Raw genomic sequence first — 72,089 nt, forward strand, 5'->3', positions numbered from 1 at the left:
CGTTGTGAAAATGTATCTCGAACCACGTCATAATCAATATACTCGTGGTCGTCGACATATTTTAACTTCGTTGAGACTTGGATTTGGGTCACATCAATGTACACCCGAGTTTAAGAAGGTGAGATTAATTAAAGCGCGTACCTAAAGAGACTAACGCGTTGTTATTTTTGGGGAAAAGCCGTGAAGTTCACTAAGCGGCCGATCCCGAAGTCTATCCACTTATTATGCCCATTTATTGAGGCCCCCGCAACTTGTAATTTATTTGGCGAGGCACGCCTTATTTTTATTTTAAAGGATCATCCTACAGTTACTATGTTTTTCTATTTTTGCATCCGTCTCTAAAATGAAAGAAAAGGTCCTAATTTATTTGCATTCTTGTGAATTGTTATGGTTGAGTTTCGAACATGATCCGTTAAATCTGAAAATGATGCAATAAGGGCGGTCCGTTTGCCAACGTCGGCCCAAGTCCAACGTCTGAAATGTTAAACTGAACCTGGGCCGTCTTATTCATATGTTACTACCTAGCTACATTATTTTACATACATTCGGCATTTAAGAGGCAGAAATGTAGAAATGAGAACATCTAATTAACATATCCTCGCGAGTTAGATTAGGCAGTTTGTTAATTGAAATAGCTTAACTTGTCTAGTAGTTAATTAACTAAAGCCTGTTATGCTTTTGAAACATGTTGTTTAACAAGCAAGTTGAAATAGCAGTATATTAAGGAATACACCATCAATCCCTTTTTTAAACTATAAGCAAAACATAGAGTTCACCAACTAAATGACATGTATAAATGTTCAGTTACATCACAACCAACTACATGGTTCTAGTAGAGAAAGTGAACTATCGTACATACAACTAATGTTCAGTATATTTCTAAAGTGAATTCAAAATAACTTCAACTCTTCATTTTTTGTATTCATGCTTCAAATTTTGCCTACATTGACCAGTGTATCAGTTGTGTACCTGGTATAGGAAAGCAAAAGAAGAAGAGGAGTGATCAGTGCAGCAGTAGCATACGCAGCAACAACAACAATAACAACCAGCAATCAACAGCACAAAAGGACCCAGTGGCAGATTTTTAAAACCAAACAGAAACCCAGGACACTCAATGAAACATTAACAGGTCAACCAAGTAACAGACCCAGCAAAACCAGTTTGAAAAACCCAGCAATGTTGAACAATCGACAAACCAATGAAGCTATAACAGTATTGTATTCAGCAGTGAAGAAAAGACTTCTCTTTTCAGTTCCTATCTCTCAATATGCTGAAAATAGCTGTAAGAAAGCAGCCTAGAACCACAAATCTCTAACTCTGGACTTTTCGATTCAAATTCCAGCCTATCTCACACTCAATATCTTCTGACTTATGAAGATTCAAAACCAGCACAGTAGAGCCCTTTTTTTTAATTCTGAAATCTTAGTGTTCAACCCTTTACTTTGTTCTAAATGAGCCTATTTGTAGGCAAAGATAGGCAAGCAACATGCTCCCCTCTCTATTCTGCCCATACCCTCTACTTCCCCACTCCTAAGTGTCTTTTCTTGATGTAAACTATTTGGTTCCCCATGCTAGCATGCATTGTCTCTATTTGTTTTAATCAAGAGTTATGGGAGGGGTTATAATATTCAAATAAACCCATGCTCTCATGTTATGCACCCCACTGACAATTAAACTAAGGTTAACAAATGACCACTAGGCAAACTTAAGCTTACAACCTGTTAAAATCCTATTAAACTCCCAAAATTACCCCTTAACCCTTGCGTATTACTGTATTACCCTAAGCCTTACTTTTCTAAAATTACCAACTATATAAGCTTAAACTTAACACTGATTTCTAGTTGATCTATTAGATTTCTATAGCTATATCCGATTCTCAGCCTAAGTTCAACTTAAAATCAGATCACAAAGGGGTGTCAATCAGATGAAATAAGTTGATCGAATTGGGAACCAATCCTAATCAACTCAAATCAAACAATCAACAGGGAGCAAACGATGAAGCAGTAACAATCAGGCTTCTATGGCAAACTATGAAGAACATGGGATTACTGAATGAACGAGCAGTCTAGTTCAAAGACAAAACTGAACATATCAACAGGTTCATTACAAGTTTAGCATAGCAGATTTAGAACTGGTAAACATACATGGAGAACATCAATGAACTACTATCATGTTTTCTCTAATTTTTAATCAAATTAATTGGCGACACTTATTTAACCGACTATACAAGCTATAACAGATAACAAACAATCAATAAATACACAAGCTAACAGGTGATTCCAGCGGCTTTGGACAAAACCAGGACTTTATACGAAACTAACTAATCGACGAACTTGTTCGTATTGATTGTATAGTTTAAAGAACATTCAAATGAACAGAAGAAAGTTTTGACCAAATAAAAGGTCTGGAGATCAACAGACTCGACAGAAAAATCAAAAAATAAACTAAACTAAACATGAAAAAAGATAAAAATCATAGAAGAACAAAAGAAAGGGAAAAGTTACCTCAGGGACTCGAAATCAAACTGACCCAGGCTCGAACTCGGACTCGACCATTTTTAGGTCGAACGGACCTTAATCGAAGTGTCCTCAACTGAGAACATCTCTATTAAGGTCTATTAGACCTCACATCGTCCTTTAATTTGGACAGATCTCAACTTTTGGTCTTTTAGGTTCTTTGTGGTTTGATTTGGGATTCGTCCAGCTCCGGTCAGATTCAAACCCAACCTTCGTTGGTTTAGGCCTAAGGGGGGCCGGGGGAGTGTTAGATATCAATTTGGGATGGTTTGGCGTGGGTTGAGTCTTGGCTCGAATATTCGATTGAAGATTCGAGAAGCTAGGGGCTGATTCGAGCCAAGGGAGTAAGGTATTTGGGTTCAGGGAGTGAAGGAGGTGCTATGGTGTTAAAGGGGTGACCGACGGCGTAGATGCCGCTGGGTTTCAAGCGAAGGAGTACTAAGACGGCTAGGGTTTGAAGGGTTCGTCTCTGAGAGACGATGATGAACGGGAGATGAAGGGGGGGTTTGGTTTGGGGGCATGGGGTGAGAGACGGGCCTTATATAGGTAAGTGGTGGTTTGATCCTGGCCGTTGGATGAAGTGAGATCAATGGCCAGGATCTTTCACTCAATGTGGAACGGTGCCATTTGGTTAAGTGATGATTGGGTCGGTTTTATTCATGAATGGGTCGGGTATAAGGGCGTGCTTGAGACCGTTGGATTAAATGAAATGAACGGATCTGATTAAACACGCCTAAACGGCATCGTTTTAACTTAGACGGGAGGTGAACTGGACCGTTAGTGTCATGACCCAAACTGGAGGGCCATGACTAGCACCCGACCACACTTGCTTAGCACCAACGTACATTTCATCTAACCTTCATTATTATCTTTTAGGGCTGACGAGATCAATATAAATGGTAGACCTGGATCATGGACAACCAGCAATAAAATATGACGGCATGAACATACATAGCAGGGGATGACCAGACAATCAAGAAACTACATATAAGGTATGAGCTACCACGCTACTATGAAAGACTATACAACAAAAACTAGCCAACAAGGCATACCAAACTATACATGAGTCGACACCTGTCTATGAGCCTCTAAATGAACATAAGTGCTGCAACATAGCCGGAACAGGGCCTCGACATACCCATAATGTCTATAACAAAAATGCATACCAAGACCAAGGCAAGTCCGGAGAAGGGATCTCGCCAATCACCGCTGAACTGGACAGCCTACTGTGGTGGGGAAGCTGCACCTGCCTGTCTATCAGGACCTGCAGCACGACATGCAGCGTCCACAAATAAAAGGACGTCAGTACGAATAAAGTACTGAGTATGTAAGGCAGGGAACCATAAATACTATCAGTAATGTAAGCAAGGATAGAGAATATACAACCTGTAACATTTTAGTACCTCTGAGGGCTACTTACATGAAATGCATGATACATATGTATAAATACAAAAACCTTTAAAACATTCGCCTCTGTGGGCATCATCATCATCATATCGTACCCGGCCATAATAGGCTCGGTAAAAAAATGTACCCGGCCATCATAAGGCTCGGTAGAATCGTACCCGGTCACGTGGAGCTCGGTAAAACCCAACTGATCAGTGGTTGCACAATAGGTGCCGTACCCGGCCAACTATAGCGTGGCTCGGTAGAGTAAAATAGATACATATATATAATGCATGCTCGACTCATGGAATCACATTCTAAACCTTTCGGAGTGACGTAAGGTCGGTATCCTCTGTACACGTTATTAGGACTAACTCTTTACTATGAACCTTATAAGAATCAGGAAGTACCAACAACATTGATAACAATAAGAATAAGAGAAGCAACATTAACATCAATCGTTCCATAAGAGGGAAAACAATGTAAGTACTGCTAGCTTCTAAGAGTAGAGTATCTTGGAAGCTCGTTCATTACATTATGTACAATCGGAGTCGTGCAAAAGAAGGAAAGGTATAGCCTCACATACCTTGTATATACTGCCCCAATCTCAAGCTATGCAATTGTCAAAACTCCTTAGTCTACAATAAGAGAAACGATACTATCGTTATCATTTAAGCGTCATAACTATTATGTATCGACCACAACCTATTTTACGATGAAACGGACAGCACCTCCCCTATATATATGACCTCACACCATTCAAAACAGTCACCAAACAACATCAATAATAAACATATTGAGCCTCCCAAAATAGTCCACACACAGCCTAATCACTCCATACATACGACGACCACCGTAGTCGTGTCAAACAACCTGGAAATATTACGAATAACTATCAGCCCATAACCCTACATATATATGGTGTTTCTCCACACCCTTCCTCCTCCAAAACTCCACAAAACAGTAGTAAAATACGCAGCCCAACAGCAACGCTAAACAGTCCACAAAACAATAATATTACTACCAAGCCTTTCAATATATATTTCACAAGTTCTAGCTTCAATGGCTTAGCCGCAACTTGGATAATCTTAAATATATATAGAGTAAGAGGTTCCTTACCTTTATACAGAAAGAACAACTCCAATTTGACCTTAAATTTCCATGAAATATCCCTCCAATGCTGCCACAACAACAAAAAAGCGAAACTAGTGATCAATTAGTGTTTTTCGGCACTAGAATCACTTTAGAAGGCTTGAAATCACCTAGGATTGATATTAAAGGGTTTACAGAATATAAACCCTTTAAAACAACCTCCCACACGAGCTGGAATGACACAAAAATGAGCAACAACAAGAAGAACAAGAGACTTACTAGCCCCACGGAATTCCCGACACTTGATTTGTGTTGTTTGCCCTTTTTTGGGTCTTGAATCTTGAGAGGATGTTCCAAGGATTCTAAGGTCTGAAAATAGTAAGAAAAAATGACTTAAAACGGGTTGGAGGTATCCTATATAGGTCCAAATATCTTAAACCGCCTTAGTGGGCCCCATAGAGAGGTATTTGGCGCAGTCTCACGAAAACGTGAATATCTCTCTACTCCGAGATTGTATCGATGAACGATTTAATGCGTTGGAAACTAGACTCATAGATCTTTAATTTGGTTGGTAGATCACCCCGTAATTCCTTGTAAATTAGGAGAAAAGATTAGAAACATTTGACCTAATGTTTAAGTAAAATTATGAACCTAAGTTGCGACAACTTTTGTCGACTTTTGTTTCATAACTCGTTTGACTTCAAGACTTATGATACAGATATTATATGATTAAAATACCTTAATAAATGACCTCTTGAGTGTATTAAGCACCGCTAGATTACCTGAAAATACGAGTTACAACATCCTTGATTCATTTAACTTCTAATACTTGTTAATCACCCTTATACACTCTTGTATCACTTAAGACCAATAGGATTGACTTCTTATCATCTCAAAGATAATTCCTTCTTGGATTTATGTTAACTAATATATGGCATGAACTAACACATGTGGATATGGGTTATAACAGTTAGATCTGTTTGATCAACGGTCCATATCAGATAGGCCAGAACGACGTCGTTTGGTGAGGTCATAGAGATCAGGGGACCGGACTGGGTTATTTAAAATGAATTGGCCTTGATTTTTGGTTTTAAAATTCCAGCCCAATCCAGTTTCCTTTACTTTTTCAACCTTTTATTTTTTTTTATTTTTTTTTTCTAATTTAAACAAAATTCCTAATTAAATTGTAAAACCAAAATTAAACTACACAAATATTAATTAACACTTAACAATAAATAACACACAAATTAAAATATTTAATTAAAATAAAATCACACAATGACAACAAATAGAATGAAAAATGCATATTTTTGTGATTTTCTTTTTAAAACCAAATTATGATTTAATTAATTCCTAAATGCACAATTAAATCCTAAATATGCATGCAACATATATTTTTATATTTTTTAATTAACTACAACAAGGTAAACTTTTACGGACAAAATAATTACCACTCCCAACAATGGGAGTAGTAGAGCCATCAGCAAGCCCAAAATGTCACGCAAATTCTCAAAATTGTACCCGAAGGCAACTTGCTTTATTTTTTTATTTCTTTTGGAGTAATTTCCGTGAAGCAAAAATCACGTGCTCACAGTTCTCTCGATATTTTGTACTATCTTTATATAGTGGATTGTTCATCTCCGCAGTGGATGTAGGTCAATTGACCGAACCACGTTAAACGTTTGTGTCTCTTTTGGTATATTTCTCTTTTGTTGTCTGATTTATCGTCGTTCAACTGTTGCTTTACTAGCTTCCGCATGACACCTGATTATTTCGGTCCTAACAAGTCACTACAAAATAGAATCAATCTATCCGTGGACAAAATTATTCAATATTTGTATTAATGGAAGATAGCAGATAAATACTTTGTAATTTTGCTGGGACAGAATGAAAGATATCGTTAGTATATAGAAGTTACTGACATCTATGTTCTTTCTAAAATAGAAACACATTACAACAACAACAAAAATTCAGTAAAATCTCACTAGTGAGATCTGGGATAAAATAGAACCACACTATTTAAAGTTATTAATATTTATGCCGGTGATATGTAACAAATAAGTATTTTAAATTTTGCTTCGATCAAACGGAAGATATTATCAATAAATAAAGAAACTTATTTATTATATGTTAAATTTTATTATATTTAGTAAAATTATCAAAAGTGTGTGCAAATCGATCCGAACAACCCCTCACAATAACAAATAAAGGCGAGGGACCACTTTTGCCAAAACCCAAAGTTTCAACTACGAGAATAGAAAAAGGAAGCCAGGGAATTAATTAAGAAAACAAAGACGCATAACGTGTTAAGTTTCTCTTCAATTAGATTGAAAATTTGATTAGATTAGTTTCTAAGGCATTGACTATTTGAGTTTGACTCGGTAATATAACAAATAAAGTCTTGAGACAGACCAATCTCCCCAAAGATTTTGTAAGATAATCCCATGTTCTATTCATGACTTATTAAGTGTGATTAAAATTTTTTAGACTAGTTCTTCTTTCTATGATTTTTATTAATATTAAAAAGGATAGCTCAGTACATAAAGTATTTTGTGTTCACGTAAAATCTAACACTCCGAAAAGTGTGATGTAAATTGTCTACTTTAATGCAAGTATTAGTAATTACTTTGACGGTTCGAAGCCTTGACCTATAGATCAATATTATTAACTTTAATTAGTAGTATTAGTAGTTATCAAGTCTTACAAAAATCGAAAGTTTGTTTCTTCTAAGAAAAAAAAAAGGAACCAAATACGTTGAGGTTAGTAATTAGAATTTAAATACAATGTTTGAAGTGTTTTGGGATTTCATATTATGTGAATATATTGGTACAAGAAAATATGTCGATAATTTATTTATTTTTTACTACTACAAAAGTATTAAGTTACCTAAAATTGTGTTGAATAAAAACCACAATATAACCAATAAAACATTGCAATGAAGTGATAAGTATTCCGTTATCTTCAACTAACAAATTTAATACAGTATGAAATCGTCTTTATTAGAACAATCTTACCTCAATACGAAACTTTAATTGTAAATTCGAATTTAATCAGTCCACTGTGCGAATATCGAACATGAGAAATCAAAAAAACTAGGCACATGGTCCTTGGTGTTGAACAGTTGAAGTGAGGCGATGAACTAGTCCACAGATGAAATATGGCTTAGTCCAAATTTATGGGCAGCTAGTGGTCCAGAGCCAAAAGTCCTGGCATTTAATATCTTTTCTTTGTATTTAATTTCAAAGTGTTAGGAGTTGAAAAATAAGTTTTCTTTAAAATAATTCTGTGAATTTTCGACTGACTATCCCTGATTTGAATTTCCGTTTTTCTGCAAAAAAAAAAAAATGTTTTGTATGATGTTTGATTAAAACCTTATCAAGAAAATTAACCCCCAAAAAAAAAATTGTTATGAAAATATTATATGTGGATGTCCATTTATTACTCCGCTATAGATAATCTTCCAGAAGAAGATTATCCATTTGGTACTCTATTGAAGTTTATCTACAAGCAGCTGATGGAAGCAGGTTGCAAGTAACTCAATGAAATAATTTGCAGCAGCTTCTTATTAAACAGGCAGTTGCGAGCAGCTCATACAGACAGCTTACAAGCAGTTCAAGAAAAGCCTCGTAGTTGCTTCCCGAAAAGCCTTGCAGTTGCTTTCTGAAAAGCCTCGCAGCTGTTTCTTTTCTTCTAGAGATAGAGGAGTTTTTAGTTCATTATGTACATTAGTTTGAAGTTGAATAATATATCAATTTCTTTCTATACTTGTTTTCAGTTTATTTACTTTATAGTCTTTATTTTATAACACATTATCAGCACGAGACTCTTTCATCTCGAGCAAATATTTTGAAAGTATCAGAGGTACAAACTTTCTTTTTCTAAATAATGTCAAATCTTCTAAACTTGAATTTTAGCCCTGGATATATCGAGCAAAAGCCACATGTCTTAGGTGCTTGCTGCTGAAATTCATCTTGATGCGATGGGTCTGGCAAACACCATCAAGGACAAAAATCAAGCATCAACCCAAGATCGTAGCAAAGCAATGATATTCTTACACCATCACCTTGATGAAGCCTTGAAAATGGAATATCTCATTATTAAAGATCCAGTTACACTGTGGAATAATTTAAAAGATATATATGACCACCTGGAGATGGTCATTCTTCCACAAGCACATTATGACGGGACTCATTTAAAGCTACAAGATTTTAAATCTACCAATGAGTATAATTCTGCTATGTTTAGAATTATTTCACATTTTCATGCCTCGAATATGCTCCTGTAGCAGCAATATAGAGATATGGATTCAAAAAATATTCTGAACTTATTTCACATCTTCTTGTAGTTGAGCAACATAATGGGCTATTAATATAAAATTATCTAGTTCTTGTCCATTCCCTGAAGCGAATGAGACGAACTTCCACCAAGCTAAGTGTGGAAGAGGTCGTGGACCAACCGTGGTCATGACCGTGGTCGGGGAAGAAACTCTAATTATGGTAATTGTAATGCACCAAAGAACCCTCCTAACCACCAGCATTGGAAAAGGAAGGAACAAAAGCATGAAGCGGTGCAAGCAACAAATGCAGAAAATGCATGCTATAAATATGAGGAAAATGACACTAGTTACATACATGTCGTACACCAAAGCACATGGTTGAACTTTATCAAGCCTCCCTACAGAAGATAGAGAAAAATGCCAAAGAAAATTTTATTTCTGAAGATAATTCAGACTTCATGCATTTGGATGTAGCTGATCGTTTTACACTCCCAGAAGTAGAAACAAGTCATGTGATCGGCGATGAATCTATAGAAATGTAAATATTTTAATTTTTATTGTTTGTAGTAGATAGTATCATTAAGTAATTATTGTACATAAATAAAAGTTATGGTTTAATAATGATGTTTACTATAATATATTTTGTTTATGTCATTTTGTAGAATATAGATAATCCTCAAATTATGTTTGGAAGACCAATCATGAAGATATTTGTGTAATTGATAGTGGAACAACTCATGCCATATTCAAAGATTAGAAATACTTTTCTTATCTATGTAAGAAAAAAGCAAATGTTATTATAATTTCCGATAATATGAGTTTGATTGAAGGCTCCGGAAGAGCCACTATATTTTTTTCTAAGGGAACAAAACTTATTATAGATAATGTATTATTCTCCTCCAAGTCCCGAAGAAACTTGTTGAGTTTTATACATATCCGCCAAAATGGGTATCATGTTGAGTCGATAGATGAAATGAATGTGTAATATCTTTGTTTTACAAAGAATATTTCTGGACAGAAGTGCATTGTAGAAAAATTATCAACTTTATCGCCTGGCTTATCCTATTCAAAGATCAGTACAGTTGAAGCACACTCTATCGTAAACCAGAAGTTTACTGATTCAAATACTTTTGTGCTTTAGCATGGCCGTTTGGGCCATCTTGGATCAATAATGATAAGATAAATTATTAAAAATTCGAGTGGGCATCCATTAAAGAACATAAAGATTCTTACAAATGATGAATTTTCTTGTGAAGCTTGTTATCAAGGCAAAATGATCACTAGACCATCACCAATGAAGGTTGGCATGGAATCCACTACCTTTTTAGAGCGTATATATGGGGATATATGTGGACCTATTCACCCACCAAGTGAGTTATTTAAATATTTTATGGTCCTAATAGATGTATCTACAAGATGGTCTCATGTGTGTCTACTATCATTTTGCAACCTGACATTTGCAAAGTTATTAGCCTAAAAAAATTCGATTGAGGACACAATTCCCAGATTATCCTATAAAGGCTATTTGCCTTGATAATGCTGGAGAATTCTCATCTCAAGCTTTTGATGATTATTGTCTATCAGTAGGGATAAAAGTTGAACATCATGTAGCTTATGTTCATACTCAAAATGGCCTTGCAGAGTCATTTATTCAATGCCTGCAATTGATAGCAAGACCATTACTTATGAAAATAAAATTGCCCACTACTGTTTAGGGTTATGCTATCTTGCATGCAACATTACTTATTCATCTAAGACCAACACATTATAATAAATATTCTTCGTTACAATAAGTTTTGGGTCATGAGCCAAATATTGCTCATCTTTGAAATTTTGGATGTGATGTATATGTGCCAGTAGCACCACCACACCGCAGTAAGATGGGTCCCAGAGAAGGTTAGGAATATATGTTGGGTTTGAATTACCCTCTTTTATTTGCTAACTTGAACCATTGGCGCGAGATTTATTTACTGTTCGATTTGGAGATTGTCGATTTGATGAAACAAATTTTTTTGCAACTAGTGGGAGAGAGAAAGGAAATCAAAAGAGAAATTGTATGGAAAGCTTCATCATTATCTCATTTTGATCCACGTACTCTTATATGTGATCAGGACGTCCAAAAGATCATTCATTTACAGAATATAACAAATCAAATGCCACACAGATTTACTGATTTTAAAAGGATAACTAAGTCACATATCGTGCAGAGAATATGCTTCTACGATTTGATATCCTAGCAGGACCATCTACTAACAAGAGAGCTAGTGAACCTAAAGCACGCCTGAAACACGGTAGATCGTTAGATTTTAAGGATCGAAATCCGAGAAAAAAAATTGACTAATGATCAAAATGATACTATGAATGAATCTCCTGAAGAGACCAAGATCTGACTAGTTCTAAGAATACTGAAGAAATCACTAAACCAGAGACTCAAGTAAGCGAGGAACTTTTAATAAATTCTACTGGTGATGAGATTAATTCAAATTGATTTGAAATAGTGGTGGATAATATTTTTGCATATAATAGTGCACTTAAGATTATGCAAGATAATGAGGATCTTGAACCTCGATTTGTCAAAGAATGTTGACAAAGATCTGATCGGCCAAAATGGCAAAAAACAATTCAATTAGAATCGAACGCACTTGCTAAAAGAGAGATCTTTGAATCAGTAGTCCAAACACCTGCTGGTATAAAATCAGTTAGTCATCAATGAATTTTTGTGTGAAAAAAAAATGATAAAAATGAAATTGAAAGATACAAAGTTCGCCTTGTCGCACAAGGATTCTCACAACGATCTGGAGTCGATTTTGATGAAATATATTCACCTGTTATGGATGCCATAACATTTCGATACCTCATCAATTTAGCCCTATATAAAAGGCTTGAAATGTATCTAATGGATGTAGTTACTGCTTATTTGTACAGTTCACTTAATAATGAAATTTATTTGAAAATCCCTGAAGGATTTAAATCCTGGAGCAAATTCAAAAGATCGGGAAATGTATTCAATCAGATTACAAAGATCTTTGTATGGTTTAAAGCAATCTATGTGTTATAATCGCCTCAATGAATGAAAGAAGGTTATATAAATGATATGATTCGTCCATGTATTTTTACAAAGAAAATGGTATCAGAATTGTTAAATTTGTTGTTTATGTTGATGACATAAATCTTGTTGGAACTCTAGAAGAGCTCCAAAAAGCAATTGAATATCTTAAGAAAGAATTTGAGATGAAAGATCTTGGAAAGACAAAACTTTGTCTTGCTTTGTAAATTGAACATTTAGAAGACGAGATCTTTATCCACCAATCTGCCTAAACAGAAAGGGTCTTAAAACGCTTTTACACGGACAAAGCGCACTCATTGAGTATACCAATGATTGTTCGATTACTTGAAGTGAATAAGGACTCGTCTGACATTCAGAGGAGGATGAGGAACTCCTTGGTCCTGAAATACCCTATCTCAGTGCAATTGGTGCACTTATATATCTTGCTAATGATACAAGGTCTTACATAGCATTTTCTGTTAATTTACTAGCAAGATATAGCTCTTCTCCTATACGGAAATATTTGTGTGAGATTAAGCATATTTTGTAATATTTAAAGGGAACTCTTGATATGAGTTTGTTTTATGCTAACAAAGATAGTGCACATTTTGTTAGTTATACAGATGCATGTTATTTATCTGATCCCCATAAAGCTCGATCTTAAACCTGGTACGTGTTTACATGTGAAAGTACTATCATATCATGGCGCTCCACAAATAAATCTATTGTTACTATTTCTTCAAATCATGTTGAGATAATAACTATTTATGAAGAAAATAGGGAATGCATATTATTGAGATCGGTGATTCAATTTATTCGAGAAAAATGTGATTTGGAATGTGATAAAAGATCGGCAATTTTATACGAAGACAATGCCGCATGCATAGTCCAATTGAAGGAAGGATTTATAAAAGGAGATAGAACGAAGCACATTTCACCAAAATTATTCTACACACATGATTTTTAGAAAAATGATGACATTGATGTGCAACAAATCCGTTCAAGTGACAATTCGGTAGATTTATTCACTAAATCTTTGCCAACTTCAATTTTTGAGAAGATGGCATACAAGATTGGAATGCGGAGACTCAAATATTTAAAATAAGATTTTCATAAAGGGGAGTGAAATACGTGATGTACTCTTTTTTCCTTACTAAGGTTTTTCCCATGGGATTTTTCTTGTAAGATTTTTAATGAGGCAACTAGAAATGCGTATTACTATATATTTTTATTCTTTTTTCTTCACTAGGATTTTTCCTACTGGGTTTTTCCTATTAAGGCTTTTACAAGGCACATTATCTTTTAATGAGCATCCAAGTGGAAGTGTTATAAAAATATTATATTGTGGATGCCCATTTATTACTCTGCTATAGATAATCTTTCTGCAAAGATTATTTGTTTAATAATCTATTGAAACTTATCTACAAGCAGCTGATATAGACAGACTGCAAATAATTCAATAAATGATTTGCAACAGCTTCTTATTAAACAAGTAGATTGCGAGCAGCTTATGCAGACAACTTACAAGTAATTCAAGAAAAACCTCACAGCTGCTTCCTGAAAAGCCTGCAGCTGTTTCCTGAAATGCTTTTAGAGTAATTTTCTAATTATTTCGACAGCGTTAAAACTTTTTAAATTTGGTTGGAAATATTTTCCAAAAATCGATAACAATTTCAGAAAAATTATGTCACTTGTTTTTGAAACAAAAGCATCTAAAATGTCCCACCATGATTGGATGCAACACATCATCCTCACTATACAAATGTGACAGCACATAAAAACACGTGTAAATTCCATGTCACATCTCACAAGTACGAGTCTTACCTTAGCAACTAAGCAATAAAAAAAATAAAAAAAATAAAAAAAATAAAAAAACACCTAAAAAGAAAACCCCTTAAAATTCTTCATGTGAACACAATCTTTTTCAAATTTCAAACAAACATCACTTTTTTGGCTTTTGTTTCTTGAATTGGAAGCTACTAATACTATATTAAAGGGATTTGTACTAACACCTAATTTATCATATTATCCTTATCCCTTAAACTAATATAATTATTTACTATAATTACCAAAAAGAAAAAAGAGAAAAAGACAATATAACAGAACTTTCACCGGTTCAAAATTATAATTTATTTACATTTTTTAAGAAGAAGTTAAACTTAAATAAGGAGGCCGTATGAAAAAATAGTAAAGTATGTGCATAATAACATAGGATTTTCAACTTATAAAATATGATAATTAATTTACTACAACATGTTAAGGCACAATATAATGTTAAAATCTTTACACGTATATAAAATACGTCCATTTAAGAATCAATTATAACTACAATAATTATATAACTACACTTCAATCCCAACATTGATGATATGAATCCGCATTTTTTTTTATTAAATTCAACTCATATTATTATTTAAAAATCAATGGAGTTTAATGTAAATAAGATTTTGTAAAATGCTTTTTTAGATATCATGAAATGGGAAAGGCTTTCAACGTGAGAGTATTTCATGACGCTTTTACTTTTCAAATCAGTAAATGAACTGAATATTTTCATGCCATTCTTGGTTATTTAATTATTAATTGAAAATAAATAATGACTTTATCGACTACCTATTTGTAACTCCCCTGGGTCAAATTAGTACTTTAGGCTGTGCACGGATCGGATCGGATCGGAATTAGCATATTTCGGATTCGAATTTCGGATTTCGGATTTTAGAAAATGCAATCCGAATCCGATCCGAATTATATCGAATCAGATGGATTTTAAAGTTTGGATCGGATCGGATATCGGATCGTATTATTATGCCTCAAAGTTAAACTAATATGTATATTTTTTTTGTAAAAGAGGCAATACATTAAGAAAAATTCATGTTTATGCAATTATGAGAGTACTATGGTGCCAATATAGCTAAATCTAGCAATTGTAAAGGTAATAACTTGGAGGTTGATGTAAATTAAAGTGTAGTATTTATACATGTCCTAATAATTTCGGATTTCGGATTGGATTGGATTAAAATATACCAATCCGAAATCCGATCCGAAATCCGAAATTTTAATAAACATAATCCGAAATCCGATCCAATCCGAAATCCGAAATTCAAAATTGAATGGATCGGTTCGGATTTCGGATATCCGATCCGAATGAACAGCCCTACTTTAAATTGCAAAACAAAACAAAAATTGTAAAAAAAATGTAAAAGCAAAGAGGATAATGTTTGGTAAATTTCTAGGAAGGAAAAATTCATTATTGGAGATGATTGGAGATATCATTATTGGAAAAATTTTCAAAAACAAAAGTTTAGGGTTCCTATATCTTAGTAATTAATTTATCTTTATCTCTTGTCTCACATTAGTCTTTATCTTTTCTTTTTTCTTATTGAGAAAACAACCCAAAAAATGAAACCCCAACTTCTTGTCCATTTCTGGCTATTTTCTAAACCGCGTGGTTTCTTTTTTTGTTTTTTTCTTTGCCGTCACCACTCTCTCATTCGCCCACCTAAAAGATTTTCAAATATAATTAATTTATCTATAAATATACGAGTACTTAATAGTATTAATTAACGAGTTTAACTATACATCGAGGGGTTGTTTGGTACGAGGTATCACTTTATTTGGTTAACAAACTTGATATAAGTTATCTCGTGATTAACATAACATACCAAACAATTGATAAAAAATAATACATGAATAACTAATCCCAGCATAACACGTATTTAAATTACTAATTTGTTTATCTAATCTTCTAAAATTAATTTATTTTGGTAAATATATTTCGTCTTAAAAGTACTTTTAAAGAGTATTATCAATTTATATTTGGTTAATTAATTTAAAAAATATATGTATAAATATTAAAGCAGTAATTGATATTTTACCAAAATTTCAAAAATATTTATGGAAAAAATCTATTGTTTCAGCTTAAACAACTTCTAATATTACTGAAAAACACGTATCTTTTTTAAAGAATTACAAGAAAATACACATGACTTCATACCATAATAAAAGATGGCTCATATTTTTAAGTTTTACCCGGCCTAACCCATATTGTACATATTTTGAAAGCATTAACAAATTCAAAACTTGTGTTCTTACAACCATTACTTCTAAAAGCTATGGAGTTAAATATGTGTTCTCACAACCATTGCTTTCACTCTCTTTTCTTCTCAGATCTTCTACATATGCTTCAAAGGAACGTCCGTCATTGCTGCTTCTTACCTTGTGTCACCTAGTTGCAATGTAAGAAAATTGAAGAGTAGAAGTCCACCATTGAAAGTCATTCAAAGTTTTGCTTTCAAAAATAGGATTTTTTGAGCTTGTTATTTGTTTGGATTGGGCGTTGTTCCAATTGATTGAAAATATCAAAAGGAGTTCAAAATTTAAATTTGAAGTGATTTGGAGTAGATTTGAGTTAAATTTTAGAAAAGACGCAAGGAAGAAGACGAAGTCAGTTTTTATATAATTATGTATAATCTTGTATTATAGTGTATATGAGTATATAAACACATCTTATACACTATTATATACTTTTATACACCTTTATACAAACGTCTGTAGACGAAATTCTTCCATGATTTTCAGTTGCAATTCTTGTTCAAAATCAGTCCAAATCTCCATTAAATGACTTCAAATTTTATATACAACCTCCTTATACTATTTTTAACAAGTCTAAATAACACTCACTCCAAATTTCTCACAAAATCAAATTCGAAATCTAAATCCACATGTTTATGCTTGTTAAAAATTTTAATTTTCACCATCCAAATAGATTTGGTTTGTTGAACTAATATCTGAGTCACTGTTACTGATTAAAAAATTAACTTAAAAGTTTGAACAATCTTTTTTAAAAGTTAATATTAGTAATTTCTATAACATATTGAAGTTGGATGTTGAACCTTAGCCTATTATTTTTGGGCTAGTTGGTTATAAATTGAAATATGAGCTATAAAATTTAAAAGTATAGAGCTCAATTGTTGTTATGTGAAATTTTTCCTATCTTTTTCCTAATATTTTAACAAAACACTTTCAATCTCAAGAGTAAATACTTTTTAAAAGATTATAAACACCTTTTATAGCTTAGTAACCTTTTTTTGCTTTTCAAAAGCTTGGCCAGCAAACTGTATATTTATAGAATAAAATTATTTTAAAAGTAATTATAAATGAATTTCTTAATAAGTTTAATTGACTATTCGATAAAATAGTACTGACATAATATGTAACGTGTAAATAAAAAAGGAAAAGAAAATTATACATAAATCCTTGACAGTACGTAGTACTTCACTCTTCTTTGGATTCCATCAAATTTCTTTGCCTTTTCCTTTTTCCACTGTTTACTTTTCCACACTCTCCTTTGACAATCTCACACGCAATTCCCCCCCCCCCCCACACCACCCCCACCCACCCCCACCCTCCCCCCCACCCCCACCAACCTCATTTTCTAGGAAATTTCCTCAACGCCATTACACCTAAATTCCATATAAACCCATCTACCTTTTCCATTTTCTCCTCTCAAAAACACCATTTCTCTCTGTAAGTAAAACTCCCAACTCTTTCACAACCAAAGACTCAAACTTTACACAAATTCTTCATTTGGGTATTCAAGAAAAGGAAAAAAGTTTCTATATTTATACAAAAAATGGAGAATAACAATCAATCATCTTTCTGGCAGTTCAGTGATCAACTCCGTTTACAAAACAACAACTTAGCAAATCTCAGTTTAAACGATTCAATTTGGAGCAATAATTATATTTCCAGAAAACCTGAAGAAAGAAGAAATTTTGATATAAGAGTAGGCGGTGACATCAACAACAATTCTTCAACTGTTAGTAATAACCCCAACAAGTCAAATTACAATCTTTTTAGCAACGACGGTTGGAAAATCGCCGACCCATCGGCGGCTACCGGCGCCGGAAGTGGAGTTGCCGGAAAAGGGGTTCTTGATTTTGGTTTAAATGGTGGGTTTAATAAAGGGATATATTCAAACCAAGGTTTGAATTTTAATTATAGTAAAGGTATTAACAATATTGCTGTGAATACAAAGGGTGTATTAAATAAGAAATTTGGAAAAGGTGGTGGTGAAGATGAGTTTGGATATGGGAATAATAAAAGTGTGAAGAAGAATAATAAGAGTAATAATAAAGAGAGTAATAACAAGGATATTAATGGTGAAAAACAGAATGGAGTTGATAAAAGGTTTAAGACTTTGCCACCAGCTGAATCTTTGCCAAGAAATGAAACTGTTGGTGGATATATTTTTGTTTGCAACAATGATACTATGGCTGAAAATCTAAAAAGGGAGCTCTTTGGTAAGTTCTTATGTTATTTTTATTTCTTGATTGGTATTTTACTGTGTTTTTTGTAGTTAAGAATTTGTTTATCAATAGGTGGAATTAAGTTATTTTGAATGGATCTATTGCCTGATTTAATAGGCTATTGCTAAATATTTTGTTGAAGAATTAGTAGACTAAGCAACTTTTGTCTAAATTTTTTTCCTCTTTATTATCTAGAAATTTGTTGATGGTGTCCAAGATTAAATCTTTACAGCTATGAATTGTAATTTTAGTTTAAGTTTTTTTGTTTTAATTTACCAATTGGTGGTATTAAGTTATTTTGGATGAGATTTTTTTGCCTGATTTAGAAGGAATGATAAGAGTCAATTGCTAAAGATTTTTTTTAGAATTGAGAGATTAAGTTATTCTAGTCTAGATATATTCTCCTTTATCTAGGAATAGGTTGATAGTGTTAAAGTTTGAATCTTTACAGCTATGAATTGTAATTTTAGTTTGATTATTAGACAAAGGGAAATGGAGTATAGTATTAGATTATTTGGAGATGCTTATGAAATTCCTAATTTCAGTCTATGGGAAAAAAAAATATTTAGGATTTCAAGAGGAATAGGATTATCTGATGGTAATTTAGGGTTTCCTTATTTTAGCAGTATTGGTTTCGGAGAAGTGGATCTGAATATAGCAGAATTAATACAAAAGATTCATATAACCAAACAAAAATATGGGATTAAGGCATAGTTTATTAATTGATCAGATAAATTTACATTGTTAGCTCCTAAGATTTGATTCTGTTTAATATAGAGGAATCTGTAATTGACTCTTAACTAGTTTAGAATTGAGGATAATTTATTCATTAAATAGTGGAATTTACACTGTTAATCCCAATTAGATTTATGCTTCCTTTAATAAGGATTCTTGAGTTTCTATTGGAAACCGCCTCTCTATCCTCATAAGGTAGGGGTAAGGTCTGCGTACACACTATCCTCCCCCTCCCCAGACCCCACGACGTGGGATATTACTGAGTATGTTGTCGTTGTTGTTGTTGTCCTTGTTTAATAAGGATTCTTTAATTGACTCAAAACAGTTTAGAATTGAGGCTAGTTTATTCGTTGATCAGTGAAATTTACACTATTATTAGCTCCATTAAGATTTGTGCTTCTGTTTAATATATATAGGATTCAAAAATCGAATTCAACCAGTTTAGAAATGAGGCTATTTTATTCATAAGTGGAATTTAGATTGTTATCTCCATCAAGATTTGTTCTTTTGTCTAATATCATCTACTGCCATTATATGTCAGGATTGCCGCCTCGTTACAGGGACTCAGTTCGACAAATAACCCCTGGGTTGCCTCTGTTCCTCTACAACTACTCGACCCATCAGCTTCACGGAGTTTTTGAGGTTTGTATTTCTGTTTGTATTACATGGTTGAAGGGAAATGGATGAATTTTGTAGGACTATCACATTATTCTCTTTTTTTGTTTGGTCGAACTAATACATAAACCACTACAGGCTGCAAGCTTTGGTGGGTCGAATATTGATCCGTCTGCCTGGGAGGACAAGAAGAACCCTGGTGAATCTCGCTTTCCTGCTCAGGTGAGAGGAAGTTACTGAATGATATTACCTTCCGCACATAATTTGTTTTGGATATTGGACTGTCATCAAATGTTAATTGTTACACTTCGCCTACCATCTTTGTTTCGGTTTACCATATTAAAGTTACGTAGTCTGTGTTTGGTTCAACTTGAAGAAGATTTCAAAATTAGATGCATACTATAGTAGCATAGTTGAGCCGCAGGACTTTGGTCTAGACGCATAGTGAGGGTTGGGCAAACACCACGGGTTTGTGTAGCGCTACAAAAAAGTATGGTATTTAAGTTGAAAGGGGTGGAGGAGGGGTTCATTTTTTCCACCAAGTTACAACCCGTGCACCAGTAGCCGTAGGGGATTTCTCGATTATGAAAATGTTTACTAGAGTTCTTCAAAGTTATACAGTGTGTATCGAAATCAATCTACATACGAATGATTCAGTTGTTTGTTTGTGGTTCTTCCTTTCTGGGGATCTCGACTTATAACTTCTTGCTTACAGGTTCGTGTTGTGACAAGGAAAGTTTGCGAACCACTCGAAGAGGATTCATTCAGGCCAATTCTTCACCACTATGACGGCCCTAAATTCCGCCTCGAGTTAAATGTTCCAGAGGTGATTATCATCTTCTTGACAAGACTAAACCCTAAATATCGATCGATCGTTCCACGTAAATGTAAACGAAATCTTTGCTTAACATGAACACTTTGATTTGTGTTTTTGCAGGCCCTCTCTCTTCTGGACATTTTTGAAGAGAACAAGAACTGAATGAATGTATAGTTCTTGCATTCCAGCAGAGAATGAAAGAGAAGGATATATAGAGGAATTTGCTTCTAGTATACTGAAGAGTTTGCAGAGCATAAAACAAGAAAGTATTTACTGTATATATATAAATATATATATGCAAAACATATGATCTGGAGGAACACTTTTTGTGTGGAGATTAATATTAATATTATGTTTTGTGTAATCAGCAGGAATTGCTGCATAATAAGGAGTTAATATGAGTAAACAACTTATATTTATGTTTTGTTCTCTTAATAATCATCTTATTGTTCGGTGTTTAGTTGCTACGTATAGCCCGTTTGGCCAAGCTGCAAAAATCAGCTTAATTTGAGAAGTCCTTTTTTTTTTCTTTAAGCTCCTTTTTTTCAAAAGTACTTTTGGTGAGAACAGTTTGTGTTTGGCTAATTAGTTTGAAAAGTACTTCTGAGCAGCATTAGTGTTTGGTCAAGCTTTAAAAAATTATTTTTAAGTGTATTTTTCTCAAAAGTGTTCCTTAAAAAAGTGCTTTTGGAGAGAAGCTACTTTTTTCTGCTTCTCCAAAACTGCTTCTGTTCTCCTCAAAAATACTTTTTTTCCTTCCAGAAGCTTGGTCAAACACCTCAATTTTTGGTTAAAAGTGTTTTTGGCAAAAAGAAGCACTTTTGGCCGAAAATATGTTTGGCCAAAGAGACTATTAGTCTTCTAGCCTGTTTGGTCAAACTGTAAAACCTCAGTTTACTAATTAACTTGAAATGTACTTTGAGCGATAATTGGTATTTAATTGTTTTTAAAAATTACTTTTAAGTAGTATTTGTCAAAAAGTACTTTTTGTGAGAAGTTATCTATTTTTGCTTATCCAAAATTGCTTGTGTTTTTTTCCATAAATATTTTTTTCTAAAAATTTGGTCAAACACTTCTACTTAAAAAAAAATACTTTTTATTTTTGAGAATCTCGGCCAAACAGGCTATTCCTCTTATTGCTCCGCTTTGGACACTTCAGAGGATACTGTTAACCAACGAGTTTCTAGGAAATTGAGGAGTAAAAAAAATTACTTGCATTCGGTGTTTATATCCAATTGCATCGGTTATTCTCTCGCATAATATATTTACATCAAATTGTATTAATTTATCTTGATTAAGTGATTTATTAGGTAAAACATTATGTATTAATCACGATTGAGTGAGATGAATTTATTTATAAATATATGTTACGTACTTATTAGTTTGATGTAATAAGTTTTTACCATGTCTATTACAATTTACAGAAAAAGATAGAGAAGATCAAGTGCAAATTCTTAGCGAGATATCCAGAGTTAAAGCTTTCTAATTTAGGTTTATTTCACACAAATTAACATTTGAGAAAATGACAATGTATAGTCATTGTAAAAATAATAGCCGATATATATATATATATATATATATGCACACACACACATACATTTTGTATATTTTATACAAAAATTATATAAATTTTATACACTATTCGGCTACCATATATAAATAATTTTTTGCGCGGGCTAAAAATGATAATACCCTTAACATTTATGCATACATTTTTTTATAAATATTTATCGTTTATATGTATACACACACACATACATTTTGTATAGCCTTGCTTCCCATTGTAATTGTCACTGTAGCAGCAGAGACACCGAGCTACTTCGTACCTTTTTCATATTTTATACAAAAATTATACAAATTTTATATATTTTTCGGTTACCAGATATAAATAATTTTTTACGCGGGCTAAAAATGATAATACCCCTTAACATTTATGCATAATTTTTTTTAATAAATATTTATCCAACGTGAAAATTAAGATAGATGTAAAAATTGAATGGATCCTTTAAATTTGCTATTCCTGTACATGATAAAGCATCTCAAAAATATCATATCCAATGATATGTGAATCAATTAATCACTTAATAGATGAACCACCCAACTTAATAGTGAAATTTAGCTTATTTGCTTTTCTTTATACCATTATTTGTTTTTTCTTTATATGATTTATATGGACGGTTCACCAGTAATACTTAATGTGCAAAATTTACGCCATCAAATGTTTTTTTTTACATAATATAATATGATACTTATTTAATATTTTAGGTTATTAATCTCGTTTGCTAGATAATTTCATTTAATCAAAGTAAAAATCATATGATTATGTGAATTTTTTTCTTTTGTCCACGTACACAACTTAGACTCAAGCATAAGTAATCACAATCAGAGGCGAAGCCACATGATCGTCGAAAAATTACACTGTGTATATACGTATAATATTACGTTTTAGAGGTATATAACGTATACTGAACATCTTTTGACGGAAATTATTTTCACTTTTTTTTTTTTTAAATTTGAACACCCTTTGAGAAATTCTTAGTTTCGCCACTGATCACAACGTTAATTGGAAGAAATATTTGTTGGCATAGTAGGTTTTTTTTTTTTTTTGGCTTATAGTGTTTCCTCGACAAATCCTAAGGAACATGAAAATGGTTTATGTATTTGGTTGTGGAATAATTGAACAAAAAGGTGTAGGGGTCAAATGATTAATTCAATATTTAAGCTGAGTTGGTTGAAATGTCACAACCTAGAAAAGGAAAATGGTTCAGCTCTTCTTTCACGGCACTTCATTTGGAAAATAGACTTAGTCGTTGGTGATGTAGAATTGAATATTTGTTTTGTGGGTCAATTCCAAATAAATGAGACTTTGGTGGTAGTTGGCAGTGGCATTTGATTTAACAGTTTAACTTCTATGCACGGGTTATTTAATTCTTTTTATACAAGCAGTGTACTTATAATGAGTTCGGAACCTTTTTATTATCTTTTTGGACAAAAGTTACGTAAGTAGGTATAAAAAAAAGTTACATTTATATGTATAACGCCAAAATACACCACGCTATATCTTAACGGTAATTTTTACCGTTAAGGTATAGCGTGGTGTGTTTTCGCGTTATATATACTGACATTTGGCTGACACAGGTATAACATGCTGTATTTGTACGCTATATAAGCTATACCCCAAATTAAATAATCCCCTTCATCTTCTTCCCCGACCAGAACGATCCCTCCCCAATTTGTTTTTACTTTGAAGCAGTTTCTGGTCCCCCCTCCTCATCGTCTTCTTAAAAAAAAAATTGTGGGTCCTACCCGTCACACAAAACGTTAAGAACGTAGGTCTCACATCGTAGTAGAGCATCGTATTATTGTGGTTTCACTCTTTCGGACTCAAATTTTCACACAAAACACTACATCGAGGTATTTCGATTTATTTTATGTCGAAACTTATATAATAATGCATATTTATTAGTTGATTGAATGTGTTTTCATGTCATTTTGTGTTTTATTTGCGAAACTAGTATGTTATATTTATCCGAACTTAGATATTAGTGTTCTAAAAAAATTTAAAGTTGAGAAATAATTTTTTTTGTTAATATCAGGATTTAGATATTACTATTTCCATGTCGTTTTGTGTTTTATTTTTGCGAAACTAGTATGTTATATGTATTTTTGTGAATGTTATGTGATTAAAATGTATTTTTTGTTTATATTTAGTTTAGATTATTTATTAGCGTAGTAAAATATAGAACCTTTTAGCGTAGTAAAATGTAGAGTATTTTAGCGTAGAATCCCTATAGTTTAAGTATTGCTTATATTGGTAGATGAAAATATATATTTTGTACAATTAAATAATTAATAATTATGAATTTAAATTATAAAACAAACACACACAAAATTATCAAAATATTGAATTTGACACACATAATTATTCATGATAGTTTGGTGCTACTGGGCCTCACTGGGCTATATATAGCGTAAAAATACAGCACCCGTGCCAGTCAAATGTCAGTATATATAACGTGAAAACACACCACGCAACGGCAAAAGTTACCGTTAAGGTATAGCATGGTGTGTTTTGGCGTTATATATAAAGGTAACTTTTTTTTACACATATTTACGTAACTTTTGTCCAAAAAAATAATAAAAAGGTTCCGGACTCTACTTATAATTGGGTAATTATAAAAAAAAAATTTATAATAAATATTAGTAATTGATAACCTAATAAAAATTGTAACTAATATATTATCACATAGTATTACACTGCACATTTATTTTAAAAATTTACATTGTCAATGTATAAAACTTGATCATCGAATTAGAGATTTCTCTAAGTTTGGTGTAATGTATAGTGTATTCGGGTGTCATGTGAATTATTATTTTGAAAATGGCACTTTTGATTTGTTAGAATTTTGTTGAACATATTGGTTGGTCACCAAAACCAACGTTAAAATGGGCATGTAAAGTTGATGAGATAATTTCTGTGTGTACTTTTGTTTTAAATAATGTGTATCAAATTTGTAATTTACTTCATATACAAATGCAAAAAAAAAAAAAAAAAAAAAAAAAACATATTCTTTATTTATTATTCTTATTAAGATCGATAATGAATTTGGTGTTAAAATGTCCATTACAACTTTTACAAAAAATGATTACAAAATTAACAAGGAAAGACAAAAAATAAACGAACATGATTCTAAACCTTGTACAGTTGTTTAATTATACTCCTATATGATTATCCAGGACATTTTGCATAAAATCAACAAGTTTAGGATAATACAAATTCTTTTATCAAATTACAAAAAAGAAGTAATAAGTCTTCCTGATAGAGAGAATGTTCATTTTGCTAATATGTTTCAATGCATCGTTGAAGTTTTTGTCAATAGATCACAATTACAATTACTCTAGAGAGGTTAATGATGTTAGGCTAGAAATCCGTGTTTTAGCCGTAATATTGCACACTAATTACTGTATTTTTATATGTGTATGAGCTTAAATGATAGTGAATTACACTTAGTACGTGTTTTATGCTTGCGGGAAGTGATCCCGAGTTCAAAATTTAATTTGGAGCTAAATCGATCAATTTAAAGCTTTAAAGTGTGAGTAAAAGCCCAATACATTAAGTCGGGATCGTGTTCGAAGGTCGTGTACCAAGTCTAGATGTCAAAAGAGGATGAAATAATTTTACTCTGAGGAATTTACACTGCCGCGCCGCAGGGCACGACGCAACAGTGTAAAACTGGTCTGACAAGAAAAGTTGATGTCCGCTGATGAAGTCCACAACCGCACCGCATGGTGCGGCGCGCCTGTGCAAATTTTATAGATCGAGAGTCCTATTTCGCGCAGGAAAATGTGTTTCATCTGAGCCCAACCCTACTTGGTATAAATACATGTAAAAACGCTATTTTGAGGACTTTTGACATATCTTAAACCTAGGGAGACTATTTTGGCAAGGAAAAGACGTTTGGAACAATTTTTGGAGGAGAGAATCATCAAGTTCTTCATTCCTTCATCTTTACTTTGTAATTTAATTATGCAAAATATTTGGGACATTGTTACTAGGAGTATGAGTAGCTAAACTCCTAATCTAGGGTTTTAATGGGACCTATTGGAGGATGATTTTCCTGTTACGTTAATATAGATTTGCCGTAGTATTTTCTCTATTTGTTAAGTAATTTAATTATGCAAAATATTTGGGAAGCTAAACTCCTAATCTAGGGTTTTGATGGAACCTATTGGAGGATAATTTTCCTGTTATGTTAATATAAATTTGCCGTAGTATTTTCTCTATTTGTTAAGTAATTTAATTATGCAAAATATTTGGGATGTTGTTACTACGAGGGATCAATACGGAAGGTTTAAAAGTGAGATTAGGAATAACGAAACCTTGGTGCGATCCGAGTGACCCGTACTTAAGGCCAACTAGCGTAGTTCGGGAGAATATGTCGAGTAAATTGTGGTAGTTACTCGGGAGAAAATTACGACACTCAGAGCGCTCATGATCGGTAGAGAAGACTTAGGTAAATTTATAGAAAACGTAGCGGAAAGGATTCCGACAATAGGGGAAATCATAGCCTTAGATCATTCTAATTCTTGTCTACAACCCGTTCGTAGTTAGTTATTAATTATTGCATTTTCATTACGTGATATTTAATTAGTAAACATCCAATTTGTTACTTAAATATTGCTGAAGATTGATTACGTGAATTTGTGCGAGTTTTGTAGGTGTGTTTAATAGGTTAATTCCCTATGGGATTCGACTTCGGACTTATTAACCGGAATATATTTGCAACGATCGCTTAGTCCTTTTTATAAGGCATAGTTGGGCGTGATCAGCTAACACATAAAAAAAAAAGTTTAGACAATAATCGACGTGTTTAAATTCTATGTAGTGTAAAAACAAATATACACAATCAAGTCAGTTGAAGGAAATAATAAGTAATTGATATACCTAGAATATATAAATAGTAAATAACCATTTATACATATTAAGTTATATTAATGTTGTACGAATTTAATATACTATCAGTATATAAAAAATGTCCTACATGCTAGGTTTTATTATAATTACAAAATCGGAGAAGAAATCCCTTACAATATGACGAATTATTGGGAGATAAATGATGAATAGCCCTTTTAACAATATATTGTATAGATGTTTCTTAAAATAATAGTAATATATATATATAAATATATATATATATATATATATATATATATATATATATATATATATATATATATATATATATATATATATATATATATATATTTATTTATATATATTATGTATATTAACGTATAGTATCATCACATATAAATAATCAATGTATAATTTTTTGTATATTTGACTAACGAATATAGTTATTTTTGGTCAATCAGTTAAATGTGTAACTTGCCCTACTTTATTCATATGACCAATCAATTTTTGTACTTTATTAAGGAAATCTATCTGATGTTAGAAAATTCTTCGAATGATCTTAAAAGGAAGAATTAATTATCATCAAAGAGAAGAAAGAATCTCCTAAAAATACATATTACTTGTGTAAAACTACCAGTACAGTAATGATAGTGTATTTGTTTGTAAATTTGGTGAAAAAAAAATGTTACTAGTATATGATTATTTGCCAGTACATAAAATTTAAATTTTTTTAATTCTGAACTTACTCTCGTTAATTTCGATATCATTTAAATTAATGGAATGTAATATACTAATCTCTCCATTAATAATTAATGGACCAAGTTCATATGTATTAGCCCGAGCATTGAGGCTGTAAACAAGTGGTAGTCACCTTCACATGGTTGGTAATTTGTGACATTTCTCAATGAGCTTTTGACATGTTAGAAACATGAGTAGACAAGATTTTAATTTTATGGGTTTTAAGTTTTAGAAGGACGATTGTAAACGCTAATAACTCAATTCTAAATCTAGTATGTATATATATTTAATGAATTTTTTAACATATATATATATTAATTGAGCAAAAGTTAGTGGATTCGATCAAAACAAACATATATGTACGTGCGTCGCACGTTAATAATGGTATGTGATGATTTAAATATTTATTTATATGAAGGAACAATAAAATTTAATTAATGAGAGAAATTTTATGTATAATAATATAAATATCATCTAAACGACGAAAAATATTATTACATTAACATAAGACATGAATTTAAAATAAAAAGACATCATTAAAATTTACACAACTGATCAATTTTGTCATGTTAGTTAGATAATTATGTATTATAGTTTAAAAGTATTTAATGTGATGATATCTTAATGAACACTTATTTGTGGATAATATTTTTTGTGTATGTTTCCTCCCAATGCTTTGATTGCTCTGCCTTAACTAAAACTCTTGTTGTCAATCTTGATATTCCTGTTGAAAGTACAACATACATTTGTTCGTGCAAGAAAATATATTGCGGCAAATATAGTCCAATATTTAGGATGTTTGTCTTCGTGCTTTATTTATTATATTTGCAAAACAGTAATATACTAAAAATTATTTTCATACAAATTAAAAAAGATATTCTTTAGTTTCAGAAGACGAAAGTTAAATTCAAGGATAAGAATATACTTAGAAGCACATTGATCAGTATCATAATTTTTGCATGTGTGACGTTATTGTCAAAACTTCTATATACCATCTGTGTGCTATTACATAAGCTATTCGGTGATCTAAGTATTTCAGTAGCATGACGGGCATATATTTCTTTAAGATAAACCTATATACAATGGAAGATCAATTTTAACTTAATCTATTATATATATGGCGACACTAACATACGTAAAAAATAATAAACTTGACAACAAATTAAACATGTATAGTTAACGGCCATTTGATATTAAAGTATTTAAGTATTCTTCTTGGTAGTAGTTATTAGTGTCATTTTCTGCTAAGTCAAAACAGAAAATATTTTATTTTTACTATAAAATTTTGCAATCAACCTTTTATTTAGTTGATCAACATATTCATTTCTACTAACTAAGATATGATATCTTTTTAATTCTATCACGCGATTTGCACCATTTGTATTTTAATCTAATGATGAAAATAGTTCTCTTATTAAATGCACTACTATTACCATTGAGATTGATAACCAAGTGTTTAGAAAGACCAAATCATCTTTTATTGGATGTTTTTTTTTCGTTTCCGACACGAAGCAAGAAGACATTGTATACTGAATCTGTTCTTACTTTATATTTCTTTGAGGCCAGAATTATAACTTTGACAAGCTAGCTTTTATAGTCTCTGCTCTTGTCGATTTTGGAAATACTGGTAGTACTTGACATAATTACCTCCCAAACCATTAATTTACCACCAAATGGTTCATTAATATCCAATATATCTCTAAAATTTATTTTGATCGTTTGACACTTAGCTATAAGTGCTTCATCCCATATTATTAATTTTGCTTTCCTTATAAATTTAGCAACATTGCTCTGCGTTGATATATTTGTAATGGTTATTTAAGTTGTTTGAAGAGGTATATCAAATCTAAAGTGAGTGGCCTCACAATAAAATCATTGTTGGTACATCACTTGCTATTATTGCTAACAATGTCATGCCTCTTGATAAGATATTTGTAAGTAATGCATAACATAGAAATATTGTTTCGATTTTGTCGGAGACATCTACAAAGAATAATCTCGTTATAGCTGAGTCGACTCTTCATAATATAGTCTTGACAGCTTGTTATTATTCAGAATTGCTTCCTAATATTTGTATAGTATTTTAATTCTTAATAATATACTAAACTTTTTACTTTCTGCTCTAACGCTCTTTTTATGGAATAAATTTATTTACCCTAAGATTTATTTTTAACTTGAATAAGAAATTTACTCATATGACGAATTTAAAAAATAATTGAATTGGATTTGTTTGCTAAATAATTAATTAAAAGATTTAATTATTTGGTTTTAAAATAAAAAAATATCTATTTTATATTGATTTAGATCTTAATATTAGTTCCTCTTGTTTATTTAATCATAATTATAATTTTATCCATCATAAATTTTATTTTCAAAGAGTAAAAAAATGACACGACATTTCACTTTACATCTTTATGTCTGTAGAATTATTAGTAGTATTGACTCTTACCAACCATTTTTTTCTTTTTCTCACACATTTATAGTCGTAAATATTTTTTTAGTTGTTGTTTAATAATTGGCTATTTTTTAATATTAAACAAAAATTAATTAAAAAGTATTATTTTTTTAGAAAAATAGTTCAAATATAATATAAAAATATATTATCTCGAGGGTATTTTTTGTTTTTCTCAATTTCAACTCTTCATGCCGTCTAGTTAGTATTACTTTTTTTTTTTTTGGTATTGAATATTATGGAGTGGTAATGTATTGCCAATATGGAGGATTCTTATGAAATTAATTTTATTAAACCTTCCTATATATTTTTAATAAGAATTTAATAGATAAAATTTTATTAATTTTAAAATCTTAAATATTAAAATTAGCATAGAAGGTATTGTAATCCAATAAATAAGTTATTGCAGTTATGTCCTTTCCCTATGAGTTCTTCCGTTTAATTTTTTAGGGCTATTTTAATATATTAATATTGTATTTATGCCTTTATAATAATATAGGCTCTCTTTTTTTAAAATGGATTTGGACAATTTAATACATTTTCAAATTAAATTAGTAATAGGGCATTATAATACGTTTTCAAATTAATTAGTAATAAGAATTTTTAAGAAGTATATTCTAAAAGCAATAAGATTACATGATTAAAGATATTTACTTGTTCAATTTTATATGAATTAGACAACCGGAAAGTAATTATACTAATATGATTCCTAAAGGTAATCATGTAAGATTCGTAACGTATAGTATTATGTCCTAAAACTAATAGGATTATAAGGCTAATATCTAGAATTCCGGTTATGTCATTTTATTATGAGTTATTATGTTTAATATTATAAGATTATTTTTTGTATACCGACATTATATTCGTATTTTTATAATAATAATAATACTATATGTGAAAAGGAACATGTAAGATTTTATATATATAAATATCCTCAAAGGTCTATTGCAAAATCTTCTCAAACACGAAGAAACAACTCGAATTTTCCATCTATGATTTTATTTCATCTTCAAAAGAGAAAATTTTCGTAAAATTTGGAGGTTGAAAAGTGGTTCTTGCATTCATTAACTATAGTATAAATGGTAAAAGATATTTCTCCAATTCCTTTTTTTACGGACAAATAGCTAGAGTTATGCGGCCATTTCACCGAAATTTTAATGGCTTCTTTTAGACTATTTGTTTAAAATTTATTTTTTTCTCTCTAAAAACATACTCAAACAAAGAGTTAGAAGCTAAGGTCTAACCGATAAGAACAAAGCTATCAAAATAATCTAGTGCAATAGAGTGATTCAAAGAGTAATGTAGGGACAACTTTTGGCTTTATAAATAATATTATTACCAAACAGAAAAAAAAATCCACAATATTTTAGACACATAGAATTAATTAAAATTATCTGTAACCTTTAGTAAATCTTTTTTTACCTTAGAAACTATCTCAGGAACTTCAAATTATTTGCAAAAAAATTATATATGTATTTTTTAGGTTTTTGGTTTAATATTTATCTCATGCAATAACGATAGTAAAAATATAAGAGAAAATTATTTTCTAAAAATTGAATCAATTTGAACCCACTGAAAGCCAACAAACACTACACGTGTAGTGGATATCAAGACCGATAAGCTATAATAAAACAACTTAGTTGATAGTTGACACGAAAATCTCTAAAGAAAATAATAAAGTTAATTAAAAATATAATAATATGAGGGAATAGTACCTTTTGAAAAGTTTGCCGATTTATGATGAAGAATGTGGAATAATGATTTCTTTTGTAGAAGTATTTGGCCCCAGTCTTTTCTAAATGGATTCATATAGTAAATTCATATCAAATTGAATTGGAAATACAGTCCAAATAGAAAAGGAAGAAAGATCAAGCTTTTAGTCTGTTGTGGCTGTTGATGTCCATAAAGAAATAGAATTATAGCCTTATATCACGAGTATTGAAAGTAGAATTTGAAGATACATAGCCAGTGATTATGCTGAAAATACTCCAGCATAAGTATACTAGAACTCCAGTATAATATATCGATCCAGTATAATATGCTGGAAGTTCATACAGAGGTGCTCCAATCTCCAGTATATTATGTGGGAACTTTCCGTGTGTTGGAGTTCCAGCATAATATGCTGGAAGTTCATACACAGGTGTATCGATCTTCAGTTTATTATGTTTGAATTTTCCGTGTTGCAGCAAAATAGTGGCTATTTTTCAATGACTTTACAAACGCTGTCTATTTTTGAATGATAAGTTCGAAAACTGACTAACCCGTGCTATTTTTACCAGTTTAGTTGGCCACTCGATTGATAATAATTAGCAGACTTTTAACTATATAAATTAATCAAAATAAAATCTCTTATATATGTGTTTACTTGAAGTACAAAAGCCTAAGGTGCATTTGAACTATCACTTTTTATAGCTTCAATAGATTAGCTAGTCATGTATATCAAGTTTTATATTTTTCATTTGGTCATATATACAGTGACGAAGCTAGGAAATTCAATAAGTGTGTTTAAATTTTAAACACTCTTTGCCAGTGGACTATGCAAAGGTATTTAAAGTCTATTTTTAATCTATAACAAATAATATTTTACCTTATACGTAATATAATTTTTCGGCGAAGGGTGTTTAGTTGACCACCCTTGGGCCAACATACGTAATATAATCTCTATATATATATATATAGAAAAAATTGACAAAAACAAAGAAAGACCTAAGTTGAATAATCAAAACTCATTGACAATAAACACACATGACGCAACCACCACATCCTAAGAAGTTAAACTCAAAACATAGCGATTCCTAATACAAATCAGGAAAATTAAAAAGGTTAATATTTGCTTTAAGCAGCTGAGGACAAAGGGGTCCTTAGCTCAGTGGTAGAGCATTTGACTGCAGATCAAGAGGTCACCGGTTCGAACCCGGTAGGGCCCTACAAGAAATGTTATTTATTTTCTTTAAACTTTTCCTTTTCTTAAAATAAACTATTATTTTGTGACTGCAATTATCAATTTGTATTTAAAAATTAATTGAATTGGAATTGCATCTCCAGCTTCAATTCCTTTCAATCCACAGCACTCGTAAACTTATTCAATGGAAAGCAGGTCAATGAATCAATCCATAAAACTGACAAAATCTAATACTCCCTCCGTTTCAATTTATGTGAATATGTTTCCTTTTTAGTCCGTACAAAAAAGAATGACCTCTTTCCTTGTTTGGAAACAATTTACCTTTACACAAAGATTTATAGCCACGCATAATATACGTGCCTCATTTTAGACCACAAGATCAAAAGTCTTCTCTCTTTTCTTAAACTCCGTGCCCAGTCAAATGAGTTCACGCAAATTGAAACGGAGGGAGTATACCTCAAAAATAAAGTATATAAATCATTCAACTGAAAACTTTACACTGAACCCAAACCATGAAAAAGTTTGTTACAAAATTATATATATGCAAAGTAATTGCATACATTCGTGTAACAATTCAGGCACCTATACTTCGTTCACAAAAAAGGAATTACATTTTTGCGTTCACTAACTTAAAATCTTATGTATGTGTACATACGAGGATACATACACTCATTCAATCGCAAATAGGGCAATGAATCAAACCATTTTCGTTACACTTTGGACATCTTTCCTTAACATCCCCATTCACAACTTTGCAACTTCCTCCACAATCAAAACATGGCACAAACCTAGCCCCTCCACACCCTTCACACCCTAACCTCCCCACACCCCTCTCTACTCTCGCCCGATTCAGTATTCTCCCCAGTCGACTCGTCTCGTTCAAGTTCACTACTTCCTCTACTCCACCAATATACCTTCCTTTAACAAACAACCTCGGCACGCTCGCGTCTTCTTCTTCTCCTAGAAGCTCTTTCAATTCCTGACGAAACTCACCGTGCAACGCCACGTCGCGCTCGTCGAAAACCACCCGGTGTGATTCCAGGATTAGCCTCACTTTGTTACAATCCTCGAATGTACGACGCACACCGCCAAGTGATGTCGTGTAGACAACCAATGAATCCTCGCCATGTGGCGGACACTTTTCGGGGTAATCACTTAAAGGGTCAAATTTTATGAAAGTTGGAACTTTCCCTTCTTTTTCTCTTTCCATTTTGTCTCTTAACAAAAATATATTCTCTTTCACTGGCTTGTACCCTTCAGATTCTATCTTTTGTTGTACATTCCCCGTATGAACCACAATTTGTGACTCATTTTTCACTGTTTTATTACCAAACTTTTGCAACTTTTTATATTCTTCATAAGTAGGCATGGACTCAGTTTTCTTCAACTCATTAGGTTTTTTTGAACCTTTGGATGAAATGTTGGATTCAAGTTCTTCAAGGGTATGAAAGGAAAAGCTTTTTCTTGGAAGTCTCCTTTTAGGGGAAGCGCCGCCATCTTCGGCGGCTGGCGGCGGCGGCGGCGCGGGGAGTGCGAGGAGAGGTTTTTTAGGTGATTTTAGTGGTGGAGGATTTTGTAGGGTTGGTTTAATATCTTCTAAAGCTTTGCTAACTTCATCCCATGAACGAGGATTCTCATCAATATTTGCATTGAATTTTGCAAGAATTGGTTGTGGTATTATTGCAAGTTGTTTCTCTTCTTGTTCCTCCTCATCTTCTACCTATTGAAACGTAAATTTATCACGTCAAATCATCAAGAAAAAATAAAAAATACGGATGCAACCTACAATTGCAAATTTGCTTTTCCATAATTATCAAACCAAAACATATGAATTCAAAAAGGTTTATCATAGATATCCGTTGAGTGACCTCATAGCAGTGTCGAAGCTAAGAATTTTTTCAAGGGTGTTCAAATTTAAAAGAAGTGAAAAACATTTCCGATAAAGGGTGTTCAATATGTGTTATATACCTCTAAAACGTAATATTGTACCTAAATATGTTGCTTAATTTTTCGACGAAGGGTGGTCAAGTGACCCCTTATGACCATGTGCCCATGCCTCATAGTATAAAAAATTCTTTAACTGACGATATATAAAACTTAAACTCATTTTAAAACTTCTCTATTTTCCAAACATGAGATATCAAGAAAACAATTATTTGTATAATTGCACTAGTTTCTTCTTTCCTATTTAGCCCGCCACAATTGAGAAATTATTTAGTTTCTAAATAGAGTTTTAAAAAAAAATGCACTTCAACATAAAAACCATATTTTTAAAAACAATTGGAAATGGAAGGGACATTGAATAGCATCAAAAGATTTTTTTCGTTAAGTGAACTTAATTAGAAATTACGTCAGGATATCTATACATAAAAATTTATACTTTGTGAGGTATTATCGACTCATTTAACATTGAATCTTAGTTTAATTTATGCCAAACAGTACCTTGTTATTGCCCGCTTTGAGCCAAGGCTCTTCGATAGAGTTGATATCAAAGACGGCGAAGCTCGTCGGCGGTGGACGGTAGACGTCGACGGTAGCCTCTATTCTTTTCGATGAGGCGCAACCCATAATTCGATAAGTTTTATTCTGAGTTCAACGAAATGTGAATTTAGTTTTTCTGAGTTATGACTTATGCTAAGCAACTATTACATGGATATAGTCATATAGGTAAGTCTTAGCCTTAAAAATTATATGTGGTGTTTGGTATTGCCAATTGGTATTGAGACAACCAATTGAGGATTTAGCCAAGATTTTGGTCGTATGGATATTGAGATGACACGTGGCATTTTAATTTTTTTTTCTCTTTTTATTCTTTATCTGTTTTTCTTAACCAGGAGAAAAATGGAATTAAATAAAGGATGGACATAACTTCATTTAAGACCAAAGTCGTTATCTCATTTTATGCCGTGCCTTATTTTTCTTAGTTTTATCCCATATCCTTGTTTAGGGAATAATATAGATTTAAATTATGAAATAATGCTTTATTTAGAAACAATATAATAAAACGTTTTACAAATTTTATTTAGTAACAATATAAAAAGTTTTACAAGTTTTGTGCAAATTGAACGACTCCAACACTAATCCACTCAGATTATCATCTATGTTAACTAACATTTACCAGTAGTTGGTTTATAACTCACTCAACTTTCTCAAATTTCACTCCCCTTATTTAATTTATGTAAACTTATTTAATTGGGCACAGAGTTTAAAAAAAAAAAGAAAACTTTTAAATTTGTGGCACAAAATAAGGCACATCTATTGTAAAGTAATCTGCTTTCAAATATATTTATTTATTTATTTATTTATTATTAGTATTATTATATAATCGTGGTGTTCGGGCCAGCTTGTGCGCACCTAGATTAATTCCACGGGATACGTGCCACCTCCCACCAGCGGGTATCAGGTAACTCTATCCACCAAGGTTTGGATAGATGGGAAGAAATCACCTAGAGTTTTTTGTCTCCGCCGGAATTTGAGCATGAGACCTCATGGTTCTCACACATTTCATTGACCACTAAGCCACACCCTTGGGTGCAAGTGCTTTCAAACACCTGCCATCTCCCATCAGCAACAGGTACCAGATAACTCTATCCACCAAGGTTTTGATAAATGAGAAGAAATCACCTAGTATTTTTTATCTCCGCTGAGATTTGAACCTGATACCTCATGATTCTCATCCACTTTATTGACCACTAAGCCACACCTTTAAGTGTAACTGCTTCCAAATATGAAATGAGGCCCTTCTTTTTGGGCAAATTAAAAAGGAAATCGGTTCATACAAATACAAAATTAGGGACTAAAATTTTTAGACATGTCCCAAAATGGATACAGCTCATGTATCATTGTCAAAGAGGTAGATAGAGTGGGTACTAAAGGCTGCTAAATTTGGGATGTGGTAATCAGAGACACAAGAGGGCCATTCCTTTATAATGGTACTTGGATTTTATTGGCTTGGAACATAGCACGTACCCACTAATATACTCTGTTTAGTGTCATTTAGACCACATGATAGAAAATGCCAAAGTTTGTGTATGACCTACTTTATTTTCTTTCATCAATATCAACCAGAAATATTACTAATCCATAGGATTAATGGTTTGAAATTATGTATAATGAGACGCTGTTACCATCGTATATAACCCTCACCTCTATTACAACACGTAAATGGCTATCGTAACTCTTACAATCCATGGACATTCTTATATATGGTCATAGATTTTTGCTTGGCAAAAATTAGGAGAACCTCGGGCAGCAAATTTTATGTTACTCCCTCCAGCTCGATGATTCGGAGTATGAGGGTCAAACAGGGGCGGAGCTACGTACTAAATTTAGGTGCTTCAGCACCCATTAAACTTTACACAGCATAGGTATAGTTATATAAGAAATTTGAGGTATCTGATATAAAAGGAAAAGAAAGCACCTACCAACCAAAAAATTAAGTAGTTACTACACATCAGGAAAAATTAAGCACCCACAAACATAAAATCCTGGATCCGCCACTGGGGTCAAACTATAAAAATTTCAATGTGAATTTAGATGGTTGACAGTAATTTGACTTTCTAAATAATAACTGCATCAAATAAAGTGGGACATAGAGTAAATGATAAATAGTCGTACTAGCTATAAGTTGGGTAGTCAAGTGCGTCGATTAATATTTGTACGGGCTACTAATAGTTAGGTGAAGAAAAACAACTTCTCCATTGAACCACGCCTCAAGTATAGGCCATTTTAGTCCTAGTCGTAAATTATCCATGGGCCAAATAATTTTAATTAGGCAATATAGTATTATCTATATACGGTCAAAATCGAACTTGCCCTTTTGTGACTAATCGAGACCGAAATATGAAAGGCCAAAGTTCAACCTCGTGTTATATCGAACCATGGTGCAAAGTTAGATTGACGAGCTCGTGACCCAGAGACCGATCAAGATCGAGATTGACCAAGATCGAGATCGAGTAAGAAAGAGATCGAGGGAAGCTTACCGAGCCAAATAACAGAAAGCCGAAATATTCGCAATCGGGCGAGGATCACGCAGAAATCCTGTCACGTATCAAGAAGAGGCCGATTAATTAGCTAATCATGAGATTTTTTACCTCATATAGAATTGTATCAAGAGTAGAACTCCCTTACTATATAAAGGGAGTCTGATCATTTGTAAAAACATCATATTCACGCAATACAAAGCAATATACTGTCGTTTTCTAGCTTTCATTATCTTGTTATTCTGTTCATAATTCAATTGAAATATCTTTTGGTTCAAGGGTGACTGAACTCGAGGGCCAAGGTTATTCAATTTGTGTCGTTTGCATTTACTCTTTTATCATCAATTTCAATACGAATTTATTTTTCTTAATTTATACCAAATCATATCATGTGTCCTTTAAACCGCGTATAAATTCAATTGTTATCCGATTTTAGGGTAAACAATACCTTAGGGGAAGAGACTAGCTAGATGAAGTAAAAGATACATGGAAAGTCAAGGAAGTGGATTTAAGAAGCAATCTTTAGACTTTCCGAAATCCAGCTACCTATTATAATTAGATAACATCAACAATTAATAGCTGACGTTCTCCACAAAGCAAATAGCTCCTGAACAAGAATTGCAGAAGAAAACTGAAGAGAAGAATAGAGAAGGAACGAGATGATATTATTTTTGATAATCCCCAACGATACAAGATTTCCCTATTTTATAGGCATCAACTTCCAACCGAGAGGTTGTGAGTTCGAGTCTCCCCAAGAGCAAGGTGGAATGTTCTTGGAGGGAAGGATGCCGGGGATCTATTTGGAAACAGTCTCTCTACCCTAGGGTAGGGGTAAGGTCTGCGTACAGACTACCCTCCCCAGACCTCACCAAGTGGGATTATACTGGGTTGTTGTTGTTGTTACTCTCCTAACTGAAAGTGCGACAGAAACCGGCAACTCCCCTAGCCCCTAAACCCTTTTCAACTAATTACATTTCATAATAAATGACAAATATACCCTTATACTAACAAACTAACTTCTTGACTCTATTAACTCTCTGAATTGGCATATAACACAATAACGGGGACCGGTGTCGATCTTCATTATCAAACAAGCCGCTTCAAGTTATATATGTATGAATCTAGCAGTCAAAGTTGGTGTGAAGCAAAAAAATATAGGTGAAAATGTGTTGTTTTTGGGACTAAACGCAATTTCAATAACATCTAGTTATCTTCCTTCTTGTGAATATTATAAAGGAAACCGTATCTACTTTACTCTGATGATAAGCAACCTCCACTTCCAACCAAGAGGTTGTGAGTTTGAGTCTTCCCAAGAGCAAGGTGGGAAGTTCTGGGAGGGAAGGATGTCGGGGGTCTATTTAGAAACAGCCTCTTCTGCGTATACACTACTCTCCCCAGACCTCACTAAATGAGATTATACTGGGTTGTTGTTGTTGTATCTACTTGGATGATTATATCGAGGGTCATAAGGTTGGTGGTAAAGGAGGTTATGACATTGGTTTCTATGACTTGGATAGTAGACATATAGAGTTGTGGCGATACAATAATAACACCAAATACTGGCGGTGGCTGTGGCCAACACCAATTTGGTACATATACAACCCTGAAGATTTCATTAAGGAGTAGTCATGGGCCTTTGACAAGGATGAAGATGGAATAAGAAAGGTTGGTTTACTAAATATATATTTTTTTCCACGCAATTAATGTCATATACCCAAGTTTTACTCTGTTATGTATGAATATTGTTTTTCATTTTCTTTATTATATAAACCAGTTTGTTTTAGAATTTATCAATTTGTTAGTTTACCTTTTGGATTTGGCTTTTTTCCTGTACTCGACTTTGCTAGAAAATTTTGGCTGGAACGATCTAATTGTGCTTTTGTGTGGGACTTGAACATTTCTCAAAAGGAGTAGAATGTGAGCAAAATGAATACTGCTACTATTACTACTAGAACAGTATAAGAAATGCTACTGTACATTCTAGGCTAGTAGCAAAATGAATACCGCTACTAGTACAATAACAAGCTAAAATGTTCAAGTCCCACACAAGCACAATTAGATCGTTCCAGCCAAAACAATAATTTCAAAACTATTCGTTTTAGCTTGTTGGAAGCATAAATGAATACTGCTACTATTACTACTAATTCCATTTTTGTTCTTTTGCTTTTGCTAAGATTGTGATAGATAAAACTCCAATGAGTACTAGACTGCCACAGGCTTAAAACTGTATGATATTAGTGAGAATGATATCTGAGGGCAAGTGCACAGACAGTCATTCTCAGGGCAAGTGCACAAACAGCCCTACTTCAGGACAATTCGGTACATTTTTTACCTGAAAAATTGAGTTGAAAAACTCATATCCGATATGCACCGGCTAATTCTTAAATAACAATCCTTTAGAGTGACTACCTGGTGTCTTGAATTTTAAACTAAAATCTTAATTTCAGGACATTTAAGTATATTTATATCCTAAAAATTTGAACTGAAAAACTGAAATCCAAACGCACTAGCTAATTCTTAAATAGCAACCCTTAGAGTGGCTACCTCGTGTAAACAGTGTCAGATGTTCACAATGTTTTGCTTATGGTCTAACTAATAGCCAGGTGACCAAGACCAACTTAACACCATTGAGCCACGTCTCAAGTATAGGTCATTTTAGGCATGTCTTGATTAGCCTTTGGCCAAATAATTTTAGTTAGGCAATATATGGGCACAGACTAGTTAGATAAAGGAATTTAAGAAAATTTCTTTAGTCTTTCCAAAATCTAGCTACTTCTTATAATCAGATAACATCTATATACCCAAAAAAGCAGGCGTAATGCTAAAAAATAAGTCTCCTACTGTTCAAGTACTTTAGATATTACAATCTACTACTGCATGTTACGGAAAAAGGAGGAAATAAACTAACACCTTGACTCCATTTTCTTGATAGCTTTCTCAACTGCAGGAATATTCTTGTTGAATGTTGCCCATTGCTCAGCTGTCAAGCTTATGCCTGCAGGGAATACCATAACTAGTATCAGAAATGGTCCTTTTTTTTCCTTTTGCAATTTTACCTGGATGAAATCAGGATATTTACATAATGAAATTTTAGAAAAGCCAAGGGAAGAAAGAAGAATATTGCTGCAGTGTCACCACCTATATTGCAGGTACAAGGACCATATAGTGAACTTATAGGGGAAAGACATCTATAGAGCAGCATAAACTTAGCCTTATGATGGAACTGGCACTTGTTAGAGTCGAATGAAGATAAAACATCTACTTCTATCAAAAAGCCTTTTTTTAAGCATCCTCAACAAATCATCAGTACCATCGTCATCCGTTTCTTTTGCTTCTAAACTCAGATCGCTCATTGGCTAAGTTTAACACCTCTAATGATTCAGAAGAAGACAAGAAAAACAAAGCAGAATGCTACACTAGCAGTTATAGTGTACATTCATGATTCAATAGAAAGACCAGAAAGCAAAATATCCAGGCGGTCTTATAGTGGCCCATTGAGTCCAACATTGAGCTGAAAAAAATCTTTGCAGAAATTAGTGTAAATGTTTTTCTTTTGTTGGGGGAGGGGGTGTCAGAACCACTTATTGAATGCTCTAAACATAAGCCGGTCTAAGAACTCATAAGCTGAGGTTCTCTATAAAGCAAATGAATCAAGAAAAAATAAAGGAGAAATGTTAGGAGCCTTCTTTTCTTGCTCTCAAACATCTGATCTTCTTATCGTGCTCATTTGCAACATGATACACTTCGACATATTCATGCTATGTTGGTGGGACCACTATAAATTCCGGATGACGTAAAAAGCGGGGTTGAATAACATATGGATAGAGGTATGCAGGGGTGCCAAAAACCTCCACTGCAGAAGGTGGCGCACTTGTTTTAAGATGGACAAAGACAGATAAAATTACAAATAATATCTAGTAGATGGGAAACCAACGAAAATCAAATATTAACAAGGTAACTTTGGAAACCACTGAAAAGCCTGGAAAACACTAGAAAGTACAGCCATTGACTTGGAAATAAACAGCTCAAAGATCAGAGTGTAGATAGCTTTCGTGACACTCCTCGTACAATACTCTCTGGTGGAGGTTTAAAATCAGCAATAAGGCAAGAAATGCTCATTCAAAAAATTAAATTCTTTATTGCTTACCCAAGCAATAGGGCAACCGAAGTGCTTATACAGAAACCTTCAAATTGTTTATTGACCACAAAGCAATAGGGCAAGAAGAGCTTATATTATAAGAACCTAAATGCTTTACTTAATTTTTATGTTCTCTCGACCTCTTTAAGTGATCGCAGTAGACAGCTAATAAAATCATGTATAAGCTAATTAGATATTTTGTCGGGGTAAGGGCGTAAGAGTGCACACAGATTATGGTGGTACAATAAGCTAATAATTCCTCTAAGAGATAGACTTGAAAAAAATCAGGCAATAAGAAAGGAAGCAAGAAGGCAGCAAGAGATAAAACTCTTCCGTCAAGTTTTTCCTACTCCACAAAACCTAGGACATAAAATACGGAGCAGCCTTAAGATGGATAACAAATAACTACAGATTTTAAGCAAAGAAAGGAAATATACTTTTTCTCCTCGTAGCAATTCAAACTATGAGCATAGTGCGATTTAATTCCTCCATGCAAACAAGAATTGAAAAAAAATTTGGACAGAGACTTCATTTCTAGTTATAGCAATCACCTAAGCTTATTTCAAATGAGAAAACATGCAAACATGTGTATAAACAATGCATACATGTAATAAACAATCTAATAAAGATAGTATTACCTTTAGAAGTAGGTAACTCCTTGCCATCTTTGTTGTAGTACTCTCTTATCGACACCAGAGTTTTTCCCCTAAACTCAGTAATTGTCACTCTTCTCTTATGTGACAACTACATGGAATGTCCAAAAAAGAAACATCAGGAACATCAACTCAGCAACAATAAAACAACATGAAACAAGGAACATTTCACATCACAAATGATTTTTAAGACCTAATAACTAGTACTGTAATGACTGAGTTCCAAGTACTAGTATCAACATCTAAATTTCAGTATGAATGCAAACAAAGATTTTTCAAGTGCTTAATTAAAGTTAGATACCAGAAACTACATATCACAATTCCCTTAAGCCTATAGTTAAACTACTATAACATTTTAAAAATTATAATCAAAGAAAAAACTGTTTAATTCCAAAAATAGTACTACCTATGTTACAACTTATATGACATTATTCCTTATTAGTCATTCCAAAAGAAAGAAAAACACATTTCTACATTTGAAAATTGTGAGAATGCATGGGAGAAAAATCTATTATTAACAATGATACAATAAGTCTTATATATAATACATACTCTACTCCTACTACATATGAGACTATGACATATTCTACTCCTACTACATATGGGACTAGGACATATTATACTCCTACTACATATGTGACCAGGCATACTTACACATAACTATCTAACAAAAATAATTAACTTTACACTTCCCATTTTACTATTAATGGGAAGTTTTTATAGCCCACACAAAAATGTTGTATTCCCGCCGTCCCATTTTATGTAATGCACTTTGAATAGACACATATTTTAAGGAAAAAAATTTGTGAATGTATGACCTAAAACAAACTATAGATATTTGTTTGGCTATATCTCAAAGTTTAATCATTACTAAAACAGACTAAAAAGAAAAGTGCATCATTCTTCTAATACCACAAGCTTCAAAAGTTCTATTTTTTTTCCTTAAAATTCAAGCTATGCCATATAAGTTGGAAAAGCAGGAAAAATTTCATTCTTTTTGCTACAGAGAGAGGATTTCAAAACACATAACAAAAAATTACATAATTACAGCAGTTGAGAGAACTTACTCGGCAAACGATGAGATCGCCGTCGTCATCGTACTCTTTATCACCGGCGCCACTGCTTTTCTTTTTATCGTCCTCTTCCTCCTCCTCCTCTTCTTCTTCTTCCTCATTTGCCTCCGCTTTAGCTTGTTCTTCGGCGAGGAACTTCTCCACGACTTGCCGTACAAATGCCTTTCGGATCGGGTCGGATAGTTCAAGCCCTAGTTTTTCGGAGGCCATTTTTCGGATTTTGAGCTCCGTAACTTCGTCCAGGTTACAGGATTTCAGGATTTCCAGTACTGTTTCTTCGATTTTGTTCGAAGTTTCTGAATCCATTTCTAAGAATGTTCTGGAATTTCAAAAGGTTGCAGAGATTTTGCAGCGGTGGATTTTAGCTCAATTTGGGAAGTAGTTGGAAAGACACTGTATTTAGGTTTTTATGTCGCTTCGTTTCACTTCTCGAGGGTTTCTAATTTTCTCTGTTTTATTTGTCGCGCTTTCAGAGTAAAATTTAAAATTAAATTAATATGTTACCAAATATGGTCTATAATATGTTCACTCTACACTTGGAAGTAGGCCATGAATGTCTCAATCTTGTTTACATTTGTTTTTATAGTAGACTCACTCTACCGAGGGGCAACAAACCGCTTTTGGGGGCGAGAGTGCTTGGTCGTTGGGGTTTCCTTCTGTCTTCAAATGCAGGAAGGGTAGATATTCGGTTTGATGAGGATAGTTGTGTTCATTGTTGAGTGATCGCTCGTTATCTGGTTGGAAAAGATGGTCCGGAAGCTTCCTTAACTTATATAACATATAGTCTTAACTGTCACGACCCAAACTGAAGGGCCATGACTAGCACCCGACCACACTTGCCGAGCACCAACGTACATTTCATCTAACCTTCATTATTATCTTTTAAGGCTGACGAGATCAATATAAATGGTAGACCTAGATCATGGACAACCAGCAATAAAATATGACGGCATGAACATACATAGCAGGGGATGACCAGACAATCAAGAAACTACGTATAAGGTATGAGCTACCACGCTACTATGAAAGACTATACAACAAAAACTAGCCGACAAGACATACCAAACTGTACATGAGCCGACACCAGTCTATGAGCCTCTAAAATAACATAAGTGTTGCAACATAGCCGGAACAGGGCCCCGACATACCCATAATGTCTATAACAAAAATTGCATACCAAGACCAAGGCAAGTCCGGAGAAGGGATCTCGCCAATCACCGCTGAACTGGACAGTCTACTGTGGTGGGGAGCTGCACCTGCCTGTCTATCAGGACCTGCAGCACGACATGCAGCGTCCACAAATAAAAGGACGTCAGTACGAATAAAGTACTGAGTATGTAAGGCAAGGAACCATAAATACGATCAGTAATGTAAGCAAGGATAGAGAATATACAACCTGTAACATCTTAGTACCTCTGAGGGCTACTTACATGAAATGCATGATACATATGTATAAATACATAAACCTTTAAAGCATTCGCCTCTGTGGGCATCATCATCATCATATCGTACCCGGCCATAATAGGCTCGGTAGAATCGTACCCGGCCACGTGGAGCTCGGTAAAACCCAACTGATCAGTGGTTGCACAATAGGTGCCGTACCCGGCCAACTATAGTGTGGCTCGGTAGAGTAAAATAGATACATATATATAATGCATGCTCGACTCATGGAATCACATTCTAAACCTTTCGGAGTGACGTAAGGTCGGTATCCTCTGTACACGTTATTAGGACTAACTCTTCACTATGAACCTTATAAGAATCAGGAAGTACCAACAACATTGATAACATAAGACTAAGAGAAGCAACATTAACATCAATCGTTCCATAAGAGGGAAAACAATGTAAGTACTGCTAGCTTCTAAGAGTAGAGTATCTTGGAAGATCGTTCATTACATTATGTACAATCGGAGTCGTGCAAAAGAAGGAAAGGGATAGCCTCACATACCTTGTATATACTGCCCCCATCTCAAGCTATGCAATTGTCAAAACTCCTTAGTCTATAATAAGAGAAACGATACTATCGTTATCATTTAAGCGTCATAACTATTATGTATCGACCACAACCTATTTTACGATGAAACGGACAGCACCTCCCCTATATATATGACCTCACACCATTCAAAACAGTCACCAAACAGCCCAAACAACATCAATAATAAACATATTGAGCCTCCCAAAATAGTCCACACACAGCCTAATCACTTCATACATACGACAACCACCGTAGTCGTGTCAAACAACCTGGAAATGTTACGGATAACTATCAGCCCATAACCCTACATATATATGGTGTTTATCCACACCCTTCCTCCTCCAAAACTCCACAAGATAGTAGTAAAATACGCAGCCCAACAACAACGCAAAACAGTCCACAAAACAATAACATTACTACCAAGCCTTTCGATATATATCTCACAAGTTCTAGCTTCAATGGCTTAGCCGCAACTTGGATAATCTTAAATACATATAGAGTAAGAGGTTCCTTACCTTTATACAGAAATAACAACTCCAATTTGACCTTAAATTTCCATGAAATATCCCTCCAATGCTGCCACCACAACAAAAAAACGAAACTAGCGATCAATTAGTGTTTTTCGGTACTAGAATCACTTTAGAACGCTTGAAATCACCTAGGATTGATATTAAGAACATTAGGGAGTATTTACAGAACATAAACCCTTTAAAACAACCTCCCACACGAGCTGGAACGACACAAAAATGAGCAACAACAAGAAGAACAAGAGATTTACTAGCGCCACGGAATTCCCGACACTTGATTTGTGTTGTTTGCCCTTTTTTTGGGTCTTGAATCTTGAGAGAACCTTGAGATGATGTTCCTAGGGTTCTAAGGTCTGAAAATAGTGAAAATAAATGACTTAAAACGGGTTGGAGGCATCCTATATAGGTCCAAATATCTTAAACCGACTTAGTGGGCCCCATAGAGAGGTGCTTGGCGCAGTCTCGCGAAAATGCGAATATCTCTCTACTCCGAGATCGTATAGATGAACGGTTTAATGTGTTGGAAACTAGACTCATAGATCTTTAATTTGGTTGGTATATCACCCCGTAATTACTTGTAAATTATGAGAAAAGATTAGAAACATTTAACCTAATGTTTAAGTAAAATTATGAACCTAAGTTGCGACAACTTTTGTCGACTTTTGTTTCATAACTCGTTTGACTTCAAGACTTATGATACGGATATTATATGATTAAAATACCTTAATAAATGACCTTTTGAGTGTATTAAGCACCGCTAGATTACCTGAAAATACGAGTTACAACATCCTTGATTCGTTTAACTTCTAATACTGGTTAATCACACTTATACACTCTTGTATCACTTAAGACCAATAGGATTGACTTCTTATCATCTCAAAGATAATTCCTTCTTGGATTTATGTTAACTAATATATGGCATGAACTAACACATGTGGATATGGGTTGTAACAAACACCCTCCCCCCCTTAGGAACATTCGTCCTCGAATGTAAGGGTTTATGGGGAGTTTAAATCATCGTGGATTCCAATGGAAATTTCCGATCAATTTTCCCCTTTAAAATGGTCACTAGCAAAACTTGCAAGTAATTAAGCCCAACATATGGCTTCACAAGGTTACACAAAGCATTATGCGTATTTACATTATCTACATATCACCATTTTGTATTAAGGAGGAGTATTCTCAAATTATTGCTTACCTCATAGAGCCGTTTCACCTTCCAATGTATCCTGTCTTCCACCAGCATCCTTGTAATCTTCATTCTGGAATAAGTAAGAGTATTTAGACTTCATCTCCTCTTCTGCTTCCCATGTCATTTCTTCCATATTTTTGTTCCTCCACAATACTTTGACGGAAGCTACATCTTTTGTTCTCAGCTTGCGGACTTGCCGATCTAATATCGCCACTGGCACTTCTTCATATGATAGGTCCTCTGTAACTTGTACATCTTTGATAGGGATGACTCGAGAAGGGTCTCCAATACATTTTCTCAACATAGATACATGGAATACCGGGTGGACAAATTCCAATTCGGATGGCAATTCTAACTCATAAGCAACCTGTCCAATCCGTCGAAGAATTTTATACGGCCCGATATACCTTGGACTCAGCTTACCTTTCTTCCCAAAACGCATAATACCCTTCATTGGTGAGATCCTCAGGAAAACCCAATCACCAACCTCAAACTCTAGATCACGACGTCGGACATCAGAATAAGATTTTTGCCTGCTTTGTGCCGTCCTCAATCGCTCCTGTATCACTTTCACCTTCTCAATAGCTTGGTGAATCAAATCTGGCCCATATAATTCTGTTTCACCGACTTCGAACCATCCAACTGGTGATCTACATCTCCTCCCGTATAGTGCCTCATATGGGGCCATTTTAATACTGGAATGGTAGCTATTGTTATAGGCGAATTCTATGAGTGGAAGATGATCATCCCAATTCCCCTTAAAATCTAGAACACATGCTCGTAGCATATCTTCCAGTGTCTGAATGGTACGTTCAGCCTGTCCGTCAGTCTGCGGATGAAATACAGTGCTGAGATTTACCTGTGTGCCTAAACCCTTCTGGAAAGACCTCCAAAAGTTAGCCGTAAATTGAGCTCCTCGGTCTGATATAATAGATATGGGCACACCATGAAGCCTAACAATCTCCTTGATATACAACTTCGCATAATCTTCAGCCGTGTAAGTTGTCTTTACTGGCAGAAAATGGGCACATTTTGTAAGTCGATCAATTATCACCCAGATGGAGTCAAACTTATGATAAGAGCGAGGTAATCCAATAATGAAGTCCATATTAATCACCTCCCACTTCCAGGTCGGAATCTCTATATTTTGAAGCAATCCACCGGGTTTCTGATGTTCTCTCTTTACTTGTTGACAATTGGGACACTGGGCTACAAATTCTGCAATAGACTTCTTCATATTATCCCACCAATACTGCTCCTTGACATCATGATACATCTTTGTCGAGCCGGGATGGATGGAATATCGGGATTGATGAATCTCATTCATAATCTCCTCTCGCAACCCTGCCACATTAGGCACACACAATCGGCTCTGGTATCTCAGTGCCCCATCTTTTCCGATCCCAAAAGCCATACTTTTACACTGTTGAATGCTTTCTCTTAATCGTACTAAGATAGGATCTTCATATTGTCGTGCTTTTACCTCGGCTACCAAAGATGATTCTGATGTATTCTGTATAGTAACACCTCCGTCATCAGAGTCTAACAATCTGATTCTCATATTGGCTAGCTGATGAAGCTCTTTAATCAACCCCCATCTACCTGCCTCAATATGTACTAAGCTTCCCATTGATTAACGGCTGAGAGCGTCTGCCACAACATTGGCTTTACCGGGATGATACAATATCTCGATGTCGTAGTCTTTCAATAATTCAAGCCACCTACGCTCCCTCAAATTCAACTCTTTCTGCTTGAAGATGTATTGTAAACTCTTGTGATCTGTGTAGATGTCAACATGGACGCCGTATAAGTAGTGCTGCCATATCTTCAAAGCATATATTACTGCAGCCAATTCCAAATCATGGGTTGGATAATTCTTTTCATGCTTCTTCAATTGTCTTGATGCATAAGCAATCACATTCCCACGCTGCATCAATACGCACCCCAAACCTATACCTGAGGCATCACAATATACCACATAACCTTCTGTTCCTTCAGGAAGAGTGAGCACTGGTGCAGATGTCAATCGATTCTTCAACTCCTGAAAACTACGTTCACAAGTGTCAGACCACTGGAATTTGGTAGCTTTTTGTGTTAACTTAGTCAATGGTGATGATATAGAGGAAAATCCTTCTACAAACCGCCTATAATATCCTGCTAGCCCTAGGAAGCTGCGGACTTCTGATGGTGTTGTAGGTCTCAGCCAATTCTTTACTGCATCGATCTTCTGAGTGTCGACACTAATACCCTCATCAGATATCACATGGCCAAGGAATGCTACTGAGTTCAGCCAGAATTCACATTTGGAGAGCTTAGCATATAACTTACGATCCTGAAGCGTCTATAATACTATCCGCAAGTGGCCCGCATGTTCCGCCTCCAAACGAGAATATACTAGAATGTCATCAATGAATACAATCACGAACACATCAAGATAGGGCCTGAATATAGTATTCATGATATCCATAAAAGCTGTTGGGGCATTTGTTAGCCCGAACGACATCACCAAGAACTCAAAGTGCCCATATCTTGTCCGGAAGGCCGTCTTTGGAATATCCTTCCCCCTAACCCTCACCTGATGATACCCTGAACGTAAATCAATCTTAGAGAAATACTTGGCACCCTGGAGTTGGTCAAACAGGTCATCAATTCTTGGAAGTGGATACTTGTTCTTTATAGTAGACTTATTCAACTGTCGATAGTCGATACACATCCGTAACGACCCGTCTTTCTTCCGCACGAATAGGACTGGTGCACCCCAAGGTGAAGTGCTAGGCCTAATAAAGCCCTTATCTAGCAAGTCCTTCAACTGCACCTTCAACTCTCGCAACTCTACCGGGGCCATTCTGTATGGAGGAATAGAGATCGGTTGAGTGTCAGGCAACACATCAATGCTAAACTCAATCTCCCTTTCAGGAGAAAGGCCTGGGAGTTCATCTGGGAAAACATCTGGGAATTCGTTGACCACAGGGATTGATTGTAAAGTAGGCGGTTTCGCCTCCGCATCCCTAACGCGAACGAGATGATAAATGTAACCTTTTGAGATCATTTTCCTTGCCTTAAGATAGGAAATAAACCTACCTTTCGGTGTAGCAATGTTCCCTTTCCATTCAATGACGGGTTCACCCGGAAATTGGAACCTAACCATCTTCCTACGACAGTCAACATTTGCATAGCATGAGGCCAACCAGTCCATTCCCATTATCACATCAAAATCAACCATTTCTAACTCAAATAAATTTGCCGAGGTTTGACGACTACAAATCATCACAGTGCAACCTCTATATACCCTTCTAGCAATCACAGAATCTCTTATCGGAGTAGATACCGCGAGGGGTTTACTTATCAATTCAGGTTCAATGCCAAACTTATTAGCCACAAAGGGTGTAACATAGGATAATGTAGATCCCGGATCAATCAACACATATACATCATAAGAAAACACAGATATAATACCTGTAACAACATCTGGAGACGACTCGAGATCCTGTCGACCTACTAGAGCATAGGTTTGATTTTGAGCACCACTCGAACTCGGCACTACACCTCTACCCCTACCACGACCTGTCGACTGCTGAAAACCCCGTGCTGGAGGTCGAACTGATGATGAAGAACCAGACACAGATCCAGTCGGCTGAGCCATACCATCACCTCCTCTATTAGGACACTCCCGCATCATATGGCCAGGCTGCCCGCACGAATAGCATGCATCAAAACCTCGACGACACAGTCCAAAGTGGGCCTTGCCGCACTGATCACAATGTGGTGTTGGGGGTCTCATCTGACTAGTATCCCTGTGATGTTGCGAGCCAGATGCCCGCGAACTCTAACCTGGACCAGAATAGGATCGATCATATCGAGGCCTCTGAAACTGTGGAGGAGCACTAGCTACAGGTGGCGCCGAACTCCTCGAAAACTGTGGCCTGATGCGGCCTCTGAAGTCATCAGAATACCCTGCAAATCTCGCCCTCTTATGTTGGCCTCTATCCTGCTCCCTAACTGCCCTCTGCTGGCGCTTACGATCCTCTAGGGTCTGGGCATAAGCTTGAATACGGGAAATATCCATGCCCTCCACCAAGGAGGCTGTTGTACACTCATTTATCAGATGTGGTCCCAACCCATTCACGAACATATGCACCCTATCACTCATCTCGGCCACCATATGGGGAGCATACCTTGCCAAAGAATCAAACTGCATACTGTACTCTCGCACACTCATATTACCTTGTCTAAGGTTCAAGAACTTATCAGCTCTAGCTCGTCGTATCTCAACTGGCAAGTAGTGACGAAGAAAGGCCTCAGAAAATTCCTTCCACACAGCTGGAGGAGGGTTCGGACCCCTGGATCTCTCCCAACTATCATACCAGAGAACCGCTAAATCCCGTAGCCGATAAGAAGCCAACTCTACTGCCTCTGTATTACTAACATGCATAACCCGAAGTGTACGATGAACCTGGTCAATAAAAGTCTGTGGGTCCTCCTTGGGGTCTGATCCGGTAAACACTGGAGGGTCTAAATTAATAAAATCACGAACTCTTGTACTAACTGGTTTCTCAGCAGCACCTGTATTCTGCCTCTGAGCCTGAGCAGCTACCAAGCTAGTCAATAACTGCAAAGCACTCCGCATATCCTGGTCTGGAGTGCCAGACGGAGGAACTGGAGGCGCTGGATGCCTTCTAATATCCTCTGGAGGAGATGGAGTAGATGAGGTATGAGAGGGCATCTCACTCTGAGCCTCACTTTGTCCTGCTCTGACTTGGGGCACCTGACTGGTACCCTCTCCCGCTGCTGTATCAAGCCGTCTACTAATCGTTTGCTTCCTAGTCGAAGGCATCACTGGAAAAAAAAACAAGGTGAATATTAGAGACGAACACTTACGACTCAACTCTACGCACGATCTAGATTCAGGAAGAAGGTAACAACCCTAGATGTCATGTAGCCTCCTGATTATAAATGTGGCGCGCTACACATCCATAATCAAGACTCTACTAGACACGGCTCATGGACAACCCCTAGGACAGACTTGCTCTGATACCAAGTTTGTCATGACCCAAACTGAAGGGCCATGACTAGCACCCGACCACACTTGCCGAGCACCAACGTACATTTCATCTAACCTTCATTATTATCTTTTAAGGCTGACGAGATCAATATAAATGGTAGACCTAGATCATGGACAACCAGCAATAAAATATGACGGCATGAACATACATAGCAGGGGATGACCAGACAATCAAGAAACTACGTATAAGGTATGAGCTACCACGCTACTATGAAAGACTATACAACAAAAACTAGCCGACAAGGCATACCAAACTGTACATGAGCCGACACCTGTCTATGAGCCTCTAAAAGAACATAAGTGTTGCAACATAGCCGGAACAGGGCCCCGACATACCCATAATGTCTATAACAAAAATTGCATACCAAGACCAAGGCAAGTCCGGAGAAGGGATCTCGCCAATCACCGCTGAACTGGACAGTCTACTGTGGTGGGGGAGCTGCACCTGCCTGTCTATCAGGACCTGCAGCACGACATGCAGCGTCCACAAATAAAAGGACGTCAGTACGAATAAAGTACTGAGTATGTAAGGCAAAGAACCATAAATACGATCAGTAATGTAAGCAAGGATAGAGAATATACAACCTGTAACATCTTAGTACCTCTGAGGGCTACTTACATGAAATGCATGATACATATGTATAAATACATAAACCTTTAAAGCATTCGCCTCTGTGGGCATCATCATCATATCGTACCCGGCCATAATAGGCTCGGTAGAATCGTACCCGGCCACGTGGAGCTCGGTAAAACCCAACTGATCAGTGGTTGCACAATAGGTGTCGTACCCGGCCAACTATAGTGTGGCTCGGTAGAGTAAAATAGATACATATATATAATGCATGCTCGACTCATGGAATCACATTCTAAATCTTTCGGAGTGACGCAAGGTCGGTATCCTCTGTACACGTTATTAGGACTAACTCTTCACTATGAACCTTATAAGAATCATGAAGTACCAACAACATTGATAACATAAGACTAAGAGAAGCAACATTAACATCAATCGTTCCATAAGAGGGAAAACAATGTAAGTACTGCTAGCTTCTAAGAGTAGAGTATCTTGGAAGATCGTTCATTACATTATGTACAATCGGAGTCGTGCAAAAGAAGGAAAGGGATAGCCTCACATACCTTGTATATACTGCCCCCATCTCAAGCTATGCAATTGTCAAAACTCCTTAGTCTATAATAAGAGAAACGATACTATCGTTATCATTTAAGCGTCATAACTATTATGTATCGACCACAACCTATTTTACGATGAAACGGACAACACCTCCCCTATATATATGACCTCACACCATTCAAAACAGTCACCAAACAGCCCAAACAACATCAATAATAAACATATTGAGCCTCCCAAAATAGTCCACACACAGCCTAATCACTTCATACATACGACGACCACCGTAGTCGTGTCAAACAACCTGGAAATGTTACGGATAACTATCAGCCCATAACCCTACATATATATGGTGTTTATCCACACCCTTCCTCCTCCAAAACTCCACAAGATAGTAGTAAAATACGCAGCCCAACAACAACGCAAAACAGTCCACAAAACAATAACATTACTACCAAGCCTTTCGATATATATCTCACAAGTTCTAGCTTCAATGGCTTAGCCGCAACTTGGATAATCTTAAATACATATAGAGTAAGAGGTTCCTTACCTTTATACAGAAATAACAACTCCAATTTGACCTTAAATTTCCATGAAATATCCCTCCAATGCTGCCACCACAACAAAAAAACGAAACTAGCGATCAATTAGTGTTTTTCGGTACTAGAATCACTTTAGAACGCTTGAAATCACCTAGGATTGATATTAAGAACATTAGGGAGTATTTACAGAACATAAACCCTTTAAAACAACCTCCCACACGAGCTGAAACGACACAAAAATGAGCAACAACAAGAAGAACAAGAGATTTACTAGCGCCACGGAATTCCCGACACTTGATTTGTGTTGTTTGCCCTTTTTTGGGTCTTGAATCTTGAGAGAACCTTGAGAGGATGTTCCTAGGGTTCTAAGGTCTGAAAATAGTGAAAATAAATGACTTAAAACGGGTTGGAGGCATCCTATATAGGTCCAAATATCTTAAACCGACTTAGTGGGCCCCATAGAGAGGTGCTTGGCGCAGTCTCGCGAAAATGCGAATATCTCTCTACTCCGAGATCGTATAGATGAACGGTTTAATGTGTTGGAAACTAGACTCATAGATCTTTAATTTGGTTGGTAGATCACCCCGTAATTACTTGTAAATTATGAGAAAAGATTAGAAACATTTGACCTAATGTTTAAGTAAAATTATGAACCTAAGTTGCGACAACTTTTGTCGACTTTTGTTTCATAACTCGTTTGACTTCAAGACTTATGATACGGATATTATATGATTAAAATACCTTAATAAATGACCTCTTGAGTGTATTAAGCACCGCTAGATTACCTGAAAATACGAGTTACAACATCCTTGATTCGTTTAACTTCTAATACTGGTTAATCACCCTTATACACTCTTGTATCACTTAAGACCAATAGGATTGACTTCTTATCATCTCAAAGATAATTCCTTCTTGGATTTATGTTAACTAATATATGGCATGAACTAACACATGTGGATATGGGTTGTAACATTAACATAGTAGATCTACTATCTAATATTGGGTTACGTTAGCTAAAGATATTCTTAACAATGAGAATGGACAAGAGGCTTGTGAGATAGACGTGAGGGGGCAATATGAAGAACATGGATACAAGTTATGCCTTGGAATAAAAGACAATTCCAAATCTGCTTTGTCTACTAACAAGGAAGCTATAAGTAATGCAACTATGAATCTCATGGAGAGTTCGATCCTGGCTCAGGAGAACGCGGGCAGCATGCTTAACACATGCAAGTCGGATGGGAAGTGATGTTTGCAGTGGCGGACGGGTGTAATACCATTTATATTTAAGCCAAACCTGCTTGGTTTTCTGCAAAACAAACTGTAATAGATGGATCCAAGGGTAATTATAAGCAAGAACTTTTCATGTTGCAAACTAGTAAAAGTGAAATCAAAACAATATAGATCATATTGATTACAATGGCTGATATACATTTCACAATTTGGAACTAGTATAAATCCATAGAATTCAAGTTTCATCACTCCACATGAAGCCTATAGAGAGCCAAAAATTGCTAAATTAGTAACTGAATATATATCAACAACATTCTTCAATCTCTTAAAAGATAACTCCAATTGGCTTCTCATCCTTAGAGCAGGAAGCTGATTAAATTACCTTCTGATAGTTAGCTCGTCGATCTGCTTGATCCGTTCTTTTTCTTGCTGCCAAGTTTCATATAAGGTGAAACACGGAATTTATGAGTTTACTAGCTTTGTATAAATTCACTAAAATACTTAAACTCTTAACATCAGCAAATCCATTTCAATAAAAGAAAATTCATAACTGCAGAAGTAGTTAACGCTGCACAATGAAAACATCTGAAAAACGTCGTATGGGAAAGAAAACAAAAAGAGAGTACTAATTCATTGCATATATATAACTTTTGTCATTTTAATGTAACATGTTCCAGAAAATATTGGCTGCTACGGAGTAATATAGGAAAAGAAAAATAGGCAATAGTATATGCATTGGCTAATCAAGATTATGGTGGAGGAAACTATTCTTATCATGGCATTGATGTAGGTGGCAAAATGTACTAGAGAAACTAAGTTGTTATAATAATGGATTGGGACGAGCTTAAATGGAGCGACACGGATAGTGAGAAGTCATATAGCTGACCCTAACTTGCTTGGGGTGGAGTAATGGTTTTTGTCATTTTTGTTGTCATTTAGACTAAGTTTCGACATTCAGTAGCATGCGGTAGCACCGTAGCAGAATGTTTTATCCCAAAGACGTTTCTGCGGTTGCTTGTGTGAGATTTGGTGTTGGTTCAAAACTTCTGGTATGATATGCCAGATTACTTTCCATTTATCACTCTGCTACCTATCAGCATCTATCTTGTATGTACTAATAATTTCAAGTTAAACTCCTCGTTATATCACCACACAGTTGACAGTTGCAAAGTGCAAAGAAGATGAAAAGAGTGGAAATAGACCAATTAGACGTCTACCTTGATTGAACCTCAGCATCAGTACCCGCGGAACTAGCTCTACCTCCTCTCCCAGAGCCAGAAACAACTTCATCCATGCTTTGCCCAAACCTTCTGTACCTACCACCCGAAGCAACAAAAGCAGGGCAAGGCCTGTAAGCCTTTATTGGCCACCAACCAAAACCTGGAATTGTTGCAATCCCTCCTTGTATCCGTCCCTCGCCATTACATCCTCTTTCAATCTCCTCTCTCCCACAGGCCTGACATGCCCTGTGAATACATCAAATTCAAATCATTAAGATTGCGGAATATGTCCTTGTACATCAGCAACTGCTTGACAGAAATAGCGATATGATATTAAGAGAAACAAAATCATCATTCAAGTTATCTACAGCTTCCAAAATTCAGCCCTCTGTAACTAATAAATAAACTTGCCATATTCCCATTCTAATGTAGCAAACACATTCTATGGTTTGAAATAGGAGTCATTGGAAAAGGAAGTGGTTAAGATCTCTTAAGATTGAAGCATCTAATCCATAAATTGAATCATTAAATAGCTAGCACAAGGTTAAAACCTGCATAGCCAATAACTTAATGTGTTATCCTTACCAAGAAAATATAGAACAGAGAATCCAAAAAATAAGTAATTTCAAAATATTGCATTATCAAGATGTTGATCATCCTTGGAAAATACATGCAAGAGAATGGTGTTATGCATCGCATTGCATCCTCCTCTTTTACCCTGAGAATTGATCCAGCTAGTTTTACGCATCTTTCATTGAACATCACAAACCTTCAATTCCGGATTGTACAGAATAAACTCACAACTATTTGTCCTTACAGTATCAATTGCTAAATCAGTCACTAAAAAAACTACTCAAGTGGCAATGCAAATGTGCCTTAGCCTTAACCATTAAGTTTTAAGTTGGCAATTTGTCTTAAGCGAGTCCCGTTAATTATTGGTTCAATATTAATTGTTCTAATAGCTTGTCAGTTGTATCTAAGGAGTAAGCTATCTTTCAAAGTCACTCATCTTACTTTCCTTCTCAAACTGATCTTAACGACAATTACCAAATCAATTCATTTGCATTTGAGAAGTGTTTAACTTTTTTTTAATGCATTGAACAACCTAAAAGCTCAAACTTCAAATCTCCTAACATTTCACACACAAACCTAAAAGAAATACAGCAATAAAAATGTCCACTCTCTAACAAGTTAAGCTTTTGGAACAAATAGCGAGTCAGTTAAACTTGATAATGGAGACAAAGGTTTAGCCCCCAAGGATTTGGTCAAGTGGAAAGAGCACAACATGTGGTGTATAGATTAGGTGTAGGTCACGGGTTTGAACTTTACCACAGACAAAACCTTAGTATCTTAGTGAGAAGGGTGGAGGGACGGGCCATTATCCGCCAAGTCTTGAACAGTATGCCACTCGTCCTCGTAAATTTATGTTATAAAAAAAAATAGAGACAAAGGTCTGTTCTAAGATTAAAATAAATGAATAAAAGTATCACATCTCTACCAATTTAGATTTTTAGTCCTGTGATCACACATTCCTAATCAGAGGCGGAACCAAGATTTCAACTTTATGAGTTCTGGATTTCGGAACAACGGTCAAGAGCTAATAACTGGGTTCTAAATTTAATTTTTTATATATATTTAGTGAATTTCTTAACACAAATACAACGTTTGAGCAAAAGCTATTGGGTTCGACCGGATCCGTTTCCAGCTTTCTGGCTCCGGTAGAAAGAGCGCAGCATGTGATGTATGGGTTAGGTGTACGCCACGGGTTTGAACTCTACCACAGACATAAGCTTAGTATCTCAATGGAGAAGGGTGGAGGGACGGGCAATTATCCACCAAGTCTCGAACAGTATGCCACTGGCAGTGGCGTAGCCACATAGCGTGAAGGGTGTTCAACAAAACACCCTTTCGGGAAATTACATCGAGTATATAAACAATTACATTATGTATATAAGTCAACAAATTACATTTTATAGATATATATTAATCCTTGAACACCCTTTGAAAAATTTCTGACTTCACCACCGGCCACTGTTCCTCGTGAATTTATGTCATAAACAAAATAGATATAGAGTCTGTTCTAAGATTAAAATAAATGAATAAAAGCATCACATCTCCACCAATTTAGATTTTTAGTCCTGTGATCACACATTCCTAATAGGTACTTTTTAAACATTCCTGAAGCATAGGCTTTACATTATCAAATAAAAATAACTAGCTGAAACTTTCCCAAAAAAGGGGGGTAAAATTCAAGAAATGAAATGAAAGCAGAAAAATTATGCATACCCGGGAGGTAAAACTGAAGTAGATTCTTGGCTTATCGAAGCTGGAAGAACATCATCATTTGACCCACTTTCTTTAACTTCTTCTTTTTCTTCTTCTGTAACAAGAGGAGTTGACGATGTGGAAGAAAAACAGAGAAAAGGATAAGATTCTAACGAACAATTACCCCGACTTAAGAACAATGTAGACCAGTAATTGTTGTTAGTGAAAGAAAGTTGTTTGTGTGATAAAACTGGTATTTTTTGTGATGGTGGTGTTGGGATAGATAGAAAAACGGAGCTGCTCCCGCCGGTGGCCATGGTGGTGATGGAGCTCATATTCTCAGCCGCTCAGCTCCGCTATGGTCAGTCCCGGTCAGCTTATGACTGGTGATAACGTTTGTTATTGGACATAATTTTGACACCAAGGAAAAAGAAAAAGAAAAAGATTTAAAAATTTCCTGACTATCTAAAAAAGAAATCCCAAGTAAGGAAAAGTATAGAAAATAATTTTAGTAGTATTGCCTCGAAAATATTTCGGTAGGACCATAGTAATGGGTGAATGCGATATCCATGGAATTTTTAGTAAAAATAGCACGGTATAGCCAGTTTTCGAACTGGTCATTCAAAAATAGTCAGCGTTTACGAAGTCAATGAAAAATAACAACTATTTTGCTGCAACAGAGACCGATCCAACATAATATATTGGAGTTCGGTGCACCTGTGTATGAACTCCAGCATATTATGCTGGACCGGTATACTTTGCTGACTCCAGTATAATATACTGGAGACTGGAGCATCGGTGCTCCAAACTCTAGTATATTATACTGGACAATAATACTTGCTGGAACTCCAGCATATTATGCTGGAGTTCTAGTGTACTTATGCTGGAACTCCATCATATTATGCTGGAGTTCCAACATACTTATCCTGGAACTCCAGTATAATATGCTGGAGTTCAAGCATACTTATGCTGGAACTCCAGTATAATATACTGGCGTATTTTTCGGATTTTGAACAGTGTTTTCGCTCAGATTTATCTTTACATGAAAAGTGGCTAAATTTCGATTACTTTTGAAACTGGGCTATTTTTGAACGACCAGTTATAAATCTGGCTATTTTTGAATTTCTCCCAATTTTTTAGGGTAAAGATCACTTTTAACCCGCGGCCGAAATTATTTGCATTCGGTTGTGTCTAAAATTTGCATATTTAACATATATATATATATATAAGAGAGAGAGAGAGAGAGAGAGAGAGAGAGAGAGAGAAGTTTACATTGAAATTATTTAATTTTCTTATATTGAAATTGTTATTTTAGTTATAAATTGTTAGTTAGTTTATTTTTTTTTGGTTTGTGTTACATTCGAATTCCGCAACCTATTGTTAAAGTAAATAAATAGTATAGAAACTAATGAAGGTGACACCAACATAAATCTCATATTGTTAATTTGACTTAACATAAGGATTTCCTTGCATGAATTGTCATTTGTTCTTCCCATTTCTCACTCATACCACATTCTTGTGTCAACTACAGAATATGCTTTTTGCATAGTAATATGCCCACAAAGTTTAAGCCAAGGAACTTAAACGATTTTCTCAGTGAAAGAAATGCGTTAGAGGCTGTTTAGTAATCAATCAACGACATCTTAATTCCAAATTAATTAAAATCAACTAGAATATTCTTTAGAATCCATCATTAGATTATTATGTTAATCATCAAGTTACCACACAATTGACAAAAACGGGTTTCCCAGTTATTGTATGCATAAGTTTTAGGCAGAATAGCCTAATAGACCATTGTACTTGTTCCGATTTGACATTTCGGTCCCCATACTTCACTTGTTTTCATCCAAACATTTTAACTTGATCAAAGTCTATATTTTAAACCCCTCTGACGGTGTGTATCTCACTTGCTTGACGTGGATGACACATCATATTCCACGTCATTTTTTTTATTTTATCTACTAAAAATACTTATTGTATACTATTTTCTTAAAGAAAAAGACGATTAATGCCTCCGTCGCATCTCCCTTCTCTCAAATTAGGGCTGAAAGCCCAAATTAGATGAAAACAGAAGAATATAAGTATTGATAGCAGAAATGGCCACTTTTAAGGGATCTTCAGGGATTGTTTTTCATTTCTTAAAGGAGAAGGGGGGCAGTGGGGAAGAAAAAGAAGTAAAAACGAAAAGGGAGGGGGCGGGGGTGACGTGGGGGAGGGGGGGATGTGGATAAACAAAAAGGGGGGGGGAGGGGGAAGAACAAGAAGGGGAAAAAACGAAAAGGGAGGGGGGAGGGGGCAGTGGGGAAGAAGAAGAAGAAGAAGCGTACATAATATCAATTTCCAAATTTTTTTTTCCTAATTTTATTTTTATCTTTTTATTTTATTTTATTTTTATTTTTCATTCTTATTTCAAGTTAAGTAGGAGGACCGGGATGTCAAAACGAAAAAATTACAATGGTCAGGCTATTAAACTTTGGTTTGCGTTTCACCAAGCTAAGTAGTAATAATTTGCATGTTGTCATGTTAAGCTAGGATGTATCATCAGTTTCTTCAGCAGCAAGTGGGCTTTTTCTTTGTTGAAGTATTTTCTGTCTGTTCTTATTTCATGTAGAAATAACACCAAGTAACCATTCTAAAAGGCTGTTATTTAAAAATTAGCCAGTACGTCCTGAATTTCAATTGTGCTGAGTTATCCTGAAGTTAGGATTTTTTTATTTAAAATTTTAAGACAAAATAAGCACCGACTAATCTCCAAATAGTATCCCAGACAATGGCTATATGTGCAAGTCCCCCATTTGATGCTGTCATCTAATCTTCAATTGGAAGGAAGAAGGTTTTCAACCTCCAATCACACTGTCCAAGTTTTGACGACGCCGAAGCCTAATGTCATCTCCACGACCATGGCCACATTTGCAAATTCTGACAAATCAAACTGTGCATTTGTATTGCCAAGAAACTTAGCAAAGCAAAAATAGGTGGGAAGAAACTAGCGATTTCTAAACCACCAAAGATGGGAAAAATAAGAAAAAAAAGGAAGCAGGAACTACATAAATAATTTTATGGAGATTCCAGAGAGTCAATCCTACTATAAACGAACACTATACCACTTTTCAATTTCAAAAGAATAATCAATCTTCTTCACTGTTGGCCTCTCTTTAATCCTATCCATGCACAACTTGTTGCCCTGCACCTCCATGAATGAGCATCACTGAGCAATGATGATGCACCATGTACCATCTCCCGTTATGGAACTCAAACACGTTAGTCACATTACCTGAACCCATATTAAGATACGCTTTCATAGTCACCCAAGCCGCATCTGTCATTACCCTTGCCCTTACGTCTCTAATCTCGAAGTCAACATTTTGCTCCCAGTTAAAAGCCAGCTGCCAGCTGCCCATGACTGCATTATAACTACAATGAAAGTACGATTTAGAACCATCTCACGGCATGCTGAAATAAATAAAGACATGGTAACGAAACATGTCATGTCAAAACATTCTATCACCCTAGTGAGCTCGCATTAGGGAGAGCTGTCAATAGAAAGAACTATGCAATATTTCTGATTCCAATAGAATCTTAGTTGGACAAATCAATGCCAAATATGGAGGAGGACCGGACTTCGAAAGAGCCCACTCGAGGTAAAAGAAAATCAAGAGGGCATCTAAGAAATACCTTAAGGGTAACGGTGAAGCAGCTCAAAACCATGACAAAACAACAATGTGACGGGTAAAGTTCTAACACACTACCACTCGTGTAACCCAATACTAGGGATAGACGTAGATTTGAAGATCTTCTTTCACCTTTTTTAAAGAATTTTTTGACAAATCGAAGTAGCTCAAAGTATGGAAGAATGGGCCTAAAAGGTAGTCCAATACTCAATAGATGGAGGAAGTGTGGGCTTGGAATAGAAAGAGTAGGCTCAACTCTGAAATAGAGCTAATGTATAAATGAACTGAATCGTGAAAAGAAGCCCAAAGTGATACAGGTAGAGGAAAAAAAAACTGATGTAGTAACCCAAGATTGGCTCAAATTACCATGAGAAAGAATCCAAACATCCTATCCAAGACCTTAATACAACGGGTAGAGTAGCCCAGGAGTCAGGACGATCATCGAGCCCTTTGAAAACCTTAACCAATATAGGACATGTATACTCTAGCAAAGAAACAAAGTATATGTTAAATCTCGACCCAATTGCAGCGCATTTACCCCAAGGTTTGCTGTGTTTTTCCTAAAATATGTAAAAGTAGATTTATAAACAACTGCATCAGCAAGGCCTCAACCCACACACAGAAGAAAAAGAAAATTAGCAAACATCTATTCAGAGAATGAAAACTTTAAAGGCACATAATATGCACAGAGAAACCAGACTCAAGAAATTTGGTTGGTGCAGGCAGAAGCATGACAAGTTTGTCATATGAAAATATTTCAGAGAATTTAATCACAAAAAGGAAAAAGGTCGGAGGCTGAGAGGGAGAACACAACAAGAGATGCAAGCGCAGAGATGAAGATGTAGTAAAGCTCAAGAGAGATCCCCTTAGAGGATGGAAAAACTCATACCCTGTAAAGTACTCCCCAGAGGCATGAAAACACTTCACATAATCTGCATTGAGCCAAAAACGTTCCATAGCTGGGAGTGATCTTTCTTTAATGATTTTAAAAAACTCAGCATTGACATTCATAATGGCTCTTGTAGCGGCATAGTAAGCCTTCCATCCATTGATTGGAGTCATAGAATCCTGCTCCAATGTGAAATCCTAAAAGGAGAAAATAAAAGATAATCACAACACTGACACTTTTTTTTGAGAAGGTACAACAATGACACTTCCAAGCAACATTCAAATACATGTAGAAACAAACAAAGTGTATATACATTTTCCAACTTTTCCCTATGCTTAAGCTTACGTAACAACTTATTGCGTACGTTTGGTGTTTGATTCTCAATCATTTTTAAGAACAAAAAGGTAAGTTGATAAACAAAATTATTTGATATAACAGAAGTAGCACGGTAAGCCCTCGTTTACCCTTTTATCCCTAATTCTTTTAGATTTCACGACCTTCATCCTTCAGCTTCAATTTTTTCCATCCAATTTCAAAGCCAATGACGATCAAAATGAGAGACTTTTTAACTGGTGTAGATACCAGAAGTAGAGCCAATCTCATATTTCCCTCTTCTGTTTTATTCTATATCTTCTTTTTCTATTGGTGGTGTCCAGGCCACTTGTGCACCTCGCGTAAACCAGTTGCCAGCCTGTCCAACCCACAAGCACAGGCTGTCATGCTAATCCTGCCAACCAAGGTAGGAGCTGAGGGTTTACACCTTTTTTTCTTTTGGGAGAGAGAAAACAGGGACTTGCACCAAGTGTTTGTGGTTGGATTCAGACCGAGAATATCCAAGTTGTTACTCTCATCCCTTAACCACTCAGGCCATCCCATTGGGGACCTTCTGTTGTATTCCATGTGGCTAAATATCTCTATAAATCTGTGCTAAGTTGCTCGGACTCGGGTGTTCGATACGGGTGCAGATCTAGGGGTCGGATCCTTCATGATCTAAGTTTTAGGATTTGGGGGTACGGATCCAGGTACGAGTATGGGTGCGTAGATTCGGCTAAAAATAATTCAAATATCTAAAAATAGATTTATAAAACTATGCCTAGATTATGATTCCACCATAGCTTTTGTTTTTAATTAAGAAATCGTTGTATCTGTCTCGGACTCCTCCGTCGATTTTGGTTAAAGTACTCAAAATCGATTGACCAAATCTAGTACGGATCCCACACCCACACCCACATCGTGTCGACACGGGCCTCGAAACCCACATCGTGTCAACACGGGTGCAGCCTCGAAAGTGAAGAGTCCGAGCAACTTAGAATATGTGCATCAACTAGTATCAAAGCCCATAGGGATCAAGCAACGTCTACAGAAGTACTGACGGCCTTACTCAAAAGGAATGCTCCACCACATATTGTGTTACACAAACAAAACATTGGACCCATTTTCCCAATAAAGTAAACTCTTTTCTCCCTTAAAATTCCTAATTAATGAATAAGTAGCTTGCTTTCCTTGTGTATTCATCGCTTCCCTTTTAACATTGAACATTGTTATTTCCCTTTCCGTATACTTCTTATTCTTCCCTTAGAATGACTGTCCACCTTTGATGCTTTTTTCTAAAAGTGAACTGTACCATACACCATGTATACCAGCGATTCCCCCTATATGGTGCAGTAAAACTCTTATTTACTTATAAAAATGGGTGTATTTTTTAAATTCATATGTTGTAGTTATGATATATCAAAGAGGAGTATACAGTTTGGGGTAGATAACTAGATGGTCTACCAAAAGTTTTGAACTCCGAATCGCAAGCCCAGAAAATTGCTGGCACAACTATTATGTGATGCAAGAGAAAAGCTTTTCATCTATAATTTGGCATAATATTGAGCAATTCTAACACTTTGAACACTGACACAGAAGTTTCACAGAGTAATACAGCATTGTTTCAGTGTCTTTCTCATGCTTAAACAATTTTAGGCTTCAAAATTCCATATTGTTGGAAGAAACAGTTAAAAATTTAGCCCATGATAGAAGACAATGAAAGATAGGTGATAGGTCATAGCTTCTGTTTTCTTAAGACAAGATAAAAGACCGAACAGATAATACTTGTTAATCCTGTACTAAGCTTTTTCCTAAATGAAAAACAATAATTGCAGCAAAGCTCAAAAATCGTTCAATGACATGAAAAAAGAAAACTAAGTCAAACCGAACTTCAAAAGCTACCCATTTATCTAGGAGTACAATGAAACAAAACATTGGGAAGCAGATGGAAACTGGAACATAGTGTTTCCTTATCGTCTAACACTTACATGACTTTCCTCCTAGAAGGAGTTATAAAGCCAATCAGCGCCAAGAGAATTCTCATATACACCCCTAAATGTGCAAACACATACAGAAAGCACCTGAAGGACGAAGCAGTAAGAAACTATTTGACAGCAGTCTTCAGATAACCTAATGAGTGCCTATGTAAGATTACTATACCCCAGTAATCATTTAAATAGAGTCGTGAAGTGGCAGTTGATTTCCTAAATCACAGATAACAAAAAAGGAAACGGAAAAATATACAAAGCATATTTTCTCTTAAACCATCCTCAGAGACTTTTCCTACCACTTTCACAACATAATCAGTGAAATACAAAATGAGTAGCTTTGTGAATTCTTGTTATGCCATAAATCCATGCGCTAGGTGAATTAAATGACTATTTGACGGTGCAACTTCCAATATAGACAATACTACTCTAAAGCTATTTAATTTTGCCTTTGATTGGAGACTGCTCAAAGCTTATCCTCTACACAGTTAGCGAGGCAAAGAAAAGTCAAATTATCCGTTTCAACTGTCAGTTCAGCCATGAAGCACAGAGGTAAGAATAAGATTAGGACCAACCGACCAGATTAATCTGTACGCGAGACAAGCTTCCTTGAACTAAATCTCAACTAGTCCGGATACCTATCCCAGCATAGTTGGTGAATCTAGCTGTTCTAAAGCTAATAGCCTAATAATAAATAGTCTTCTTTAATCGTCCTTCATAAGAGTGCCAAATTAATACTACACCTTTTCCATTTTGAGACGTCCCGGAAATTGGCGGAATTCTTCTTCTAAAGAACTTTCAAAACTTCCAAGAATTCATATTCCTTAAGCTGTTCAATTATTAAATTTGACGCGATGTTTACTCTATCAAGCTAGCTTTTCAATAATCACTTTAATATTTTCTACCACTATCACTAATGTAATACTAGTACTAGTATACAATATAAATTTGAGTTGAGGCTCTATGTAATGACGGTTTAATAAATATTTACAGAGGTCACCTAAGAGGTAAATATTAAGATTGGTAATCTTTATTAAATAGTAAGTAATCTTTTAATATAAGGAATGGTAAGTAACCTATTATAAATGGTATAAGAAGTTCATTACATTGTCGGTGCGTGTAACTTAAATCCTTTAATATGGAGTAACATTTTAAACTTCATATCCCGTCAAATAAGATTATATTAAATGGGAAGAGACAACACTAATAATGTGAAAAAATTAAAACTTTCAAGGAAATTTCGAATGGCGCACCTTATGATAGAGAGCTTTCCAGGCATTATCATCATTTGCAGCTTTCCTCATTAGTGAATTCGTCATAGAAAGCCTACAAAGACTCGGATAATCCAAATAGCTCAACGCGTGCGTCGTGATCTCCGGAACTAGCTGCTCCATCATCGACGCCCCTGTCTGCTTCTCTCCCGCCGCCACTGTCACACTAACCTTCTCCACCATTTCGAAACTTCCTCCTCCACCACTGCCACACGCACAATTACGAGAATTATCTCTGCCGTTCGTCGGAACTGATTTTGATTTTGAATTTGATCGGCGTGTTAAAATAGCGGCGGCGGTGAAAACGCAACAGATAAACGTGACGGCGCCGGAGAAGAAGCTAATATCCATTCATAAGTCATGAAAAAATCGTCGACGTTCATGAATAAAATTAAAACCTAATAATCCAGTACGGTGAATTCCAAGGAAGAATGTTGTAGGCGTTTTCTGGAGATATTTAGAAAGGAATAGGGTTGCACAGAATGAGAATTGAATTTTGTTCGGACTTTGAAACCCTATTAACTGGTTCTAAAAATGGAGAGTGAGGAGGAACACAAGTTTTGGGGGCAATTTGGTGTCAAATTGAAATATGCAGAAGTTGAAGGGTGAACATGTAAACTATTAACATGATGTACTATATTAATTAATTAATTAATATGCATATTACTCAAATGAAAATGTATTGGGCATATTAGGTATCAAATTGAAATATGCAGAAGTAGAAGGGTGAATCTGTAAACTATTAACAACAACAACAACCTAGTAAGTGGGGTCTGGGGAGGGTAGTGTGTATGCAGACCTTATTCCTACTCTGGGGTAGGGATACAGACTTTATCCCTACCCCGGCATCCTTTCCTCCAACGGCATCCTTTCCTCCAAGAACTTACCACCTTGCTCTTGAGAGACTCGAACTCACAGCCTCTATAAACTATTAACATGATGTATTATAAACATTAGATGAGCGATGGCATGGGCCAACTCTTAATTACAAAAATAATATTCTTAATTGTATTACTCCATTTATTTTGTAAAGATCACTCATGTTAATTTAAATAATATTTGTAAACGATAGAAATTTCATATGTATTTTTATTCAATAAAAATTATTATGTTTCTGAGTTAATTATCTCATGTTAAACTTATTTTGTTGGAATTAAACATAAAAAGAAAAGAAATAAAATGGTACCAATATTTCATCAACTTGCTTTTGCTTTGTGTTTGTGTGTTGTTTTTTCCTCGTATTCTAATTTGAAATTTACAATATATCTTTTTTTTTCAGTAAAATAATAAGTAGTCTTATTAGTAGCACAGTAATTCATAGGCAACACATTTTGGTAATTTTCAGGCGCGTTAAATTTAAGAAAACAAGTCGCTAATTTATTTAAACATCGTTAACTTGTAGATAACCAAAGAGTTTGTATTTTTATTCGTCGATAATTCACTTGTTAATAGTATTAAAAATAAGATGAGTTATCTTCTTTTAACATAAAAAAATAACATGTGTGATGACCCAAATGGTCATCTTACGTTTTAGAACTCGATCCGTGTTTCGAGACCTTAAAACCTCATTTTATATCTCTTCGATTTGCGTGCGTAGTCCAGGCGTGATTCCGGAGCCTTTATGTGAAAAATTTATGAAATAATAATTTTTGGCCTTAAAAGTTGATTTTAGTTGACTTCGGTCAAGGTTTTGGGTAAACCGACTCGGACCCGGGTTTTGACGGTCCCGGTAGGTCCGTAGTAAAATATGGGACCTGACATATGCCCGAAATCGAATTTCGAGGTCCCTAACCCGAGAAATATTTTTTTGATGAAAATTGTAAAACTGAAATTATAATAATTTTTGAGAAAAATGGTTAATACTTTATCTCGTTGGTATCGGGTCCGCATTTTGATTTCGGAACCCGGTACAAGTCCGTTATGATATTTATACCTTATCTGTGAAATTTGGTGAGAAACAGGATTGATTTGACGTGATTCGGACCTTTGGTTGAGAAAATAGAAGTTTTAAAACTTTCTTGAAAATTTCATGCAATTTGGTGTTAAATTCATACTTCTAGGTGCTATTTTGGCAATTTGATCGAGCGAGCAAGTTCGTATAATGTTGTTAGACTTGTGTGCATATTTAGCCCCGATGGCTCGGGTGAGCTTCGGATAGGCTACAGAGGGATTTGGAACTTAGAAAAATTGCCGGTGTTCTTTAGCTGTGTTGCAGGCCTCAGACCTCGCAAAATGCAAGGTCAAGGTTCGCATTTGCGATTGCTGTGAAGGTCGCATTTGCGAGCTTCTCATCGCAAATTCGAAGAGAAGCTGGGCCAGCCTATGTTCGCAAATACGAACAATCTTCGCATTTGCGAAGTTGTCAGGGGAAGGGGTCCTTCGCAATTGCGACAACTAGTTCGCATTTGCGACAGTAGCAGAAATGCGACAGGTTTACATTTATGATGCCTGTCTCGCATTTGCGAACTTCGCAATTGCGAAGCTCAGGTCGTAAATGCGACATTTGCAGCTGATAAGTCTAGACTTAAACGGGATTTTTCATTCACTCTCCCATTTTTTAAAACCTAAACCTCAAAAGGCAATTTCCCAAAGACCATTTCTTCCCCAAATAATAGGTAAATGAATCTTAACTCATTTTTTTCAATCTTTTACTTCTTTTTTACAAGACTTCATCCTAGAATCTAGGGTTTTTCATGGTGAAATTTGGGGATTTTTGGGTAGAACTTAGGAATTTCGAAATTTGAGGATTTAGACCTCAAATTGAGGTCGGATTCCAAAATCAATTGTATATCCGGGCTCGGGGTGAATGGGTAATTGAATTTTGGTCCGAATTTCGGATTTTGACCAAGCGAGCCCGGGATCGACTTTCGACTTTTTGGGGGAAATGTTGGGAAACCTATAATTATGCATTGGAATTGATTTCTTTAGCGATAATTGATGTTATTAAGTTAATTATGACTAGATACGAGTGGATTGGAGGTGGAATCTAAAGGAAAAGCAGTAATTGAGCTTTGAGTTGGTCGTTGGATAGAGGTAAGTATTTGGTCTAACTTTGACTCGGGGGCTTAGGGATCCCCGACTGAAATGCTATGTAAAATTCCATGTGCATGGCGTATAGGTGTGGTGACAAGTACCTATGCGCCGCCAAATTATCTGTTTAGCCTATTCCCTTCCCCGTTCTTAATAAATTGTCTACATGTCTTAACTGCTACATGTTTATTGGTGTTTCTATGTTTAATTGCTTCTTGTTAAATGTTGTTTTCTTCATTGAAGGTATTAATTATTCTATAGCTTCATTGTATTTCCTTATTGGTTTAAGTTGGTTTATCGGTGTACCATGGTATATTTTGGTTGGACTCGCTGTGTAATACTAATTGAATGAAGTTTCATAAGAGTATAGCCTCCTATTTGCTTTGGTTTGAGGCATACATATTGTGGAGGGTTTTGAGCTAAATGGTGAAATACTTGTTCTTATTGTGTGATTGTTACATGGTGGGATCGGGTTGCACGCCACAACAGTAGTAATAAAGGTGATATATTGAGGAGTAATAAGGGTGGATTAGTGAGATCGGATTGCACGCTGCAGCATGAGTAATAAAAGTGAATGTTCATACTGTTACTGATGATATGGTGGGATCGGGATGTGTGCCGCATCATTTTGTTGTTTATGTATTCTTCCTCTGTGATGATTGTATTCTGTAGCATTGTAACTCTCTTAAAGATTGGTTATAGCTGAGTATTGGCAAGATGATTTAGTTCCGTATTTATTTTTGCTGCAAGTTACTGCTCCATTTCGTTCCGTACTTCCTTTTTACATTATTATATACTGTATTCAGGTTATATTATAAATGTCCTCCCGTAGCCTCGTCACTACCTCATCGAGGTTAGACTCGACACTTACCAGTACATGGGGTCGGTAGTATTGATACTGCGCTCTGCATTTTCTATTTAGATTTCAGAGTTGGTAGTGGCCGATCGAGAGGTCGGTTGCAGATACTTCATCCAGGAGACCTAAGGTAGTCATGCTGGCGTCCGCAGACCCTGGCGTCCCCTCCTATATTTCTACTTTCTTGTTTTCTTTTCTTTCGAGACAGATGTAATTTCTTTCAGACCAGCATTTGTAGTAATTCGTAGTATGTTCATGGATTGTGACACCAGTTTCTGGGGGGTAACAGTTTCGGTATTGTTAATAGTATATATGTAACCGGTTTATTATGTACTTCCACATTTATTTCTATTTGATTTAGCTTTGTTAATTTTAACTATAAAAATGTAAAGGAAAAAGGTGAATATAACTCTAACATTAGCTTGCCTAGCGAGTGCGATATTAGGCGCCATCATGGTCCCGACGGTGGAAAACTCGGGTCGTGAAAAGTTGGCATCATAGCACTAGGTTGCCTAGGTTTTACAATTCACGAACAAGCTAGATAGAGTCTGATGGATCGATACGGAGACATCTGTGCTTATTCCCCAAAGGCTACAGAGTTTAGGAACAATTTCACTTCTATTCTTCTTTGTCGTGCGATTTGACCTCTCAATGCTAATTGAACTCTCTACTCATGTTCCTTTGCAGTTGGCGAGAACATGTACCACTTCATCAGCTGATCAGCAGCCCGAGCCGCTAGTGGCAACTCCTACGAGGGGCAGAGGATGAGGCCGTGCTAGAGGCCGAGGT

General features: G+C 35.1%; 5 protein-coding genes and 1 non-coding gene across 7 annotated transcripts; 2 read left to right on the top strand and 4 right to left on the bottom strand.

Moving 5' to 3' along the window:
• Positions 1–17,772: 17,772 nt before the first annotated feature.
• On the top strand, positions 17,773–21,207 carry LOC107786583 (DCD domain-containing protein NRP-B). The gene is made up of 5 exons (XM_016608087.2): positions 17,773–18,615; positions 19,898–19,998; positions 20,110–20,193; positions 20,687–20,797; positions 20,909–21,207. The coding sequence occupies exons 1-5, from the start codon at positions 17,946–17,948 to the stop codon at positions 20,948–20,950; spliced, it is 1,008 nt and encodes a 335-aa protein (XP_016463573.1). The 5' UTR covers positions 17,773–17,945; the 3' UTR covers positions 20,951–21,207.
• Positions 21,208–33,248: 12,041 nt separating this feature from the next.
• Positions 33,249–33,320, top strand: TRNAC-GCA (transfer RNA cysteine (anticodon GCA)). Its single transcript has one exon. It is a non-coding gene; the product is annotated as a tRNA-Cys (tRNA).
• Positions 33,321–33,748: 428 nt separating this feature from the next.
• LOC107786584 (uncharacterized) lies at positions 33,749–35,988 on the bottom strand. The gene is made up of 2 exons (XM_016608088.2): positions 35,738–35,988; positions 33,749–35,015 (listed from the first exon to the last, which is right to left on the bottom strand). Exons 1-2 carry the CDS (start codon positions 35,861–35,863, stop codon positions 33,969–33,971), a joined length of 1,173 nt encoding a protein of 390 aa, XP_016463574.1. The 5' UTR covers positions 35,864–35,988; the 3' UTR covers positions 33,749–33,968.
• A 4,996-nt stretch (positions 35,989–40,984) lies between these two features.
• LOC107786585 (RNA polymerase II transcriptional coactivator KELP) lies at positions 40,985–44,581 on the bottom strand. Its single transcript, XM_016608090.2, has 3 exons — positions 44,136–44,581; positions 43,054–43,159; positions 40,985–41,272 (listed from the first exon to the last, which is right to left on the bottom strand). The coding sequence occupies exons 1-3, from the start codon at positions 44,445–44,447 to the stop codon at positions 41,181–41,183; spliced, it is 510 nt and encodes a 169-aa protein (XP_016463576.1). The 5' UTR covers positions 44,448–44,581; the 3' UTR covers positions 40,985–41,180.
• An 11,369-nt stretch (positions 44,582–55,950) lies between these two features.
• LOC107764385 (uncharacterized) lies at positions 55,951–59,731 on the bottom strand. Of its 2 annotated transcripts, XM_016582946.2 has the most exons (4): positions 59,305–59,731; positions 57,016–57,264; positions 56,181–56,227; positions 55,951–56,059 (listed from the first exon to the last, which is right to left on the bottom strand). In XM_016582946.2, exons 1-3 carry the CDS (start codon positions 59,616–59,618, stop codon positions 56,191–56,193), a joined length of 600 nt encoding a protein of 199 aa, XP_016438432.1. In that variant the 5' UTR covers positions 59,619–59,731; the 3' UTR covers positions 55,951–56,059; positions 56,181–56,190. The 2 variants fall into 2 exon arrangements, with proteins under 2 accessions (XP_016438432.1, XP_016438431.1); XM_016582945.2 differs by having other exon boundaries at positions 55,951–56,227; positions 59,305–59,730.
• Positions 59,732–62,200: 2,469 nt separating this feature from the next.
• Positions 62,201–67,997, bottom strand: LOC107764386 (F-box protein SKIP8). Its single transcript, XM_016582947.2, has 3 exons — positions 67,397–67,997; positions 63,844–64,040; positions 62,201–62,697 (listed from the first exon to the last, which is right to left on the bottom strand). The coding sequence occupies exons 1-3, from the start codon at positions 67,763–67,765 to the stop codon at positions 62,445–62,447; spliced, it is 819 nt and encodes a 272-aa protein (XP_016438433.1). The 5' UTR covers positions 67,766–67,997; the 3' UTR covers positions 62,201–62,444.
• Positions 67,998–72,089: the final 4,092 nt, after the last annotated feature.

The sequence above is a fragment of the Nicotiana tabacum genome, chromosome 1, assembly GCF_000715075.1.
Source record: "Nicotiana tabacum cultivar K326 chromosome 1, ASM71507v2, whole genome shotgun sequence".
NCBI classification, from domain to species: Eukaryota; Viridiplantae; Streptophyta; class Magnoliopsida; order Solanales; family Solanaceae; genus Nicotiana; species Nicotiana tabacum.

What these genes read in the sequence shown, in the direction of transcription:
- LOC107786584 (XM_016608088.2), bottom strand. Translation starts at nt 35,863, where the DNA reads ATGGGTTGCGCCTCATCGAAAAGAATAGAGGCTACCGTCGACGTCTAC. An exon ending in TCAAAGCGGGCAATAACAAG is followed by an intron (nt 35,016 to 35,737) that starts GTACTGTTTGGC and finishes ACGTTTCAATAG; the next exon opens with GTAGAAGATGAGGAGGAACA.
- LOC107786585 (XM_016608090.2), bottom strand. Translation starts at nt 44,447, where the DNA reads ATGGATTCAGAAACTTCGAACAAAATCGAAGAAACAGTACTGGAAATC. An exon ending in GCGATCTCATCGTTTGCCGA is followed by an intron (nt 43,160 to 44,135) that starts GTAAGTTCTCTC and finishes CATTCCATGTAG; the next exon opens with TTGTCACATAAGAGAAGAGT. An exon ending in GGAGTTACCTACTTCTAAAG is followed by an intron (nt 41,273 to 43,053) that starts GTAATACTATCT and finishes TATTCCCTGCAG; the next exon opens with GCATAAGCTTGACAGCTGAG.
- LOC107764386 (XM_016582947.2), bottom strand. Translation starts at nt 67,765, where the DNA reads ATGGATATTAGCTTCTTCTCCGGCGCCGTCACGTTTATCTGTTGCGTT. An exon ending in GGAAAGCTCTCTATCATAAG is followed by an intron (nt 64,041 to 67,396) that starts GTGCGCCATTCG and finishes TTCTCCTTTTAG; the next exon opens with GATTTCACATTGGAGCAGGA. An exon ending in TCTGGGGAGTACTTTACAGG is followed by an intron (nt 62,698 to 63,843) that starts GTATGAGTTTTT and finishes CTTTCATTGTAG; the next exon opens with TTATAATGCAGTCATGGGCA.
- LOC107786583 (XM_016608087.2), top strand. Translation starts at nt 17,946, where the DNA reads ATGGAGAATAACAATCAATCATCTTTCTGGCAGTTCAGTGATCAACTC. An exon ending in TCTAAAAAGGGAGCTCTTTG is followed by an intron (nt 18,616 to 19,897) that starts GTAAGTTCTTAT and finishes ATTATATGTCAG; the next exon opens with GATTGCCGCCTCGTTACAGG. An exon ending in TCGAGTTAAATGTTCCAGAG is followed by an intron (nt 20,798 to 20,908) that starts GTGATTATCATC and finishes GTGTTTTTGCAG; the next exon opens with GCCCTCTCTCTTCTGGACAT.
- LOC107764385 (XM_016582946.2), bottom strand. Translation starts at nt 59,618, where the DNA reads ATGAGCTCCATCACCACCATGGCCACCGGCGGGAGCAGCTCCGTTTTT. An exon ending in ACTTCAGTTTTACCTCCCGG is followed by an intron (nt 57,265 to 59,304) that starts GTATGCATAATT and finishes ATGTATTCACAG; the next exon opens with GGCATGTCAGGCCTGTGGGA. An exon ending in GATGCTGAGGTTCAATCAAG is followed by an intron (nt 56,228 to 57,015) that starts GTAGACGTCTAA and finishes GAAACTTGGCAG; the next exon opens with CAAGAAAAAGAACGGATCAA.